Raw genomic sequence first — 67,575 nt, 5'->3', positions numbered from 1 at the left:
AACCATAGAAGAAACTGCATGCAGGACTGGAACATGCTGGCCTCGAGGTGCTGCGTTTGGTGTTCTTGAAAAGCCACCATTTGATGCCCACTGTGCCCATGAGGATCTGGGCAGGGCAGGGATGACTGCGCTGTGAACCTGTCACCCGCTGACCCTCCACGGCTTTGGAAGGCGTGGGCTCACTCTGCTGCTGCAGAGAGTGGAAAGCTCAGGAAGCGGAGGCCTGTCCGGCTGGTGAGAGCTGCAGGCCACGCCTGTCCCTAAGTGGCACAGTGTCTATCAGGGGCAAGAGGGCAGTGGGCTCCGGATGCTGCTGCAGCGAATGGGCCCTGCCCTTGGACGCATGTGTTCCCGCAGTGCCCAGTGGAGGGGCCCTGGGGGCTGCTGCAATCCCAGGTGCTCCCTGCCCACGGAGCACGTCCGGTACTGTTGGAGATCGAATCACATCCCCCGTAAAGATAAGTTCAAGTCCTGACTCCTGGCCTTGTAGCTGTGAACCCATTCGTAAATAGGACCTTTGAAGATATTTTTAGTTAAGGTGATACCAAACTGAATCAGGGTGTGCCTTAATCTAATACGGTGGAAGTCTTTATAAACAGAGGAAGTTCAGATGCAGTCGGTAGAGGCCAGAGAAGGAGAGAGAGATTGCCATGTGATGGAGGCCAAATGCCAAGGAAAGCCAAGGCTTGTGGCAAGCCAACGCCAGCACGCTACAGACTCCGGGAGGAAGCATGGCCTTGCCAACATCTCAGTTTTGGACTTCTAGCCTCCATACTGTGAGCCAATCAATTCCTGTTGTTCAAGCCACCCAGTGCGTGGTGTTTGTCATAGCAGCCTGGGTAAACTAAGACAGGCATCCTGGAGGAGTGCAGCCTGTCCGTGCTCAGATGGGCAGGGGGAGCTCCAGCAGGCTTCCTGCGGGCCCAGGCCCCCAGGGTTTCCTGCAGCTCAGAGCTTTGGTTGGTGTTGCACAACTCCAGGGGGCAAGGTTCACAAGCTGACAGGTGATCCTGAAGGTGGGCTGGGGGTGTCCAGCTGCTGCACCCCTCCCAAGCTCAGAGCCCCCTCCTCATTGTGGCAGTGGAGCACTGAAGGGTAAACCCAGGTTTGAAGACCAACTGGGGATGCCAGTTCTGCCACTGCTAGCTCCGTGACCTGGGGCCAAGGCACTTTATTCTCAGTTTTCTCGCCTGGAAACTGGGGCCAATGACCAGGGCTAATGTCCACTCAATAGGGTATCATGTGGATTAAGTGAGGCGGTGTCTGTGCAAGGCTGAGCTTAGTGCCTGGCCCATCCTGGGGGCTCAACCCAGTCATTATTCCTTATCACTTGCTCCAAGTGGGCCCTTCACAATATTTGTTAAATGATCTGATTTGTTTGGCCTGTAGGGCACTGTCCCTCTAAGGCCACAGAAGTCTGGTTTCTACTGGAAGATTTGGGGTGCTGATACAAGGAGAAAGATGAAGGACGCAGAGGCCATCACTCCCAGCTGGGTCACCTTCCGGCCTGTCCAGCCTGCCGGGCCACTGGCTGCCCTTGGCACGAGGGGCAGCAGTGGCTCTGCGAGGGGCCCAGGAGAGGTCACCTTCTGTAATAGAACCATGTTTTGAGAGCTTCATCCATGCCAGGCACTGAGCTACATGCTTTACATGCCTGAGCTTATTTAATTCTGGCAATGCTATAAACTAGGTATTTTTATTATCCTCATTTTCAAACTGGGGAAACTGAGGCTACTGGAAGTTAAATACCTTTTCCTGGTAGAACTGGGACATGCCTAGCATCTGAACTATCAGCACTGGGCTCTAGCATCTGTGCTAAGCTACAGGGAGACTTTGAGCTACAGGGGATCAGGAGGGTGAAAGCCTGAAAACTAAGCTCCAGCCCCTGACACCTAGCTGTGCCCTTGGGAGCTTGAAGGAGGATCCTTGGAGACTAATAAAAGGAAGCCCTGCCTGACCCTCTGAAGAATAATGCTCCTCTAAGATGCAGTGATCCCGACTGAAAGCGCGAATGGGTTTGGGATTAAACGTTATGTGATTTATCTCCCTGGTCCCCTCGTAAGAGATGTCAGGCGTGGTTAGGGCTGTGTGGCGTCCCAGGAGGGTCACTAGACTAGGAACAGCCGAGCTTCTAGATCTGACTCTAAAAAGCTTCCATTGCCTTGGCCAGTGATTGTCCCAGAGGGGGCCTTGTCATCCCAGCCAAGCCAGTCAGACCCAATCAAGGGAAAGCTCCTTGAGTGATCAGGGAGTGACCTTCAGCCTTCTTTCTGCTGGACTTGAAGCTGGGAGGAGGTAAATTTGGAGTGGCTACTGCCAATTTGCCATCTTGAGGGGAGAACCTGTCAGATGATAAATGCCACAAAGGGAAAGAGAGACAAGAGGTGGGAAGAGATCAGCTGGGTCCCAATGACATTATTAAGCTTCTGGATCAAGCCGTATCTGAAGGCAAACCTGAAATGGACTTGTCAGTTAACAAGAACTAACCTAGTACCCTTGTGGCTTAGCCACTTGGGGTTATGGTTTTTGTCACTTGCAACCAAAGAAGTGCTAGCTGCTGCAACACATCCAACCCTTGGAAATTTGTAAAATCATTTGCAGGAGCAATGAGGAGTCACTGAAAGTTTTTGAGCTGAAAAGTGGCAAGCGCTGAGCCTCATTCCAGACAATCTCTAGAGGTGCTTCCAGTCTGAAGCCTGCTTCTCTGAAGATGAGAGAGCAAGCTGGCTGCACTCACCCTGGCCTGGCTCTGCCCGTCGTCTCTATCTGCCGTGGATGGAGACATTGAGGATCTATCCACCCTGGCACTGGCTTTGTTCACAAGCATCTGCTTGGGGAGAGAGAGAACTTCACATCAAAGTGGTGGCGGCGTTCCTTAAACAAAGCAGCCCTCCCCTCCTCGCTGCTTTGCAAAGGCAAGAAACCTCATTTAGCCACCTGCATGTCCCTTTCATGGTCCCTTGTCATTATGGGAATGCTTTGATGGGGGCCCAGGCGTGGGGGAGAAACGCTCCACCATTATAACTACCCTGTTAGAGACATCAGTGCCCAGCCAGGGCCCCTGCTTGGTGGGGGAGTCAGTGTGATGAAAGCTCTGGCCCGCGGTGGGGTGGGGGGATGTGGGGTGAGCCGGGCCTGGGCCTCTTGGGTGCATCCATCTGAATGGGCTCCAACTCCTTGCTGGTTCTTGGAACGCGGCAGTCGGTGGGCTCAGTGCTGAGCACAGACCTGGCCGCTGCACGCCTGTCTCCAAACGCCAGTTGTCCCCTTCACTGTGGCTTATTTAACAGGAGGCCGAGGACCCAGCATCTGGCATCAGGCGGCTTCACTGCTATGGACCTTTGTCAACTCATGTCACTTTCTGAGCCTCCTTCCTCGTCAGTAAAACGGGGTTTCTGATGCTGTGACCAGATGAGGATGCCTGTGAAAGGGGCTGCGGTACGCCTGGCCACTCTGGGCCAGCCATTCTCATCCTTATTAATGAGGAGGGGGTGTTCACCCCAAGGAGCCTCAGAAAAACCATGTGCAAAACATGCCCCTGAATGGTCCCTGGAAAAAGCTCAGCCAGATGGGAGGGCCTGGGGCTGTGCGGGTTCCTTGGGCTCCCTCCCTTCCCTGGGCTGCCCCCACCGGCCACCCAGGAGGGCGCTGCTTCCCCAAAGTAAGATCGCTGCCCCAACCCCACTCCCGCCTCAGATCCCGGAACCAGGGACTGAGCCGAATCCTGGGACTTCAGCCCTGGAAGGGGCCTCGGGGGTCAACCAGCTTCCTGGTCTCACTCCAGCCAGTGCTGACTCCTGGGCCACTGACTCTTGCCTTGGAACACGCAGGTTTGGACCCCAATGATTCCGGAACATACGAGCATGGTGGGGACGGGGGTTTAGTCTTCTGGCCGCTCCGGAAGCCTGCCCATACCTCTCTCCTCCATGGCCACCTCCCCAGCAGGCACCTGAGGGTGAATTAAGCCCCATCTGCCCGTAGGTTCCCTGCAGGTTCCACTCTCGGTCTCGCTGTCTCTTTGTCTCTCTCCCCGATAGGCATGCTTTGGAATGCTGGACCAAGATTCAGTACCAAGGGGCAGTGGCCTGGAGGAATGACCCAACCGAACACGGGCCCGTGTGGCTGCCCATGGGTGCGGCCCGCTTGGGCACCTCGCAGGGCGGGGAGGGTGGTGGGCAGGGAAGCATGTGGCTGTTCTCCTGTCTCTGACTTTAAAAACCTCAAAAGAGCTTCCATCACATACTTTCTTCCCTCTCCTCTGCCTTGTATCCCTGTTCCCAGTCTTGTTTCTCTCCACATGCCAGCCCTGGAGAGCTTCAAAAAGTGCCAAATTGATCCCCTCACTCCTCTGTGGAAAGCCACTATATAGCTACATTTCTGGGTCCCCATCCAGCCCTCAGGGTCTGCCAGGCCTGGCTCCTGTCTGACTCCCTGTGCTGCCCAGGATTACAGCTCCTCTAAGCCCGCAGGGCCTTTGCACGTGTCATTCCCTCTGTGGCACACGTCCGCTCTCTCCAAATCCTCCTCCAGTCGCTCAGCCTGACTGTCTCTCCCCCCGAGGCCGGCCTGGCTCCCCAAGCCCCAGGCTGCATCCAGGGCCTCTTTGGCACTGCAGCACACCCTGTGGAATTTCCTCCCTGTAGATAATTCTGTTGAGATGTCTGTGGTTGTTTTCTCCCTACATCCCACTCGCTTGACTCTACGTCCCAAAAGGGCAGGGTGGGTCGGTTCCGCTCCCTCTTGCCTCCCCGGCTGCTACCTCAGAACCTGTATGGTGAGGCCCTGCCCCGGGATGCCTGGCCTGGCTGCGGGCGGCTCAGGGAGATCCCGAGGGCAGGCCCGCATCGGGGGCAGGACCATCAGGCAGCCGAATAAGGAACTTCCCAATCAGACCCGTCTCAGGGTCTTAATCTGGGCCCGTGGGTAAGCAGGTTGCCCGTGACGGACTTCTGTCCCGGGGCAGACCCGTGCGGTGGCCCTGGCCCACCCTCCCACCAGGCCCCAGCTGCCCTCCGCGGCCCCAGGGAAGCCCCGGAGGAAGCCCTGGCTCCTGCCCGCTGCAGGAGCTGGGCAGTGGGTGCCGACCTGCCAGGCCACGAGCCGTCCGGGAAGCCACTGGGAGGAGGAGCATGGCCGGCAGAAGGCTCCCTCATCACGGAGACCCAGCAACCGGCTCGGCCCGGGGCAGCCCTCAGGTTTGCTTTGTGGACACGGAAAGAATGGAGGCGCTTCTGCAGGGGGTGGCCCCTCTCCTGGCTCACGATCCCCCCACCCGACAGCGAGAGAGCTCCTGACTGATTAAGGGGGAGCAGACTGCCCTCTTGGGCAAACGACAGGCTCCACCTGCTCGGAAAGCACGGCCCTCGCCGGTTCCACCCCCTCCCCCTGACTTCGCGGAGGTGATTTTTAATTGCATTTTCCCAGGTGGAGAGAGAGCGCTGAGATGAGTAGGGGGCTGCTGGGGAATTTCTCTTTCAGCAGCCAGTCTCGGCCACTTCTCCCGGCATCCTCCTTCTTACTGGGGTGCACTCTTCCTCCGGGGCTTGAATTCTCGGTCAATGTGCAGACAAGGTGAGCATGAAGAGTAAACAGTAATGCAAAAGTTCAGTTGCTTTGCCCTGACCTCCATGCCCTCCACGGCGTGCTCCCGCCAGCCTCCTGCCCTCGCGTCCCTCCACTGGCCTCCTCGCTCACTCTGCTCGGCCGCGTGGGCCTTCTCAGGCCTGTGCTCGCCTTCACCTCGGAGCCCGCGCCCTGGGCAGGCCTCCTCCCCGCCGTGGCAAACTCAAATCCTAGACCTTCGCGTGGTTTGCTCCTTCTTGTCATCAGGCTGACCCTGACGGCCCTGCCGAGATCACTCTCCATCCCCTTACACTCACGCTCTCAAAATATTTATATGTGTACTCATCATCAGCCAGTTCCGCTCACTGAAATAAATGCAAGCTTGCTGCCAGCCACTTTGCCCACCTTGGGTTCCCTGGTGCCCAGTGCAGTGCCTGGTACATAAATACTGGTGGAGGAATAGAATGGAACTTCGCTGAATTGACCTGCAAATGCTCTTTGGGCCTCGCCCTGCCTGGAGCAGGCCTCTCCTAGGATTTTGCCGAAGATAATGGTGTCTTCTTGAAGTCACCTCCATTTCCAGGCTGGCCCGGTGGGGCCAGGATAACGAAGCGGCTTTAACATAAATAATTTGCTTCTGAGGTGTAAGAAATGGGGAGTATTTTTAGAAGGCCTGCCCTCCTAGGGGACGTAAATCACTTATGAAAACGGGATTTTTCAAAGTGGCCTTCAAGAGAAAAGGGAGCTGTGTGTGATGGCCAAAATGGAATTCTATGAATTAGTGCGACTCATTATTCTGGCTGTCCGCACACATCCGCACGCACACACACACACTTGCTCGCTCACTCACGTTTCCTCCTGCCTTCCATTTCATGGTCTTAACGCGACTCTGAAATAAAACCACGCAGCCCTCCTGCCCTGGGCCTCAGCGGCGGCCCGTCTGATTGGATGCCTCCCACAGCCCCGAAGACCACAGCTTCAAGAAGGGAGCAGCCGGGCACACGCTGAGCCCTCGCTTCTTAAAGTGCGCGCCGTAAGTTACCTTGAAATGTTATCTTTTTTTTCTTACAAAAGTATTTTAGGTTCAACAGACACTTGGGTTCCTGTTAACAACTCATTTAAGGAGAAAGTGGGGGGAAGGCATTTAGATCAAGGCTTCTTTGACAACGTGAACCTCCTTACTTTGAATCCTTACGACGTCGATAGCATGAAAGACATCGAAGCCACACAGATGGGCAAATGCACAGGTGAGAAGGGACAGATGTTAGCTTCAACGGAGACCCAGGGATCTTGGGATGGGCTTTGTCTGGCCAATAATAAAGAATAGATGTTGGAGGGGGGTTAGGAGACCCAGAAAACCGAGACACAAAAACCACTTTTGTGGCCATTGTGTTTCCACTGGAGTCTTGATCTAGGGAAGACGTGCTGTTTGGAGAACTAATAAGGCGACCAGCTCCTTTGATGAGGCGTGTTCTGAAAACCAGGGTCTACAGAAGTCATCCGTGGCTGGCTCCCTGGCATCTCTCTCCCCTTGTCTACAAAATCCTCCAAGGGGCATGAATGTGTTTCCCTCCTATGACACCTGTACTCCCAGAAAACCAACTCAGGCTCCTTGTCTTGAAAGTCCCTAGTGGTTTCCCATTTCCCACAAACTCGACTTCAAACTCCCAGGCTAACAACCAACACCCACCATGAGTGGCTCCAGTGTTCCTTTTTTCCCCAGCTGCTGTGCCTACCCAAGACCTCTACTCCCACGAGACCAATCTCTTCCCTTTACCCTCCTTTATTCTTCTTTCCTCCATGGAAGTTCCCTTTCTCAGAATAGTCTCCCCTTCACTTGCTCAAGGTCTACTCATCCTGGCAGACCTGACTCCAGCCCTACCTTCCGAGACTAGCCCATCCTCATGGAACCCCTTCTGTGAGTCCCCACACACTGCTTCTATGTACATTTGACCAATCTCATTGACTGACCGTCTACTCTCCCAAAAAGACCGTCCCCTCCCTGGGGCAGGGTTTTTGGTTTGTATGTATGCAGTTCATGACATAGGACCAAGAGACTGGGCACAGTAAGAAGCAATAGCCTCTTCCAACAGTGAAAAGTGGATAGGCTGCAGGCTGGAGAGTTCAGAGCATGTGGATCCACCACTTTCTCCTGGGGACCTTCCATCTCTGAGGCTGGGGAGCAAAACACAAGAGGAAGTGCTGCCATATTGTTGTTGCCCTCTGCGAACCATCCTACATACTGGAGGGCCAGTGGTCCCTAGGGCAAGGCAAAACATTCAAGTTCTTGATGTTATCCGGACTTTCTTTTCTATAGTAGTTCATTCATTCAATAATTAATTGTTGAGTGGCTCACTAAGTACTGGACACTGGGGATTTGGTGGTGAATAAGCCAGACTTGGTCTGCACCCTTTTGGGGCTTACAGATGGAGAATTAAAAACCACAGAAATGACTGATTACAATTGTGAAATGCAGTGAAGGTAAGCACAGGCTGCTATAAGAGTACTTAGACAGGCCTAATGTACTGGTTTGGATGTATTATGTCCCCCAAAATGCCATTATCTTTGATGCAATCTTGTGTGGGCAGGAAATGTATTGGTGTTGATTGGGTTGGAGATTTTGATTGGATGTTTCCATGGAGATGTGATCACTCAACTGTGGGTCAGATCTTTTCTCGGATAATTTCCATGGAAGTGTGGCCCCGCCCATTCAGCATGGGCCTTGATTAGCTTACTGGAGCACTGTATAAGCTCAGACAGAAGGAGCGAGCTTGCTATAGCCAACGGGGACACTTTGAAGAATGCACAGGAGCTGAGAGAGGAGCTATAGCTTACAGAGACATTTTGGAGATGGCCTTTGAAAGCAGCTTTTTGCTCCTGAGAAGCTAAAAGAGGACAAATGCCCCAAGAGCAATTAAGAGTGACATTTTTGAGGAACTGCAGCCTAGAGAGGAACATCCTGGGAGAAAGCCAGTTTGAAACCAGAACTCTGGAGCAGACGCCAGCCACATGCCTTCCCAGCTAACAGAGGTTTTCCGGATGCCAATAGCCCTTCACCAGTGAAGGTACCCGATTGCTGATGTGTTACCTTGGACACTTTATGGCCTTAAGACTGTAACTGTGTAACCGAATAAACCCCCTTTTATAAAAGCCAATCCATTTCTGGTGTTTTGCATTCTGGCAGCATTAGCAAACCAGAACACCCAACATCTTGCTTCTCTGGGATGTTGTCTTATGTCTGGTGGGGGCTGACTGAGGCCGCTGTGCTTCAGGGCAGTGAGGAGCCCTGAGCCGCCTTGGCGGATCACTGGATGGGATGTTGAGCATCAGGGAGGTGACGGAAGGAGGTTAGTTCTCGTTTGGGTCCGAGGCGAGGCTGGTGCCCTCAGTGCAGGTGAAGAGGAATCTCCAGGCCCGGAATTGTGCCTGAACTTGTTACAAATGGGAAAGGGATCCGAGGAGAAACCAACTGTGCATAAAACTCAGGACGTAGCCAGAGAAGTCACAAAATCATCTGATGATAGGTGCCTTCCCCTCTTTAAATTGAGGTATTCCTTTTCAACAAGCGCCCAAGTTCTGTGTCAAAGGTCCTTGAAGACCTTGCTAACAGCTCTGCTTCACTGATTGTCCTACTGGGAGCCAGTCACTCCTTCACTCATTTTGTTTCACTTCCTTGATTTTTCTACTCAAGAAATCAGTCAGCTGCCTTGTATCCTGGTCGCTTCTGCAAGTGTCCACCCACTCCACCTCACGGTGGGCTCCTGGAGAATGACAAGTATGTCTACTCCTTCTTTGGGTAGCAAGGATCCTAGGTGAGGGCCTAAACCAGGTGAAACGAGTGTCTGGCACACATGCCAGCCCTTTCTAATCCAGGACCCATGGCAGACATTATCAATCGATCCTGGCACTAGCTTGGCTGTGCCTGGACATGGTTTGAAAGCCCCTCGTCAGAAGGGTCTTCCCTGATTGTCCTCCAAACTAGATCACCTCTCCCCCAGGTGATTTCTTTTTCTAATCCTGTTCTTTTCCTCACAGTTTGCTTCACCCTTTGTCATTATGCATCTTTTAGAACTTACTCAAGGCCTGTTTCCCCAACAAACCCATAAGCTTCACATCTGCTTTTGCTCAGCACAGAATCCCTGGGACTGAGCGAGCCCAGTTTTTCTCACGTAGGAAGAGCTCTAACAAGTACTTGCTGCAAGTTGACCAAATCCTTGAATATATGAATGATTTCAGACCCAGCCTCCTTGTCAAAATCCCTGGTTTGAGTCCCAGCTCTGCAACTCCCTAACTCCTGGTGCTTGGGCCTCAGTTTCCCCTTCTGTAAAATGCAAATAATACCACTTACTTTGCAGGGTCAGGTTGGCATTTGCAAGTTTGGAGTAAGCGAGACTGTTTTGTAAAACCAGCCGAGGATGCTGGCGATGGCTGTGACTGTCGCTGTGGCTTCTCCCGTTTCTTGCCCCAGCGCTGGGAGCTGTGTGAGCAGGAGTTTCAGAGGCTCAGGAGCAAAGCTGACCCCACTGAGCTGCCTACTCCTGTCTGGGCCCTGGGTGGTGACCTCCACAGCTCCCAGGGTCATGTGTGGGAGGAGGTGCCACACTCCCGGATGGGCATTGGGCTTTGCCAGCAGGAGACACAGATGTGACACCTGAATCTGTCAAGAATACTCTGGAGGTGCCACTGTGGGCATCTCAGTTTCCTCCCGCCGCCGCCTCCTCCCCTCTCCCACCACATGGAGCAGGGAGAGGGGCACCACGTGTGCCCCCTTGGGGATTTCCGGCCCCGCAGAGCCTGCTTCTCTGCAGCTGGCCCACCCTGGCCAGTGAAGCCTGCCTAAAGTGCCCTGGGGGAGCTGATGCCTTAGGAGAAGCAGCTTGCTCTGGCCCTGCTGATGCTGCCATCCCAGGGGCCTGGAGCTGGTGGGAATTTGTGCATGGAGGGAGAGCAGTTGGCACAGTGGTGGCCACGTGGGGTGATAGGGTCCCGACTGGCTGTCAGTCATCCCGGAAAGGGGGCATGGGCAGTGGGTAGGGGGGTCTGGCAGGGACCATGGAGACCCTCCCGTGGCTCTCAGCTGGGACCCAGAGGGTAGGGCCCGCAGGAGTCTGGCTTTTTTCCTGGAAGGGCAGGGCCATGACTGGTTCTCTCATGGGGACAGTTAGAGGGGGATGTGGGTCCTCCCACGTGAGAAACCAGGACACACTCCCCTGGCAGCCTGAGGCTCTGAGTCCTGGGGGCAGGAAGCAAAGGAGAAGCCCTTTTCTAGCCCCTCAGTGCTTCTCACCTCCAACCCCGTCTCTGCCGAGTGAACGGCTATTTACCCAGGGTCCAACTCAAATGACACCTCCTGTGACTCCTCCAGGCAAGCTTGGCTGTGCCTCTTCTGGGTTCCTACTCACCTCGTTCCTTTCTCTGTTACTCTGTGAGTCCTCAGCGTATCTTCTGTCTTCCTCTAGAAGGCGTTGAGCATCTGGTGCTCCTGCCAGACTTCCCGCCACGTCTGCTTCCCCCTTTAATGGCACCTGTGGTGTCCAGTCTCCAAGATGGCCCCGTGAGCCTTCACCCCTGGTGCTCACACCCCGGGGCTGTCCATCCCACATGGAATCGGCTGACCAGTGCAGCCCACGGGACGTTAGAGAGGTGAGGCGGTGCCTTCCGAGGCGAGGACGCTGAAGCTCCTGCCTTGCTTGCTTTTGTGCTGCTCACTCTGAGCAAGCCCAGTCGGCGGCCCTGCCAAGAGGCTCATGTGGTGAGAGCTGAAGCCTCCCACCAATGGCAGCCCAGCTTGCCGGCCACGTGACCGAGCCTCCTCGGAGGACGGTGCCCAGCCCCAGTCAGGCCTGCAGGTGGCCGTGGCCTTCCCTGGCTGGGCTCCTGCCTGCAGCCTCCCCGCCCCAAGCCAGAGCCACCCAGCCACGCTGGTCCCAAATTCCCGACCCACGGAAACTATGTGAGATGGTAAATGTTTGCTGTTGCATTGGAGTCGTCTCAGTCCCCGCCATGAAACCGCCCTCTCCCACTGCATAGGACTGCATGGGTAGTGCTGCCACTCAGGGTGCACGGGGCCCTGATACAGGGGAGGACACTCAGACACTCTCCTTGGAGCTTGTACCTTGAGGAAGAGGTTGGGCTGATTCTGGAAGCTACTTGACATTAGATACATGCATACACATGCACATACACATGCATGTAAATACACAAATCTGCAGACATTTATATGTATGTATATACACACACACGCATTTTTTCCTTTTTGCCAAGGCTACCGAGAGTTGGAGATTGCTGGCAACCAAACAACCTGCCCTGACACCACCGTTTTCCCAGCACCCTGAACCATCACACCCCTTATGGAAGGGCCACGGTGTGCCTGGAGCAGTGCAAAGCATTCAATAGGTGCTCAACCACTGTGCGTTGCGTAGGTAAAAATCTAGAAATATGAGTGACGCCAGGGCTATTCATTGTGATTTTAATTTGTGTTTTGTTTGTGCTCTTAGAGAAGAATTTCAAAGCCTGAGAGTTCGTTGTGCTTGCTGCTCTGAACCTCCTCCCTCAGCTGCCTCCCCAGAGGCCTTGTGTGCCCCTGACCACAGGAGGTTTCTGTGGCAAGGCTGGGAACAGAGGGTGTCTGTAGACAGCTGCCTGCCTTGTTCTGGAAGCCCAAGGCGAGTACTGGGTGATAGGTGAGTACTGGGGTGAGGGGAGTGCTGGGGTGTGAGGCAAGCAGAAGCTGTGGGAGAAAGGGGAGCCAGCAGGGCTGGGTGGAGATGGAGGCTCTGTGGTTGGTGGTGGTGCCCTGGAGGTGACGGGACACCCAGCAGAGCCCTCTAGCCAGCTCGGTGTGGACCCTGCCAAGCCTCCCCGCTTCCAGGGACTTTTTGGGTGTTGTGAGCCGTGGCCTTCAGCAATTCTGTAGTCACCCATATCTCCTGGTGCCAGAAGCCAGGAATCCCGGTGGGACCCTATGCACCCCTGGGGGACATTCCAGGGCCTTGGGGTGCTAAGAGGGAGCCCACTAATGATGGACATTGCATTTCCCACCAGTTCAGTGTGACAGGGGTGCTCATTAGGATTTATAGTCATTTGACTCAGAAAAGTGACATTTCATTAACACTGAAGGCTCACAGCTACTGGGATGGGAATTTCTCTTCTTGGTCTGTTTTGTTCATTATTCTATTACAGAGCCTAACACCGGGACTGACACACAGTGAGCATCAACAAGTATTAATTAATGAAGGTGTAAGAGGAAAATAATTATCAAGTGTGCACCAAGTGCTAGAGACTCTATGAAAACTTCCCTTCGATTCTGCTTTCACAACCACCCTAGGAATTCTCACCCACATTTTATTTCCCCTCTTCCCTCCCCCTCCCCTCCATCCTTCCCTCTTTCCCTCCCTCCCTTCCTCCCCCCTCCCCTTCCTTCCATCCTTCCTATTCTAACGCCATGCATGTTCTTGTAAGGGGTGTGTTATTTGTGCGTGTGTTTTTAGTCTGTGTGAAGGGCAGTGTGTTTCATCGCACCCTGTTTCCCCTCTTCTCCACCCTCCTTGCGGCCATGGACGGCCTCCAGCACCCAGCCGCCCCTGTCACCCCCGGGGGGAGCAGCCTCAAATCCGCTGCGGAAGTGCCTGTCCCGCGATGTCTGCGTGCAACAGTGTCCGCTCCCGCCGGCCAGGCCCGAGCCGCCCTCCTTTCCGGATCTGGGCCAGCACGGGCATGTCCCAGCTTTCTCCGTTTTCCAGTCTAATGGGTGCAAAGTGGTGCCTCACTGTTGTTTTAAATTGCATTTCTTGGCCCCATGTGGGGGAAGAATGGGAACTGGGGGAAGTGACACACTCGGAGGCCCTCAGCTGGCTTGCGGGTAGCGGGGCTGGGGCTCAGGCTGGGGGCTGCGGGGGCCCAGGCGCCCCTCCGACGGCTCTCGCGGCGGCTCTCACGGCGGCCGGGGCGCCCCTGGTGGGCAGCCCCTGGGCCGTCTTCCGCGGGGATCGGGCGCCACCTGGTGGCTGCGCGGGAACTGGCAGCGGGGGCCCGGGACGGGACGGGGCGCAGTGTCTCCCCGTCTCCCCTACCTGCTCAGGCCCGGCAGGGCAGGGGCCGCGAAAGCCCACCCCCTGGTCCCCTGGGTCCCCGCGGACCCCTATGGACCCAGCCTGAAGGGACTTAGGTTTCATCACTTCACTTTTGAGGCTCCCGTTGTTTCCTTGCTAACAGTGAAACCAAAACTTTGTTAGAAAACATTTTAATTAACGTACAGTACAGCGCATAAAAGGACGCAAATCTTAAGTGTACAGCTCAATGCAATTTCACAAAGTAAAGTCTCCCGGGGACCCCTCCCAGCTCTAGACTGTCCTGTCTCCGAGGGGACCCACCACGGTGACTCCTAACACAATAGATGTGTTTTGTTCTCTTTTATATCTTGCTACTTGGACATATACTTGTTTGTATGATTCTTTTGTAGTTTGTTCATTCTACTTTTTATTAAGTCATATATGGAGGCTGTCACTATTTATTTATCTTTTCTACTGTTCATAGATGTTTGGGTTGATTCCAGTTTGTGGCTATATTGAATCAAGCTGCTATAAACATGGTAGCACGTGATGAACATGTCTTTTGGTGCACATTTGCACCCGTTTGTGTTAAGTATATATCTAGGAATGGAAATTCTGGGTCGCAGGGTAGGTGTATATTCAACTATAGCAGACACTGCCAAACAATTTTCCAAAGGGCTTATACTGAGTACAGTCCCACCCACATACATCAGAGTTGTGGTTGGTGCCTCGTTCTCACCAGCCTTTGGCGTTGTCACTCTTTGTAGTCATTCTGGTGGGTGTGATGGTTCTGGTGGGTTGTGGTTTTCATTTACATTTCTTGAAGCCTGATGGAATTTGTGTGTGTGTGTCACTTGGCTAACCTCTTTTGTGAAGTGGCAAGATGTGACTTGCACCCATTTTTCTGTTATCTGTCTTTATCTTACTGATTGGTAGGAGTTAAGAATGCACTCTGGATGTGGGGCCTTTGTCGGATATATTGCAAATATCTTTTCCCACTATGGTCTCTTGACTCTTCACTCTCTTCGTGGTGTCTTTTGATGAACAGAGGTTCTCAGTTTTAATGTAATACAATTTATTAATCTACTTTCTTTTTAATGATTGGAGCTTTTTGTGTTCTAAGACATTTTTGCCCACCCCAAGTTCACAGAGATGGTCTTCTATGTTTCTTCTAAAGGCTTTTTAGAAGCACCCATCTGGAATTGATTTTGCGTATGGCAGGAGGCGGAGGGTCAATATTTTTTCCATATGGATATTTAATTGACCAGCCTGATTTATTGAAAAGATCTTTTCCCCCTCTGCACTGCAGTGTCACCTTTGTCATAAAACAGGGGGGTTGTACATATGTGGAATGATTTCTGGTACATGTGATAGTCTGTTTCTCTATCTGGTGAGAACTCTTTTTAAAAATGCAACATAATTGTACTATTCACCAGGTAATTTCAGAGTTTATAAAATACTAGTTTATTGTGCACAGCAGGTGGTGCTGTCTGGCAGTGAACTCTGGCTCCAGGTTGGCTGATAAATGCTCTTTCCTCGAGGCTCACTAGGGGCTCATTTGTCTGGAACATCAGAAGGCTGAATCAGAGGCTCCTGTCTATGTGTACAAGCTCTCTGGATCTCCAGTGAGCACCCCATGTAGCCCCAGCAGCTGGGAGCGGGGCAGGCTCTATTCTTTATTTTCCTTCCTTTTTTCAGTCTATGCTGAGTCCCAGGGAAGCCCACAACCCAGCTCTGCATGCACATATGAGGTCTGAGACCACTAAGCTTCTGTCCTTTGAGGATGCATCATTCAGCTCAGCGGGGCTGGGTCTGGGCCTCTTGCTAAAATTACTTTGTGCAAATGGATTGCCAATCGATGGGCAAGTCCAGGAACCAGGGCTTCCAGTGCACAGGGGAGAATCTCCCCCAGAGGCCCCGACTCTCTGAATGTACCAGCAGAGGGGCACTGGGAAAGGATCTGCCTCCTTGGGCCATCAGCCTGGGGTGCAAGCTCTGGTAGTTTCACTGGGCAGAGAAGCAGTGTGGGTGGCAGGATGGGCTGCATCAGGGAGGCCTCCGGGGCTGTGGGTTCCTGGACCAACTCTGCCATGGACTCGGGGTGAGTGTGGGAACTCTCTGCCCCTTTGGGCCTTGACTCCCCATCGGTGGTCCCCCCATCTCTGGGCTTGCCTCTCCAATCGTCCTTCACCAAGTCACTTTCCCCACTGACCACTGGAACAGCTTTATGGACATCAACAGCTTCTCTCACCTGCCCAAATGGAATTCTTGGCTCCTGCCTTCCCCTCTTCTGCAATTTCCATCTCATGTTATGGTACCCCAAACACCTGATCACACAGGCCAAAACCTTGAATCATCTTCCTCTTGTCCACGTCCAGTCCGGTGACAGATTGTGTTGGCTCTTCCTCCCGAATATATTCCCATTTGCTTGCATCAACATATCCGTATTTTAAGGCTCTGACTTCTTTCTTGAACTACACAATAACTTCTTGTGGTAGGTGGATTGCAAAAATGGCCATGATTCCTCACTCATCCCTGCATCCAAGCCCTTTGCAATGTAACTTTGAATTTCCTTTCTTTGATTTTTTTCTCTACCCTTGAATCTGAGCTGTCTTTGTAGTTTGCTTTGCTACCACAGAGGAGAATGGGGTGGCAGTGCCACTTCAAAACCAAGGCCTCAAGAGGGCCTTGCAGACTTCTTTCTCTTGGAGCCCTGCCACATGAGCCCAAGTGTAGGCCAGCCTGGTGGAGGAGGATATGCTCGGCCCCGAGCCCAGCCATCCCAGACGGCTAACCCGTCAGCTGACAACCCACACATGGCCCAGCCCAGATCAGCTGAGCCTGGCCCAGAACAGCTGAGCCTGGCCCAGAACAGAACTATTCAGCTGACCTGTGGACTCATGAGAAATGATGTCTTCAACTATGTTTTTGCGTAATTTGTTACACAGCCATGGCTAACTGATACACCTCCTTAACTTGTCTCCAGCCCTCCCCTTCCCCTCTGTGGTAGATTGAATTATGTACCCCAGTAGTCACACGTTAATTTTAATCCACTTTCCTGTGAGTGTGAACCTTTTGAAGGACCTTCTGGTGATGTTATTTTTAGTTAAGGTGTGGCCCAACTAAATGAGGGTGGGTCTTAACCCAGGTCACTGAAGTCATTATAAAGAGAACACAGAATGTCACAGATGTGAGAAAGGAGAAGACATTGTCATGTAAGGGAGGCAGAGACAAAGCTCAGGAACCCCAAAGATTGCTGGCAGCCAGCACCAGAACATTTGTCTTCAGGTAAAAAGCAGGCCTTGCTCATGTCTTGATTTTGGATGTCTTCTAGCCTCAAAACCACGATCCAATAAATTCCCGTTGTTTAAGTCAAAATCAGTTTTGTAGCTTTTGTGATAGCAATGCAGGCAGCCCAAGGCCTCTCTCACCTCACCATTTTTCTCCTCTCAGAAGCCAGAGTGATTTCTCCTCTGCTTATCACCCTCCCATGGTTTCCTGTTGTAGTCGGTGTAAAGTCCAAACGCCAGACCACACTTACAAGGCGGAGCCTCGTCACTCTGCTAACCACACTGGCTTTCCTTTCCATCCCGTGAACGCACTTGTGCTTTTGCTACTACCTGCGGGACAGTCTTCCCCACACCTGGGGATGGCCACTGCCTCCTCCTGCACGTGTCAGCTCAAAATCTCAGAGATCCTTGTCTGTCTGACCACCCTAGCCAAAGTCATCCTTCTCTCCCCTCTGCCCAGCCACTTTGAGTTCATTCCAACCTGTTTTGTTTCCTCCATTTTACTTATCACTTGCTGAAATTCTTTTTTTTGTTGTTGTTGTTGAGGTATTATCTGTTTCTACAACTAGAAGCACCATGAAAGCAAGAATAGAGTCTGTTTTGTTCACTGCCATATCTCTACTAGCTATAACAGTTCCTGGCATATAGTACATGCTGAATAAATATTTGTTAAATGAATAAATAACCTTTTTCCAAAAGGGAAAAGATAACCTATGTGGCAGGTGTCCAAACCCTTTGTGCATGCCGTCTCTTGCCATTGCCCTCCCCGCCCACTCTCCACTCTAGCCAGACTGGACAGGGCCCACTGAGCCACCTCATCCACACTGTTCCCTCTGCCTGCCCTTCCCTGCCCCACAAAGATCCTGGCAACTCCGATTCATCCCGAAAGGTTTTTTGTTGGAAGTCTCCTCCTTGGAGAAGCCTTCTGTCTCTCGCCCCCACTCCTAGCCCAAGGCAGGGGGCCTCCTCCCCCGGTGCCCCCACGGCACTTGGTTTCCCGTCACAGTCCTCATCAGGCTGTGTGCTGATGAATGGAAACCCCTGCCTTCGGGCCGTGAGCCCCATGCAGGCAGGAGCAGGTGTTTTTCACTCCCTGGCACCCCCGTAGGGCCTGGCACTTGCTGGGAGCTCAGACAATATGTGATGGGTGAGAGAATGGATAAAAGAATGAACCAAAGCAAGTGGACTACACGATCTCAAGTTCTGCCCTCTCCCCGACTGCCCGGGGCTCTAAACCTTTGAAAGCTCGGGGAGAAGGTGGGAAGGTTTGGAGGGGCTGCAGGTGGGCTGCAGTGAAGATAGTGGAGTATCCTCCTGCTCCCGTCACCCTGAACTCTCCACCGGGTGAAGAGGACTCCAGACTCGAGGCCAGGATACTGGTACTCCGAGCCTCCTCTGTGATGTCTGAAGGGCTCTGCTTCCCTCTCCCTGAACACCTTTCTGCACACAGGGCTCCTAAGAAGTCGTGGAGGAATAGCTGATGTATGACTCCAGTCCTGCAGGAAAGGATCCACAGGTCTTGGTGGACCACAAGGGGAATACAGTAAACAAGCACTATAGTACCATGGGTGGGGAGAGAGAAGATGAATAGAATCTATATCTCACCGTAAAGTCAGTCCTTATTACAAAAAAGGAATTCTGTCTTACTGGCCATCAGCCCCATGCCTTATTAGAAGGCTGGACTGGGCCCATTCTTGGTCATTGCCTTTTAAAGATGATAAAGTTGACTGGAGACACAAATCCAACTGAATTTTATGACAGAAAACTCTGTGAAAAATACTCAAGTCTGAAGATGAAAAGGCTAAATGGTCATTGTCATTTCATGGCTATTAATAATATATCTGACATTTAACTTTTGGGAGTCATTTTATCTGTTATTTAATGTGTTCCTCATCCTCCCTGAATACGATTATTCATCAAAAAAAAAAGGTTGACTTCTTTTCCCCTTCCACAGTAGCTTGAATAAGGGGAAATGAGCTGAAACTGCAGCAAGAGAGAGGAAGATTAGACATGCAGAAGGACTTCCTGATGGTAAGGATGGTTCACACAGGACAGAGGTTGGCAATACACCGTCCTGCCTGTGGGTTGGACAGGCTGAAGTGAATGCCTTTAAAGATGACTTTAGGTTTATCTGTTTTGATTTTGAATGAGTGATATTGATAAAGTGCCTAATGCTTGGTAATGTTCAGCAAATATGTTTCCTTCTCCTTTCTGAAGAGGTAGCACCCCCAAAGGAGAAGGTATTTTCCAAAGAGAGGGGGTATCACTTCATTTGCAACCAGCTTCTTGGGAGGAACCCGGGGAAATTCTGGTTGTTGACCTAACAGTGCTCTGTCAGCACCCCAGGGGCTGCTGGGCTCTGGCTCACGCTCCTCTGACCCCCCGCCCACTCCCAGCAGACCCTGCGCTTCCCTTCCATGGTAACTGCACCTCTGGGGTGGGCTGGGGACGTGGTGGGCTTGGGGCTTGGCAGTCCAAGGCCTTTCTCTGACCCCGAGGGAGATGACTGCCAGTGGAGAGGGACTCCTCCCTCCATGGGGTCACCGTAGAGCCGCGAGGTGGGGTGTGGCCATTTAAAAAGCATCTGGAAGGAAAATCCCTACCATTTTAGCGTAAGAGAGGCAGAAAGTATGGCTGGCCATCTGGGCTCGCCTAGAACAATGGTTGCACTGGCTCTTGGTTGCTCAGGGACCGTTGGATTTGGATTTGGTATCAGGGACTTTGCAACAGGGTTTGACTCAACATGGACGTGCCCAATTCTGAGGATCCTGTCTAGAAAAGTGGGACTGTGAAGTCTGTTCCTTGCTCATCCGGGGGATGGAGGAAACAGCTCCCATTTTTTATTGAGCTCTTGTGTGTCAGTGACTGTGCTTTGGGCTTCATGTGCAAGTTCTGATTTCTCTTTGCAACACCCCTGCTCAGGAGGGACTGTTATTAGTCCCATTTCACAGATGAGGAAACAAAGGCTCAGAGAGGTATGATAACTAGCCTAAATCCACACAGCTAGCAAGTAGGGAAGTTGGGGTTCAAACTTGAAATGCTCTCAGGGACTAGAAAAGCTTGAGTTTGCAACCTCAACTGGTTGTTGTAGTATGATAGGGAGATGGTGGCTCTGAAAAGTCCTGCAGAATTTTCCGGAGTCTGTTGTGCAAGAAGGCAGAGTGGAGACTAAGACAACTGGCCTAGTTCTGCCATTTCTCATTTGTGTGACTCTGAGCAAATCCCTTGCCCCTCTGTGGCTTCTTTTATTCAAGAGAATAATGAGTCCTGGACTCACTGACATTGAGGCACCCACCAGCTCTGAAAGGTTCCAGTTCCCCCTTGGTGGTAAGCACCTAAGGGTCCCCCTTCCTTGTCTTAAAAGGGTGACAGAGATTCTTCCTCTCCCCCTGACCTCCTCCTCACTTACTCGCAAGGATGCCAGCTCCACGTAAAGCAAAGGCCTGCACAGGAGATGAGCCAGACCTGGGGTAGGTGTGTCTTCAACTGGCCTCAACCCTTTGACCTTCCTTGAAGGGAACCCAGAGTCCTTGGGTTCCCTCTGGGGACTCTGAGTCCCCCTTTTCTCACTCTAGGAGACCTATCTATGGGTGTCTTCTTTGGGCTCAGATGGGGAGAAGAACAGCAGTGTCTCCTAAGTTGGTTCTGACTTGAATGGCGATGACAAACCCAACATCAGCACCATGATCCATGCACTCTAGGCTTGTTTTCTGATTGCTAGTGTCCTAAAAGGGAGGCACTTAATCTGAAGGACCAGGAGTAGTGTCAGCAGATGGCGCCTGGCAGGCCATGGGGCCAATGGCAGATGGAGCCTGAAGGGCGGCAATGGGAAAGGGGCAAGTTAGAGGGCTATGCTGGGGCTCCGGGTGAACACCTTTCTAGCGTCTATCTCTCCTTCAACCATGTGGGGGTGGATTTCCACGTTCATTCCTGCATCCTTGCACAGCTTCAGCAGGGTCCGAATGTTGTTCTTGGACAGCCTCAGGTATCTGCACAAGAGAAGGCCCAAGAGCAGTTAAAGGTGGGGTCACCACAGCCTCTGGTTTTATTGGAAAGAGCTTAGATGTTAGCAGCAACAAATTTGGGGCCTCCAAAAGGGACCGCCTCTCCAGACATTTCTGGAGCTGACAGAGAGACCTGATGAAACAGTAGGTATCTGTTGATGGGAGTTCAGATAGGGGTAACTCTTTTGGAAATCAGTTTGGTAATATAGACACCAAGCACAAACCACCGCCACCACCCACTCCTGTGAAAAAAAAAAAAGACTCATTGTCATTGACTTAGTAACTAGACTCAAGTTCTCCTCTTATCCCAAGGAGAGAAGTTAACAGAAAGAAAAAGCTATATACACGATATACATGTGGGGTGTTCATTCTGGGGTTATGAACAACAGGAAAATGGGAAAATTCCATCAACAGAGGAATGGTTAAGGAAATAATGGAATGCCCCATCTCAAGTATTCTTCTGCCATGATTAAAATGGTATTAGGAAGAGGAAGGTACAATGCGGCTATGACATTAGATCAAGCAGAGAGGAAAATAATCAGAATGTAAAATTTCATGTGTTTCTTGCATCACTGCCATCTATGCATAATTTAAGTGGTGCCATAGGTGGAAGGATACAGGAAAGTGGAGATAGTGAATGAGCAAAGTTGTAGGATTATTTCTTTTAATAATATTCACTTATAAAACTAGGCCATTGATTAAAAATATTAGCTAAGGTCCTATCATGAAACTGATGCCCTTAGCATTGTGTGGTCTGGAGAGTGTCCCTGTCACCATAATGAGAGAGCTCCTGGCTCACCGTCAACCCTGTCCCAGTTTTGGTAGGAGGGGCAGGTCCTCCACGCAGGCTGTCTGCTGGGGGGATACTTTACTATAGGTGGTATGGGGAGGAGCTGTGTGTTGTTGGACCTCTCATTTTCCACCCAGAGGGAATGGCCTCCCTTCTCCTTCAGGATCTTCCCAGAGTGCCCTGTCCACATGACCAGCTCAGGCCCCAGTCACCAGTCCCCGCACCTGGAATGCCTGCCCTGACAGCTCCGGCCACAGCCCACCTCCTCCTCTCTGAAAGCCCAGCCTCAGATGGTCTCACACGTGTGTACAGGTGGACACTCACTAGGATTCCATTCTGGACCCCTTCTTCTTTCTCTTGGATGATTTTCTACTGGTTTCATGGATGCCATCTTTCCAAATACTCTGCCCCCACCCCCAGGGGGCTAAAGGCCGTGTCCAAATCTCTTTTCTCCCCATCACAGAGCCCAGGTAGGCCACTTGTTGGCCCAAATCAGTCAAAACTGCCCTGACAACCTGAAAACCATAGCCAAAGTCCTCCATCCAGGGAACCAGTCAGCAGGGGTCAGAAGTCCCATCAGCCAGGGACTCATCATTCCACCCAGCTGTCCCTCAGTGAGCTTGGCAAGACTTTGCCGTGGGGCTACTCAGTTGCCAGGCAGTTGAGGCCATTGGCACGTACTGCTTTGATTTATTGCTGCCCACTCTACAAGGATGACTACGTTATTTGTTATCCCCTTTCCTTCTCCATTCAAGATTCTGAACTTTATCAGTTATGTTACATCTATACAGCAAAGGATAAACCTGGGCAAGGGCGAGGGATGGCTGGATTTTTGGGGTGCGCAGGCTGTCTGGTGTTTCTGAACACCAGTGGGTCCTGATAAATAAGACAGAACAAGGGAGAGGGGAGACCCTCTTTAGGAGTAGTAAATGCCAAATGGGTTAACGCTTTGCTCATGGTCTCTTTGGGGGTCTAAAGCCCCAAACCTGCAACAATCCACTGGGGATCACAGGCATCTCAACACCACAGGCCCTAAGCAACTCACTCTTTCCTTTTTTGCATAAAACTCATAGTTTGTATTGTGAAACCAACTGAACTACTGGAAGAGTTGTATAAGTGTCCACAGGGTGGTACAAAATGGCGGCATCAAAACAGAGGACCCATCCAGAAGACGTTCTGATAGTTGGCGAGGCTGCTCAGCCATCCCAGGGGCTCCGGCCCTGGAGCAGGGGACTCAGGGACAGAAGTCAGCCAGATCTCCCGGCTCAGTGACTAAAGCCTGTTCTCCCAGGGCACCCCATGCCCACCCCCACGGGGCTTCTCACTGGCAGCTCAGCACCTCCTCTGGCTTCAGCATCCTGACCGTCTCTATCTTGGGTTCAGTGCCCTTCTCCATGAGGCTTTTCAGCTTGTGCTCATAGGCAGTCTCAGGGATCTTGACTATCCAGTCTCTAGAGGAGGTGGCCCTCCGGCTGGTGAAGAAACTTTCTGGTAATAAGGGCTCGAAGCTGTTTTGTCAACGGTATGAGTTTGACCGCTGAGTGGACTCGAGGGCAATCACATCCTTGATGTCTATATCTGAAATTGAACAGATGTTACTGGGAGTTAGGTCTCCTTAGAGGTGAGAAGTAGGAAAGGCTGAGGGGATGAGCTAAAAGAAGGCGCCAGCTTCAGATAATATCTGTTCTGAGCTACGAGGCTGTTTCAAGGCCTTGCAGTAGCATTTGCTTAGTCCTTGTTTTTTCCTCCCTCTTTTTGTCCTGCCTTCCCAGTTCCCTCCCCTTCCCTAATTCTCTGCCTTTCTCCTTCCTTCTCTTTTGCTCAATCTTTTCTCCCCTCCCTCCACAGCCTGAGTTCACCTATAGGAAATTACACAAAGCGGATTGGGAAGGTATCAGAGGAGATGAGTTTTGATCTGGGTTTTAAAGGACAAATAGTTTGCCACATGGAAAAAGGAGAGGAGTATTGCACACAGAAGGAACAGCATTGCAGGCAGAAGGAACAGCATGCACAAAGCCCGAAATCTGTAACAGAAAATGGTGAGTGTCTGATGTGACCCAAATATAGGGCTTGTACTGAATGAAATATGGGACTAGAACTATGAGACCTGATTTTTTTCTTTTGGTTAAATTTTCTCCTGAGTATTGTACAGATTTTTCCTTATGAGAATGGAATATTTTCTGCCTAGTTCCTTTTCCAGCTTGTTTTGATTAATGCAGGTAAAATTTATTGTTTTAAAAATACATATTTGTCTAACATACAAATGTTATTAGGTTTTAACTAGAATTTCTTGAGTTTTGTAGGTATGAAATTATATTAGGGGAAAATGAAAATATCCCCCTAATATTCATACAAATAGTACTCTTCTTTGCCTATTCCATTGGATAGACCTCCCAAAACAATGTCAAGAATGACGAAAACTGTCATAACCCCATTTTGTTCCTGATCTTAATTTAAATGATTTAAGCATTTCACCATTTAGAATATTTGCTGCAATTTTTGGTATATGTTTTTAATAATATTTTAGCAGTTTTAGTCCTGGTTTACATAATTTTTATTGGTAATAATTTCTTGATTATACTTAATGCTTTTCTGTCATTTACTGTTATGATCACATAGTTTTTTCTTTAATTTGTTGATGTGATAAATTACGTTGTTAAATATCCTGATATTAAACCATTACTTACTCCTTGTTAGAATGAATCCCACTTGGTCATGGTGCATTTCATACATTGATAGACTATATTTGCTAAACTTTATTTAGTTTTTTTTTGTATCTATAATCATGTGAGATTGGCCTACAGTTTTGGTACAGTATTTTAATATTAAGGTTATGCTGGTTTGCTAAATCAATGCAGAAATTTTATATGGTCTGCAATAATTGAAGCAACATTGGGATTGTCTGCTCTTTAAAAATTACACAGAATCTGGTGAGACCATTTTGCCTGATGCCTTTTTTAGTGGGAAGCTGTCAATCACCTTTTCAATCTTTCTATGGTAATTGCTCAGTTTAAACTTTTCTGCTCTTTATTGTGTCAATTTTGATAATTTGTGGTTGCTAGGAAATCATCCATTTCTTTTAGATTTTAAAAAATATTGCATATTAATATGTCTGTGTTGTGCATCAGCACAATATGCCTTTTCTTATATGAAATCTTGTATATTTTTGTGCTGCTTTTAACAAGGCACATGACAACATCATTTTATTTGTCACTGGGTTTTTCAAAGAGCTAGCTTTAGATTTATCTTTTCAACCTATTTTTTTCCTGTATTTTAAAAACTTCAACTATTATTTAATGTATTACTTTTTGCTTCTTCATATTAATTCTTTCTTTTATTTTTATTAAATTAACAAGTGTTAGTTCTTTCTTTTGGTTACTTGTTTTGGAAAGAAAAGAACAATTATTCTTACTTTTAATATTTTCTATAAATTTTCCTCTGAGCATAAATGTTGCCTTTATTCCAAAGATTTCAGTATGAAACACATTTATTTCCATTAATTTCTCTTTAAAGCAAGAGTAATTTGGGAGCATGTTTCTTAATTTCTAGTTGTTAAGCTAGGTGGTAGCTTTTAATTTTATTTCTAATTATTGGCTTAGGATAACACAATGTGGCCCTAAAATCTTTACTTTTTGCACATTAATGTTTTCTTTCTGGTGGTGATTTTTGTAAATGTTTTTGGCCATGTAAAAATGCATGTTCTCTGTTGAGAAGATGTAAAGCTATAGTTTGTTAATTATAATTATAGTTTGCAATTCTAAAGTTTTTGTTATCTCCTTGGTGACTATATTTTTCGGTGCATATAGGTTTATGGTTATTATTTATTGCCTAGGGTAACAAGTCTAGATAATCTATACTTATGTAAATGGAGGAACAGAGGCCTGAATTGGGGATGTGACTTGCCCAAGTTTTCACAATATGTTAGTGGCTGAATTGGGCCTCTTTATGCCCAGTATGGTAGTCTGCCTGGCACCTGGGCCTGGCGGGGTAATGGCATCAGGTGGCATTTGCATTCGTTGTCTGTGCATAGTGGAAATTGTGCTATGTTCCAAGAGAATCATGAGCTGCATATCCTCTTTGACACAAATATATATGGTAGTGAAAATTATACATGTTAGCTAATATTTGTTGAGTGACTTATATGCAAGTCAGTGTTCAAGGGGCTTTCGGGGGGGGCACTATTAGACTCACAACCATAACATATGCATTTAATAAATGAGCAAGTTGAGGATCAGAGAGATAATCAATGTGCCTAAGATCCCATGGCTAAGTAGTGGTGGATCCAGGATGCAAACTCAGGTTGTCAGAGCCAGAGAAACTGAGAGCCTTGGACAAAATAACCCACACTCCGTATGTCTGCAGCTGAAGTTAGATTTCTAGTGGGCCAGGTTTGGACCTCCAGGGCCTGATTCTGTACTCATGGAGATGGAGGGGTTAGTGCCCTCCAGCCCTCTACATTCAGAATGCATGCTTGGCCTGGCATCTACAGAATGCTCTAGGCTTTGATGCTCAGGAGGGGAAAACCAAACACATTCACATTCCCCAGTCTACCTGCTCAGACATTGCCATGATTTACTTTGGAAATGTGTTTCAACTGCTTTCCCAGAAACTTTTACTTGCCTCTTGCCAATGTGACTTTTCTAAACTCAAATCCAAATCAGGAACTACCTTCTTAAAAATTTTCAATGGCTTCCCAATGTGTTCAATCAGGTTTGTGCTTCAGAAAGGCCAATCTGAGACTTCTGCTTTCAGTCAAGATGGAGTAACAAAGACTGGATTTACTCTTCTACCTTAAAAAAAAAAAAAAACTATGCATGTTGTATAGGCACCAGAGAACAGTGATCCATGGGAGATGGTAAACAAAGGAGGTGAGCTCTGTGATTGCCTCAGCTTATTGCCAAAGAATGTTTGTGTTGCAGCACAGGGAGGGGGAAACAAGGCAGAGCCCAGCTGTCTCTCTGAGTTGGGTACAGAAAATAGATAATTTGGGTAGGTCACAGTAAGAGTAACCGCAGAGAGCTGCACAGAAAGCTCCAGAGATTGTGCCAAATATTTCTTTCAACTGAGTATCAATCCGCACAGGAAGGAACCATTGTAAAGGAGCAGGTAGAACCATTCCTGAAGCTAACCTGGGACTGGGAATAATTCATATTACCAAAAGTCATAGTTGAGAAACCTCATATTTTGCAGGGCATCAGGAAGAATATTCAGAAGGTTGTTGCCTCAGAAACAGGGACAGATGATCCCTACACTAAATACTGCTCTGGTCATGCCTAGCAAAGCTGAAGGCAAGCTTCAAAACAATTAAGCTGTTTCTAAGTAACTAAACTGTATCCCATAACAAAGCTCAAAAATAATGATAAGAATAAAAAATAAAAGGTAGCACCCACAAACATAAAGTGTCTGGTGTCCAATAACAAAATTACCAGGCATTCAAAGAAGCATAAAAATATGACCCATATTGAGAAGAATCAATCAATATAAACAGACCCAGAAATGACATAGATGATAGAATCGGTAGACAAGGACATGAAAACAGCCATTATAAATACACTTCATATATTCAACAAGCCATGAACATGTTAAGGAGAGACATAGAAAGTAAAAAATGACCCAAGTTGGATTTCAAGAGATGAAAACTATAATGTTTGGCATGAAAAATACCCAGGATGGGATTAACAGCAAAATAAAACACACAGAGAGAAAAGACTGGGAAGAAAATCAATAATGAGTTGTGGAACTTCAAATACATGAAATTAGAGTCCCTAAAAGACAAGGGAGAGAGTGGAGGACTTAAAAAAAATGAAGAGGATAATCGCAAAATTTTCCAAATTTAGTGAAAACTGCAAACCCACAGACCCAAAAAGCTCAATGAACCCCAAACACAAGAAACATGAAGAAAACGACATCAAGGCAAATCATAACTGAACTGCTTAAAAACAGTAACAAAGAGAACATCTTCAAAGCAGTCAAAGGAAAAGCACACATTACAGGGAACAAAGGTAAGGACGACAGCCAACTTCTCCCTGGAAACAATGCAAGCAAGGTGACAGTGGAGCAACATTTTTAAAGTACACAGAGAAAAAATGCTTCTCAGTCCAGAACTCTAAACTCAGCAAACATATTTTTCAGAAACAAAGATCTAAGACCTCATCGGACATAGGAAAGCTGAAAGAATTTATCACCACCAAAGCCATACCACAAGAAACGTAAAAGAAGGAGGGAAGTGACAGTAATGCAAATCTGGATCTACACAAAAGAATGAAGTAAACTGGAAATATTTTAAAATGTGAGTAAATAGAAAAATCACTTTAAAAGATAATTGCTTTGAGCAAAAAATAATAACAATACATTGGATTTATAACATGTGGATAAGTACAATGCATGACAACACTAGCACAGAGCCTGGAAGGGGAGAAATGGAACTCTACCATGGTTAGTTTCTATGCCCTAAGAGAAGTGATATAATGCTATTTGAAGGTAGGCAGCAATAATTTAAAGATGTAGGCCATAAACCCTAAAGCAACCACCAAAGTAACAAAGTTACAGCTAAAAAGCCAACAAAGGAGATGAAATGGAATCATAAAAAGTACTCAATCCAAAAGAAGATAGGAAAAGAGGAAAAAAGGGAACACACACACACAAAACAGATGGAACAAATTAAAAACAGAATCAGGGTAAATGGTCCAAACACTGCAATTATAAAGCAGAAATTGTCAGATTGGGTGGAAAAGCAACACCCAATCATATGCTTCCCGCAAGAAACATACTTTAAATAACAAATGACTTAGAAAGGCTGTTGTAGAAGCCACAAGGTCTGGAGCCTGTTGGAAGCTCTTATAGTGGAAGGGGGTCAGGAATAAACTAAGCTACTGGCAGTGGGAATGGAGAGGGAGAGAAAGAGATGGAAGACATGGAGGGGTGGAATCTACAGGACCTGATATGGGGACATGAAGGGTGAGAAAGGGGAGAAGACAGGGTGGACTTGCCGGCTTCTGACTTGGGTCACCATGTCTGGATGGTGCCACCCCGAGATGACAGATACAAAGGAAAGGCACGCTGTGTGCAGAGAGCCTGCAGGGTGTCTACGCTCACTCTGGGAGTGGAGTGTGTACATGGAGCTCAGGAGAGAGGTCTCTGGAGATTTAGATTTGGGAATCGTTAGATGGTGGTTAGGACCATGGGTTTGGATAAAGTCAGCCAGGAAGAGTGTAAATGGGATGTGGATGGGGCTCTGGAGAGAAAGACATGTGGCATGGGCAGTAATAGTCAGAGGAGAATTCAGAAGGGGAAATTTAGATATTGGAGGGGGGAGATAAAGGAAGGTTGACTAGTAAGAAGCTAGAAAAGAAGACAGGTTAATAAAATTAAGGGGAAAGACATACAAGCCAGGGAAGCCTTATGGAGAAATAGACAAAGCAAGGGGAAGAAGGCTGACTAAGTGGGGTACTTTGCATCTTTTCTGCACAGAAAGGAGGTGAATCAAGACCAGAGCTACAGGTTAAACGTGTGGTTTCTCTTGCTGATTTGGGTCTGGGTTGGGCCCACGTGGAGATTGTGCTGGGAGGAGAGGAGAGCAGAAGGGGTAACATTTGTGGGGATTCTTTGGGTGAGCCCTCAGAGAGGCCTGTGGGGGCATGATGAAAGAGGTAGGAGGAAATTGGAAACTCACAGAACCCAAGGGAGGGGAGGCCATCAGGGAGAAAGAAGAGGCCCGTAGTGTCGATGTGGCGGCAGGCTGTTGGATCCCAGACGGCCAAATGGCGTTTCGCAGTTCAAGGAGCATGACGGGGGGAGGGTGTGTGTGTGTGAAAATCAACTGAGATGACAAATGTGAAATGTTCTGCTTTGAAAATCAAAAATACTACACATTAGAGTTGTTGTTCCTGTTTGTATTAGGTTTGGGGATTCTGGAGCCAGAAAACTTACATGTCATCCATTCAAAACACTCAGGGCCTGGGATCCAGTCTAGATCTGCACCCTGGAAGCCCATTCTGGAGACCCTCCACCTGCCTAGTCCAGAGCAGTGAGGGTCTATTCGGAGATGGGGTACTGAAGTGGATAAAGGAATGGGCTGTATCTTCAGACCCCTGGGGCTCAAACCCTATCCCTTAGCAGCTGAGATAGGGTCTTTCCCTGATTGCCTCAATTTTCTTATCTGTAAAATGGGGATGAAGTGTTGACTTTCTAGGGGTTACTAGAAGTGTTATTTGTTGTTGTGGTTGTATAAATATTATTGTTACCACCACCCGTGGGCACCAATTTGAATCTGCAGGTGAATGCAGATTTTGGTAAAACACAAAAGAGCAGGAGTTGGCTAAGACTATACAGGTGGCCACAGCACTTCTCTCTCAGACTGTTTTCCCTGACTTGTCACATTCTAGACCTGGAGGCATTGGATCATTCCCCAAAAATCCCTGCTCAACCAGACCACAGGGAATTGTGGCATTCGAGAACAGAAAGGGCTCACTCTGAAAGCACGGAGCCTGGGACACTCTTGACAAGGAAACCAGTGATTCAGGGGCTGAGTGGGGGTGAACTCTCTTCCTTGTCCCACACTTCTTATTTCCCCTTGGACCCCTGCCTTAGCCCTTAACTGGCTCCATGCCCTTCCCAGGGGCTGCTTTTTTGTCCACTTGACTCCAGATCCTGCCTCTTGCCATCCTACACAAGAAGCTCCCCTTGCTGTGCCCAGGCCCAGCCCTGACTCAGCCCTGGGTACCACACCTGGGTTGCCCACGTGGTGCCTGGAGGCCTCTGTGCACCTGCTGCACCTGTGCTGGCCTATTTGCTGCCCCCAGTGGCCACTGGCTGTATTACACTGGGAGAAAAAAGCGACCACTTTCCAACAATATGGGTTTACTTTGCGGTGGGGAGGAAGAGGGCTGCAGAGGAGCAAATAGCTTGTAAGTCAGCCTGCCCTGCTGGCATCCTCGTGCAGTGAGATGAAAATAATTATTTCATTTGCTGGTAGGAGAGTTACCCTTAGGGGAGGAACTGCCTTTGTTTGGGAAAATATCTTGGGCTATTTTGACTGTGGAAAATATCTTGATGGGCTATTTGAGGAGATAGTGGAACAAATGAAACAACAAGAGGCACCGAGGGTGCAAGTTTTAAGGAGGCCCTCACTCTGGGTGCCTTGTTTGCCTCACCCAGTCCTGGAGTTGAGAGAAAACACCAGGAGGCTCCCCCTGCAGGGAAATGCAGCCAGGAAAAAAACTCCTGGTGTCCAGGGAATAAAGGACTTTGAAGAACAAAATGTCTCATAATTACCTTCTAATTTGTTGGGTGTATGCTTCTGTGCTGTAATTCTTGCCCTCCCTTACTCCAACACCTTCAGTAAGCTTTGCTTACCTACAAAGGTTTCAGGGGAGAGGTTTGGAAAAATCAAGGAAGCAGGGCTGTGTGCTGTGTCTGGGTTGGCTTAGAGCAGGGAGAAGAGAACTTCCACTGGAGGTGAGATGATGGGAGCTTGGGGTCCAGCAGGACCAGGGCTGTGGGGCCAGCCAGGGCAGGGCAGCCACAGAAACTTCAGGAAAGGTATAGGACTTCCCATGGGGCATAGCCAATCTAATTTCATTTTCTAAATAAACTTTTTATTTTAGAATCTTTTTGGACTTATAGAAAAGTTGCAAAAACAGTACAGTGTCCATATACTCTTCACCCAACTTCCCCTAATGTTAGCATCTTACATAATAACCCTCAGTACAATTTGTCAAAACTAAGAAATTAACATTGGTACATTACAGAGTTTTTGTGGGATTTATTTTGTGAGTGTGGATTTTCCCAGTTTTCCCACTTATGTCCTTTTAGTTTTCCAGAATTCAATCCAGGATCCCACCCTGCATTTAGAGCCAACCATATTTAAAACTGATAGGCAGATGACAGCAGTTTGATTATGATAGCTTTGGTGTATTAAATGAAAAAAAGGCAAAAAAGACTTTTTGTTGGGCAGAATGGGGGCAATTTTGTGCAAGAGAACTGGCAGCTGCCACTGGAAGGCTCTCACCCACTCTTTTGTTGGGTTCATTGGAATCCCTTCCAGATTTCTCTTTATCATCCCAAGAGGCCAGACATAAGAAATGCACCTATTTTTCAAAAACCTGAGAATTTTAATAAACATTTTACTTAAAAATAGCCATTTATTAACATTTATGGAGCCCCTACTCTGGGGCAGGCATTGTTCTTTACAAGCATGACCTCAATAAATCCTCACAACCATACTATGAGGTATTGTCCTCATTCATAGGTGAGAAAACCTCAGAGCCTCAGAGATGGCGGTGATTTGCCCAGGGTTGGTCAACTGAGTTAGTGATGGAGAGGCGGGGCCAGGATTCAAACCCGTGCAGTCTTGGGGACCAGGCATCTGGCATAAGCTGAGCCTTCCCCTCCCTATGGGTGTTCATCCCCGGGCAGGCTTCAGGCCAGCAGGTTTGGAATCTTCTGTAGTTGACATTGCCGCAGAATATCATTGATGAGATCATTTGGAACTCATGCATTCGGACCCCACCAAAGTGGCTTCAAGGAAGCTGGGACGCATTATGCTGGCTCCCTGAGAAGAGAGCTCCCAGGTGTAGACTGAGCCTGGGCAGGCCCTGCCCCTGCCCAAGTCACACCCAGCTTGCCAAGCTGACCCTTCCCCTCCGTGTGACCCCTGGAACGCCCCTCGTGGAGAGGATCCCTACGAGTGCTGGGAGCTCTGGGTCCCTCTGGGACGAGGGTGATTCTGGAATCCTCAGGCACTGCCTTCCCTTACCAGATTTCCTGGAGTAGTTGCTGGGGGACATGCTGAGGCGTTTTCCCTTTGTCTCCACTGTGTAGAGCCTTCGGTGTGTGGCAGGATCCCCCTCTTTCTTGGACTTTTTCAGTGTGGTCTTGGAGGGGAGTAGGAGAGAAGTTACCCTCTGGGGAAAGGATCTGGCCTGGCCTCCGCCAGCCCCAGACTGAGCCATTTCAAGAATCAGCTGATGGGGCAGGCAAAGGGGAGCAAGGAAGGGCACCTGGAGCTGCAGGCTGTGAGCAGCCCCGGGGACCACAGCCCTGGCAGCCAGTTAGGTCCAGGGCTGCCGGGTTAGCTGTGTGCCCGGGGAGGCCCCCCTGAGGCTGCGGGTGTCTCAGATTTAAAACGGCCCTCCTGAAGGTTTGGGGGGAGAGAGGTGAGAGGATGAAGATGAAACACGTGTGAAGAACGAAACTCTACTTTGGGAATGCAGCTCTTCCCACGGCGGGGGCCAGTTTGCTGGGTGGGAGCTGGGGCAGTGGGTGATTCATTTGTGTGTCAATGTGGGGCAGGAGCAGAATTCCGAGCCTTAATGTGAAAAAATAGCTGCACACTCTGTGAGAGAGGAGTGGGTGCCTCTCTTAAATATGGCGAATCTAATGGGGGTGGGGGTGGCGAGGGGCTGGGCCACCTGCCGGGGAGCATACCTGGCGGTTCCCTCCCCGCGGTTTCAGGATGCCTTTTGCTTTCTTTTGTTCCTTCACCTTTTCTTCAGGGAGCTTCGGCACCTGCTTGGTTTTCTGCTTCTGAAAAGACAAGGGAGGAAAGGGCTGTAGCTGCCCCTGTGGGCACAGACCACTGTCTGCCCCAAAGAGGAAGATCTGGGCATCAGTCAAGGGAAGGTGCTCTGGGGACAAGGCACCCACTACCCAAACCCTGCTTTAGCCACACTCTGGTTCTCAGTTCCCATTGCCGTCTCTGTGCTGCCAGCCACACCCTGGTGTCCCTGCCACGTGGCCTCCAGAATGACTTTCCAAACCCCACATTGGCCTTGTCCCTCTCCACCTCTGAATCCATCACTAGCTCCCTATTGCCCTCCATGTAAGGGTCCCACTTCCCAGACTGGTAGGAACTCCTTCCAGCCCCCAAATGGCCCTTCTGGCTGTGACTTGCCTGGCAGTCTGGAACCACAGGGAGGCTGGTGTGTTTTCAGGCAGGTCCTGCCGAGTCAACCTCTGAACCTCTGTTCAACTAAGGCCACTCCCTCTGCCCCAGAAGCCTGCTCATCTCCTCACCCCATTTCACCCACCTCTGTCTTCTCAGAGTCCTCTAGGCAGAATTCATCCCCCCTTTCTCCTCAACCGGTGCTCCTTGCACCCATCAAGGAGCTGAGCCTGCCCCGCCTTTGTGCAGCCCTCGTGGATATGCTGACCTCCCAGCTCCCGGGGAAGAGCGGGCTGGGCAGGTGCATTTGGGGTCTACATGGGCCCGGGGCAGGAGGAACCAGCCAGAGTGCATCAGGGTGGTCCGGCCAGAAAGCATCCCAGGCAGATCCCTGGGTGGTGAGCGTCTGCTGAGTCCTCGAGGGAAATGCAGAGATGGAGAGAGTGCAGTTCTCTGGGCCCCGGCTGGGGGAGGCAGTGCTAGGGCCCCAGTCTCCAGGTGAGACACCTGGATTGGAATCCTGCTTTCCTGCCGGGTGGCTGAGTAACCCTGGGCAAGCTGCTACTCTCTCCGTCTGAAAGGTGGGGATAACAATAAGGTCTACCTCCGAGGGTGGTTGTGAGAAACAAGTGAATTAAATCATGTAGGAGCACACCCTCTGTGTATGTTAGTGGTTATAACGGGGGGCACAAGGCAGGTTCTGAGAAGTCACTTGGGTGTGTGGGAGACTCTGCCTGCGGGGTGCCTGACGTCTGGAATTGCCTTCTGCCGAAGGGAGCTCTGGTTAACTTCAGGGCTTCTGTTTGGCTTAGCGGGAGATGGGGTGCAAGTTGGGGCCCAGGCTGAGTTAGTTTTGGGTTATGAGGGGAGAGGATAAGGCCACCTCCAGGGGTCATCCTCGTCAACCCCTCCCCCCACAATCCTCAGCCTCCCCTGATTTTGAGGGAAGCCGAGTAGAATTGATGAGGTGATGCCTGAGACCCAAAGAAACTGTCACAGCCAATGCCCCAGCCTCTGTGGCTGAGACTTGGTGAGAGAGGGGAGCCTCAGAATTGCCAGACTTGACCCCAGAAGGCAGAGGAGGCCTCAGGGGATGGGCTGAAGAGGTGTGAACAACACCCCCCCCACCATCTCCACAAAAAGCCCCCTGCCACCTGCTGCTGCACCAGGCCTGCCAGGGACGCCTCACCCCCTTTCTTAGGGGCGTCCTTAACAAATCCACAGGCTTCCTGAAAGGGGTAACGGTGCTGCTTGAAGATTTTACTGTACTTTCAATTTAAGTTCGTTCCCTTCCTGGGTCCAAAATTATTTACAATATAAGCCATATATAAGATAAAATTGTTGAAATATTATTAAAATGTAATCCTAGCGGAAGAAGGTGGGATCCAAAATATGAGCCTCGAAAGTGAATATAATTACTGTGACAATATTAAATTTAGTTCTCAGTGAACTTGCAGTCGAGCCCTGCCCCCTCTGTAAGAAACATGGGTGCAGAGTCACCGTGGTGGTGGTAGATGGGGAGCAGGCTATCTTTAAACCCTTAGCACCTTAATGCATAATATATTTGTCTGCATGTGTGTCATCATTCTGATGGAATTGGCAGCTGAGGTCTTTCTGACTATAAATGATACATGCAAGCACATAAACAAAATGGGGGTTTTCCCGAAAGGCAGGAGGTGCTGAACTGAATAAAGCAGGTGAAGTGGAGGTGACGTGGGGAGTTGACCCAGCAAAGCCCTTGAGCTTGGGAACTGGGTAAATCTGAGTGGGAGCCCTGGCTCTGCCCTTTATTGACCGTGTGATCCTGTGCTCATTTCTCCTTCGACTGAGGAGTAGTGATGGCGCCTCCTTGCAGCCTTGCTGGGAGCAGCGGATGAGGTAAGTCGTGTGCAGTGCTGAGCTCAGTAAAGCTTGGAGTCAGCTCTGGAAAGGGCACCTCCATTCCTACTGCTAGTTCTCACCCATTTTGTTCTAGGGGTTGGGGGATTCGAGACCAGGTAGCATCCTCTGTAGAGAGGACACCCATCCATGATGGGCCTTCTTCAGAGCCCAGGGGGGAGCTCTAGGGGAAACTGAGGCCAAATTGGTTGCCATAGTTCCTGAAGAAAGAGGAAAGGGCAGGTTAGAACTAGCTCTGATGCAGGGGAGAAATGGAGAAGTGTGTTAGTAGAAGTCTGGTGGGGATAGTGACAGTGAGAATTGCCCTTTGACCCTGAAGCTGTCAACGAGGGAAGTGGCAGGGGACGGTGGGCAGGAGCCGATCCTGCCAGCAGTGAGGAGCCCCGAAGCTGCTGCCCTTGGCCCCGCCTGAACACATACCTGGGGAGCGTTCTTCTTCTTGCCTTGCCTCCGCTCCATCCACTCCAACACCCGGGTGAGGTCCAACATTTTCCTCTCCTCGGCAGTCTTCCACATGGACTTCCATTCTGTGGGCATCATGTGCTTTGGGTCCTCTGACTTTTCTACCATGATGGAGTCTTGGTCGTGCTCTGGGTGGGGGAACGTCCCTCTCTCACAGTCTTGATCCTTCTGTCTCTACTTGCTTGCCTGGGTGACATACAAGGCAGAGTGTGGCTTCCAGCTGCTGGGTTGTTGGCCTTTAAAGAGAGGAGAATCTGGGGGGCGATTGTGAGGTCACTGTCGGGCTTGCTGCTGACCCATGTAGTCAGAGTAGAGGTGTCCATTGACTACCTTCCACTTTTCCCCACCTGGCACTGCCCCTCTTTAGGTACCGCTTCCCACTTGGACCCTGCCACAGCTTGCCTTACGGCCTCTCTGGCTCCATTGCCACACAGATCTTTCTAAAAGATCAGCTCTCGAATCTCCTTTTATCAAAAACCTTTGATGGCTCCCTATTACCTATAAAAAATCCGAATTCCTTCATGCAGCACCCACAATGTACTCTAATTAGATAGAAGTTTTTATAGGATCAATTGCTTCTATATTCACTCATTCAATTTATTCATTCAACACATAGCGAGCAGGCAACAACTATGTGCCAGGCATTGTGCAGGACAAAAACATATTCGCAGACCTCCTAAAATATTTGTGCTAGTGGGAAAGTCAAAGCAGTAGCCAAATAATTACCCTGTGAATGCATAATGACGAAGTGCTCAGAAGGAAAGAAATGCAAAAAGTCCATAACAGCAGAATTAGACGTGGATGGGGTGGGGGTACTGTCACGCAAGCTTGGAGCAGAAAGGTAATAAGTAGGCTTCACTGGGGTTCTGGGCCAGAGGGACACACGTGTGCAAAGGTCCCGTGGCAGGATGGAGGCACAATAGAAGGCCAGGGTGGTGGAGCACCAGGGGTTGAGAAATGATTTTGGAGAGGTGGGAAGAGGCCAGACCATGCAGGACCTTGGAGGCCCAGGTAGGATCTGAGCAAAGACAAGACAATAAAGGAATCAAACAGGGAGAAGAGAGTCAACTTTTATTGAAGGAAACTATATATACAGACATGTGCCAAAACCACAAGTGAAGACACCTGTGTAACCAGTACCCCCAAATTTCCCCCGATGTTCCCTGCTAGTAACCACCCCTCCCCCAGGGGTAACCTGGCTTCTAATCCCACAGATTTGCTTTGCCTGTTTTTGAAATTTACACAAATGGAATCATTCACCATGTAGTCCTTTGTATCTGTCTTCTTTCACTTTACGATATGTTTGGGAGATTCATCCACAGGCTTACTCTTTGAAAACATAGCATGAAAGTCAAGCTCCAGTCAGTCTGTCTCGCTGCTGTTCTTCAACATCTTTCAGGCTTTCATGAGTTCAAGACTTTGTCTGTGATGTTCTCTTAGGATGCAATGTCCTTCCCTGATCCCTCTACCTGTAGAAGCTTTCCTCATCCTTCCCTTGTGAAGTTCCACCTCCTCTGAGAAGACTTCCTTGGCAATTCCCTTAGCAAAATTTATTTCTTCTCCCACTGTGTTCCTCCAATTCAGCGCCAAGGTCAGGAATTTTGACTTTGACTCCTAAACTCCTGGACACCAACTTCCCTTCAGAACTAGTCCCATTAGACTTTAATCTCCATGAGCAGCACAGGGATGTCTTCTTCACTCATTGCCTGATCCCACATACCCAGAACACACATAGTAGATGCTCAGTGAATATTTGTGGAAAGAATGAAAGAATAAATATGAAAGACTATTTATGAAAGAATGAAAGAATAGGAATGAACATATTCTAGGTATTACCAACAGACATTTTAGAGTTTAACAGAAACTGAATAAAGAAAACAGAGTACTAGGACAGCATTGGCAGGAGCCCAGGAAATAAGGCACTCATATGCAGCAGGTAAAGAGATGGGATAAATTTTATGCATGTCAAATCCTCTTAGAAAATGGACTGTTTTTGTTTGGGGGGTAAAATAATGTTCTGAGTGCTTAGAATGGAACCTGAGGGTGTGTAAATGGTGGTGGAACTATTCTGCATGAAGTCAGGGGGAAGGATATCCTTGTGGCTCTGAAGAGTCAAGGAAGAGAAAGGAGGAGGGAGCCAATGAGATGGAGGAAGGTCACACACACACAATGTGACTGGACCCCAACCTCTAGTAAATTTACCGAACTTAAGAAATGCTTGCGGGTGAGTGGAATTCAAATACGGATCAACATCAGGAAGATGTGAAGGGCAGAAGCAGGACGCAAATGTGAACCCAGGGACTCATGGAATCCAGACGGGGCTCTGGACTTCCACATGGCGATGGAAGCTGAGCTTGGGTCAAATCCAGGCAGGTGTCTGAGGAAGGTGGGTCTTCCTCTGACATCCGCGCTACTTGGTGACAAATTTTCCAAAGGACAGTTTGACAAAATAAAAGCCCTGCAATGGGTGTATTCATAAACCAACAATTCCACTTTTCAGAATTCATCCTAAATAAAGTATTAAGGATTTATCAAAATTAAGCTATAAGGATGTTAATCATAGTATTTTTTTAAAAACCGAAAAGTTTGAAACCCAAGTGTACAACAATAGAGAACGGGTTAAATAAATTATGGTGGGGCCACACATTTAAATTTGCGTGGTCATTAAAATATTTTTAGAAGACTATTTAGTCATAGGAAAGAGTTATCTTATTATTAGGTAAGAAAATTAGTTATCACACACACACACACACACACACACACATACACACCTATTCTCTTTTTTTTTATCTTCATTTTATTGAGATATATTCACATACCACGCAGTCATACAAAACAAATCGTACTTTCGATTGTTCACAGTACCATTACATAGTTGTACATTCATCACCTAAATCAATCCCTGACACCTTCATTAGCACACATACAAAAGTAATAAGAATAATAATTAAAGTGAAAAAGAGCAATTGAAGTAAAAAAGAACACTGGGTACCTTTGTCTGTTTGTTTCCTTCCCCTATTTTTCTACTCATCCATCCATAAACTAGACAAAGTGGAGTGTGGTCCTTATGGCTTTCCCAATCCCATTGTCACCCCTCATAAGCTACATTTTTATACAACTGTTTTCGAGATTCATGGGTTCTGGGTTGTAGTTTGATAGTTTCAGGTATCCACCACCAGCTACCCCAATTCTTTAGAACCTAAAAAGGGTTGTCTAAAGTGTGCGTAAGAGTGCCCACCAGAGTGACCTCTTGGCTCCTTTTGGAATCTCTCTGCCACTGAAGCTTATTTCATTTCCTTTCACATCCCCCTTTTGGTCAAGAAGATGTTCTCCGTCCCACGATGCCAGGTCTACATTCCTCCCCGGGAGTCATATTCCACGTTGCCAGGGAGATTCACTCCCCTGGGTGTCTGATCCCACATCGGGGGGAGGGCAGTGATTTCACCTTTCAAGTTGGCTTAGCTAGAGAGAGAGGGCCACATCTGAGCAACAAAGAGGCACTCAGGAGGAGGCTCTTAGGCACAACCATAGGGAGGCCTAGCCTCTCCTTTGCAGCAACCGTCTTCCCAAGGGTAAAACCTATGGTAGAGGGCTCAACCCATCAAACCACCAGTCCCCTATGTCTGTGGTCATGTTAGCAACCATCGAGGTGGGGTAGGCGAATACCCCTGCATTCTCCACAGGCTCCTCAAGGGGGCACTGCATCTTTTTTTTTTCCTTGTTTTTCTTTTTTTTTTTGTTTTTCTTTTTTTTTTTTGTTTTTCTTTTTTTTTTTTAACTTTCCCTTCTTTTTTAAATCAACTGTATGAAAAAAAAAGTTAAAAAGAAAACAAACATACAATAAAAGAACATTTCAAAGAGACCATAACAAGGGAGTAAGAAAAAGACAGCTAAGATAACTGCTTAACTTCCAACATGTTCCTACTGTACCCCAAGAAAGTTACATAATACAGCAACATTTCTGTGAACTTGTTCCTACTATATCCATCAGAAATTAACAGACCATAGTCATTCCTGGGCATCCCCAGAACGTTAAATAGCTTATCTGTTCTTCTTGGATTATTGTTCCCCCTTCCTTAATTGCTCTCTACTGCTAGTTCCCCTAACATTCTACATTATAAACCATTTGTTTTACATTTTTCAAAGTTCACATTAGTGGTAGCATATAATATTTCTCTTTTTGTGCCTGGCTTATTTCGCTCAGCATTATGTCTTCAAGGTTCATCCATGTTGTCATATGTTTCATGAGATCGTTCCTTCTTACTGCCGCGTAGTATTCCATCGTGTGTATATACCACATTTTATTTATCCACTCATCTGTTGAAGGACATTTGGGTTGTTTCCATCTCTTGGCAATTGTGAATAATGCTGCTATGAACATTGGCGTGCAGATATCTGTTCGTGTCACTGCTTTCCGATCTTCCGGGTATATACCGAGAAGTGCGATCGCTGGATCGAATGGTAACTCTATATCTAGTTTTCTAAGGAACTGCCAGACTGACTTCCAGAGTGGCTGAACCATTATACAGTCCCACCAACAATGAATAAGAGTTCCAATTTCTCCACATCCCCTCCAGCATTTGTAGTTTCCTGTTTGTTTAATGGCAGTCACTCTAATAGGTGTTAGATGGTATCTCATTGTGGTCTTAATTTGCATCTCTCTAATAGCTAGTGAAGCTGAACATTTTTTCATGTGTTTCTTGGCCATTTGTATTTCCTCTTCAGAGAACTGTCTTTTCATATCTTTTGCCCATTTTATAATTGGGCTATCTGTACTATTGTCATTGAGTTGTAGGATTTCTTTATATATGCAAGATATCAGTCTTTTGTCAGATACATGGTTTCCAAAAATTTTTTCCCATTGAGTTGGCTGCCTCTTTACCTTTTTGAGAAATTCCTTTGAGGTGCAGAAACTTCTAAGCTTGAGGAGTTCCCATTTATCTATTTTCTCTTTTGTTGCTTGTACTTTGGGTGTAAAGTCTAGGAAGTGGCCGCCTAATACAAGGTCTTGAAGATGTTTTCCTACATTATCTTCTAGGAGTTTTATGGTACTTTCTTTTATATTGAGATCTTTGGTCCATTTTGAGTTAATTTTTGTGTAGGGGGTGAGGTAGGGGTCCTCTTTCATTCTTTTGGATATGGATATCCAACTCTCCCAGCCCCATTTGTTGAAAAGACCATTATGACTCAGTTCAGTGACTTTGGGGGCCTTATCAAAGATCAGTTGGCCATAGATCTGAGGGTCTATCTCTGAATTCTCAATTCTATTCCATTGATCTATATGTCTATCTTTGTGCCAGTACCATGCTGTTTTGGCAACTGTGGCTTTATAATAAGCTTCAAAGTCAGGGAGTGTAAGTCCTCCCACTTCGTTTTTCTTTTTTAGAGTGTCTTTAGCAATTCGAGGCATCTTCCATTTCCAAATAAATTTGATAACTAGCTTTTCCAAGTCTGCAAAGTAGGTTGTTGGAGTTTTGATTGGGATTGCATTGAATCTGTAGATGAGTTTGGGTAGAATTGACATCTTAATGACATTTAGTCTTCCTATCCATGAACATGGAATATTTTTTCCATCTTTTAAGGTCCCCTTCTATTTCTTTTAGTAGAGTTATGTAGTTTTCTTTGTATAGGTCTTTTACATCTTTGGTTAAGTTGATTCCTAGGTACTTGATTTTTTTAGTTGCTATTGAAAATGGTATCTTTTTCTTGAGTGTCTCTTCAGTTTGTTCATTTCTAGCATATAGAAACATTACTGACTTATGTGCATTAATCTTGTATCCCGCTACTTTGCTAAATTTGTTTATTAGCTCTAGTAGCTGTATCGTCGATTTCTCAGGGTTTTCTAGATATAAGATCATATCGTCTGCAAACAATGACAGTTTTACTTCTTCTTTTCCAGTTTGGATGCCTTTTATTTCTTTGTCTTGCCGGATTGCCCTGGCTAGCACTTCCAGCACAATGTTGGATAACAGTTGTGACAGCGGGCATCCTTGTCTTGTTCCTGATCTTAGAGGGAAGGCTTTCAGTCTCTCACCATTGAGTACTATGTTGGCTGTGGGTTTTTCATATATGCTCTTTATCGTGTTGAGGAAGTTTCCTTCAATTCCTACCTTTTGAAGTGTTTTTATCAAAAACGGATGTTGGATTTTGTCAAATGCTTTTTCAGCATCTATTGAGATGATCAATTGATTTTTCCCTTTTGACTTGTTAATGTGTTGTAATACATTGATTGTTTTTCTTATGTTGAACCATCCTTGCATGCCTGGAATGAACCCCACTTGGTCATGGTGTATGATTTTTTTAATGTGTCTTTGGATTCGATTTGCAAGTATTTTGTTGAGGATTTTTGCATCTATATTCATTAGGGAGATTGGCCGGTAGTTTTCCTTTTTTGTAGCATCTTTGCCTGGTTTTGGTATTAGATTGATGTTAGCTTCATAAAATGAGTTAGGTAGTATTCCATTTTCTTCAATGTTTTGAAAGAGTTTGAGTAAGATTGGTGTCAGTTCTTTCTGGAAAGTTTGGTAGAATTCCCCTGTGAAGCCATCTGGCCCTGGGCATTTATTTGTGGGAAGCTTTTTGATGACTGGTTGGATCTCTTTGCTTGTGATGGGTTGGTTGAGGTTTTCTATTTCTTCTCTGGTCAGTCTAGGTTGTTCATATGTTTCCAGGAAATTGTCCATTTCTTCTACATTATCCAGTTTGTTGCCATACAGTTGTTCATAATATCCTCTTATAATTTTTTTAATTTCTTCAGGATCTGCAGTTATGTCACCTTTTTCATTCATTATTTTGTTTATATGGGTCTTCTCTCTTTTTGATTTTGTCAGTCTAGCTAGGGGCTTGTCAATCTTGTTGATCTTCTCAAAGAACCAACTTTTGGTGATATTTATCCTCTCTATTGTTTTTTTTGTTCTCTATGTCATTTATTTCTGCTTTAATCCTTGTTAGTTCTTTTCTTTTACTTGGTTTAGGATTGGTTTGCTGTTCATTTTCTAGCTTCTTCAGTTGATCCATTAGTTCTATGATTTTGGCTCTTTCTTCCTTTTTAATATATGCATTTAGTGCTATAAATTTCCCCCTCAGCACTGCTTTTGCTGCATCCCATAGGTTTTGGTATGTTGTGTTCTCATTTTCATTCGTCTCTCTATATTTAGCAATTTCTCTTGCTATTTCTTCTTTAACCCACTGATTGTTTAGGAGTGTGTTGTTTAACCTCCAGGTATTTGTGAATTTTCTAAGTCTCTGATGGTTATTGACTTCTAATTGTATTCCATTGTGGTCAGAGAATGTGCTTTGAATAATTTCAATCTTTTTAAATTTATTGAGGCTTGTTTTATGTCCCAGCATATGATCTATTCTGGAGAAAGTTCCATGAGCACTAGAAAAGTATGTGTATCCTGGTGATTTGGGATGTAATGTCCTGTATATGTCTGTTAAATCTAATTCATTTATCAGATTGTTTAGGTTTTCAATTTCCTTATTGGTCTTCTGTCTGGTTGATCTATCTATAGGAGAGTGATGTGTTGAAGTCTCCCACAATTATTGTGGAAACATCAATTGCTTCCTTTAGTTTTGCCAGTGTTTCTCTCATGTATTTTGTGGCACCTTGATTGGGTGCATAGACATTTACGATTGTTATTTCTTCTTGCTGAATTGCCCCTTTTATTAGTATGTAGTGGCCTTCTTTGTCTCTCAAAACATCCCTGCATTTGAAGTCTATTTTATCTGAGATTAATATTGCTACACCTGCTTTCTTTTGGCTGTAGCTTGCATGAAATATTTTTTCCATCCTTTCACTTTCAGTTTCTTTGTGTCCCTGTGTCTAAGATGAGTCTCTTGTATGCAACATATTGATGGTTCATTTTTTTTGATCCATTCTGCGAATCTATATCTTTTAATTGCGGAGTTTAATCCATTTACATTCAACATTATAACCGTGAAGGCATTTCGTGAATCAGCCATCTTATCCTTTGGTTTATGTTTGTCATATTTTTCCCCTCTCTCTATTAATATCCTTTATTGTACCCATACCGAATCTCTTTAGTACTGAACCTTTCTCCAAGTCTCTCTGTCCTTTCTTTGTTTTTCTGTCTGTAGGGCTCCCTTTAGTATCTCCAGTAGGGCAGGTCTCTTGTTAGCAAATTCTCTCAGCATTTGTTTGTCTGTGAAAAATTTAAGCTCTCCCTCAAATTTGAAGGAGAGGTTTGCTGGGTAAAGTATTCTTGGCTGGAAATTTTTCTCACTCAGAATTTTAAATATATCATGCCACTGCCTTCTCGCCTCCATGGTGGCTGCTGAGTAGTCACTACTTAGTCTTATGCTGTTTCCTTTGTATGTGGTGAATTGCTTTTCTCTTGCTGCTTTCAGAACTTGCTCCTTCTCTTCTGTGTTTGACAGTGTGATCAGTATATGTCTCGGAGTGGGTTTATTTGGATTTATTCTATTTGGAGTTCGCTGAGCATTTATGATTTGTGTATTTATGTTGTTTAGAAGATTTGGGAAGTTTTCCCCAACAATTTCTTTGAATACTCTTCCTAGACCTTTACCCTTTTCTTCCCCTTCTGGGACACCAATGAGTCTCATATTTGGACGTTTCATATTATCTATCATATCCCTGAGGTCCATTTCGATTTTTTCAATTTTTTTCCCCATTCTTTCTTTTATGCTTTCATTTTCCTTTCTGTCATCTTCCAGGTCACTGATTTGTTGTTCAACTTCCTCTAGTCTTGTACTATGAGTGTCCAGAATCTTTTTAATTTGGTCAACAGTTTCTTTAATTTCCATAAGATCATCCATTTTTTTATTTAGTCTTGCAATGTCTTCTTTATGCTCTTCTAGGGTCTTCTTGATTTCCTTTGTATCCCATACTATGGTCTCATTGTTCATCTTTAGTTCTTTGAGTAGCTGCTCTAGGTGTGTCTCTTCTGGTCTTTTGATTTGGGTGCTTGGGCTTGGGTTATCCATATCGTCTGGTTTTTTCATATGCTTTATAATTTTCTGTTGTTTTTGGCCTCGTGGCATTTGCTGAACTTGATAGGGTTCTTTTAGGGTTTGTAGACCTATTGAAGTCCTTATCTCTAATTTGTCAGATCTACAGCTTCGTGGAGTACACTTTCTCTAACTAACCAGCAGGTGGCGTCCACGAGCCACCTGTTCTCCACAAGCCAGTTCTCCCCTGCTTAGCCTTTTTGGTGGGTGGGGGAGTGAGTCTTGTGGGGTCCAATTGGTGTACCAAGCTTGCGTGTGTAGTTGGTGTTGCCTGCCCTGTATTTGGGGTGTGTTTCTGGGCAGTCAGGGAGTGGGGGTGGCCCTAACAATCAAATCTCCCTGGTGATCCTAGAGTTTTAAAGCTGCTGCAATAGTCTAATCCTTCAGTTCAGTCCTGCCATAGTTTGTCTCTGCCACTGACCCACAAGTCCTTGGTATTGGCGTATGGCTCCTGAGACTTGCAAGTGGGCCCCTCTTCCAGGCTGTGCACCCCGGGTCCTCTGTTGAGGGATGACTGTGCTATGTCACAGGTGAGTGCCGTCCCCCCAGGGCAGTTCTGGGCTGCTGGGCTGTGTAGGGAGGCTCCCAGTCTGCTGAAATGATGGCTGAATGGGGCTTTGTTAATTCACACTGCTCCACCTTCCCAACTCTGGAACAATCAGCTGAGGTTGCAGGGAAGGCTAATGTCCATGCCCAGTTTTGTGGTGTGTGCCTATTTGAAGCACTTCCATCACACTGGGTTGTCTGGGGCAGCTCTGGGCTATGGGGCTGGTGATGGGCAGGAGTGTTTCCTGTCCACCAGGATGATGGCTGTGAGCGGACACCCCCCTTTTCTTGGGAAGTTGTGGTGTTTAGTGAATTTTCTCAGCCACTGGATTATTGCCTTTTGTCTCAGAGCTCTCTTAGTTCTGCTCTTGACTTGACCTGCCCAAATTGCAAGTCTTTGAAGCTTTCTGTATTTGGCTTCTTAGAGTAATTGTTTTAGAAAAAGAAAAAAGGATTAAAAAAAAGGGCCCTCCTCAGAGATCTAATGGGTTATTGAAATGCTAAGAGACAAAGCAACCAGGGCCATTAAGAAAAGGTCCACAGGGCAGAGAGATCAGCTTTTCTTTGGGATTTGCATATGCGCCTCAGGGCCTGAGCTCTGCCCTTCCCCTTTCTATGTTCACCAGAACTCCAACAATCCTCCGCTTTTATTTTGGAGTTTTTCGTGTTGTTTTTTTTCTATGCCTGTCTCCTCTCTGCTGGGCTGGCTGCTCTCAGATTCTCTGGTGTCTGGTCTCAGTCTATCTATGTTTGGAGTTTGGATCAGTAGAATGAGTTTCCGATAAGGGCTGCCACTGCAGCTCTCCCTTCTCCTTCCCGGAGCTGACAGCCCCTCCTCCCACGGGACTGAGCCTGGCAGGGAGGGGCGCGGGTCCCCTGGCTGCAAAACCTTACAGATTTCGCTGATCTCAGCAGTTCCACGTTTTCATGAGTGTTGTATGAAGTATGCCCAAAGTCAGATTGCTCTGTGGTGTCCAGTCCACGCAGTTCCTGGCTTTCTACCTGCTTTCCTGGAGGAGTAACTAAAACATGCAGCTCACCAGTCCGCCATCTTGCCCTGACTCCCCACACCTATTTTCATAAAATGAAAAGCGTATGTGAACCTTCTGCTTCTGAACAAGATGGAAGAACAGGGGCCAAAATTACCCTCCTGACTGAAATAATTAAAAATTTGGATGAAACACGTGAAACAACAGTTTTCAAAATACTGGATGTCAGGAAGTGAAGGATACTTCATCAGAAATAGGAAACTACCCAGTTGAGCCCTCCGATTGCCTCAGATCTCCTCCCTAAGGAGTTAACCACCGAGCTGTGGCACTGGAAGACACAGGTGGAGCCCGGCAAACTTCCTGAGTTGAGGAGATTGAGGCTGAAAGCCTGGGGAAGCCACTATGTGGTTAAAGTTCACAGGAAGACTACTGGAGAGGAGACAGCTGCACAGCAAGGGGAGTCTGGAGCTCTTCAGGGGGTTTCCCTTGAGTAGTTAGCTGAATAATTATCCATGCATGTGTGTACGGGAAGTACTCGAGGCTCAGGAAAGACCTCCCTGGGCCAGGGATGGAGCGAGCAGCATCTCGCACTCACACAGCCAGGAACGGTGCCTGTCCCCACCAGAAAGAGCGCGAAACCTCACCGCCCGTGGGGCATTGGGTGAGATACCCCAAAGAGTCTTGGTAGTGGGGAATGATCAGCCCTACACAAAATACTTCTCCTGTCCTGCCTAAAAAATTGTAATCACAAGACCTGATATGTGAATGATCTCTAAATAAAGGTTTTATTAGAAAGAAAGCAAGACCCAAAAGGATCAGACTGTTTCCAAGTAATCTCACTGCATCTCAGAATAAAGCTCAAGAATATTTATTGGGACACAAAAACATCCAGCACCTAAGACAGTAAAATTCACAATGTCTGGCACAGAATAAAAAATGACCAAGCATGCAAAAAATCAGGAAAGTATAACCCATAATTAGAGGAATTTATCAGTAGAAACTGACTCAGACTGACATAGATGTTAGAATTAGCAGACATTAAAACAGTTATTGTAGTTACTCCTTGTGCTCAAAGCTATAATAATATATTTAGATATTTTAAAATTTAATAATGTTTAATAAATATTAATTTAATAATTTATTTATAATTTTAATAAATTTAATAAATAATTTAATAATATTTAATAATAAAAATATTTAGAACAATAAGCTGAGAAATGTAAGATCTAGAAAAGACCCAAATTTAACTTATAGAGAGGAAAACTACAATATCTGAAATGAAAAATACACTGGATAGCATTAAGGGCAGATTGGACATTGCAGAAGAATAGATTAATGAACTTGAAGACATGGAACTGAAAGAAAATAAAAGCAGATTCAGATTGTTTTCTTTCTTGAGCCAGTTTCTGTAAGTTGTGTTTTTCCACAAATTTTCCCATTTCCTAGAAGTTTTCTAATTTGTTGGCATAAATTTGTTCATAATATTCCTTTACACTCCTTTAACTTTTGTTGGTTGGTAGTGATGTACCCTTCTTCTGTCATAATTTTGATATTTTATCTCTTTTTCTCCCAGTCATTCTAGCTAAAGTTTTATCAATTTTATTGATATTTCCAAAAACCCCATTTTTTGCTTCATTGGGTTTTCTGCTTTTCTGTTTTCTAGTTCGTTGATTTCAACTCTAATCTTCATTATTTCCTTTCTTCTGCTTGTTTTGGGTTTAGTTTGCACTTTCTTTTGTAGTTTCTAAAGTTCCAATCTTTGATTATTGATTTCAGGCACTTCTTCTGACACAGGCTTTTAGAATTATAAATTCTTCTCTAAGTATTGCTTTGGCCGCCTCTCATAAGTTTTGTTTTCATTTTCATTCCATTAAAAGTATTTTCTAATATACATTGGGATATCTTTTTTTGGGTAATGGGTTATTTAGAAATGTGTTGCTTAGTTTCCAAATATTTGATAATTTCCCATATTTACTTTGTTCTTGGTTTTACATTTAATTCTTTTGGGGTTAAAGAACATTATTTGTATGATTTTGATCCTTTTAAATTTATTGAGACTTGTTTTATGGCCTAGCAAATGGTTTATCCTGGAAAATATTCTGTATGCATTGGAAAGAAATGTGCATTATGCAGTTGTTGGATGGAAAGTTTGAAATATGAAAGTTATGTAGAGTTGGTTGATAGTGTTGCTCAAATCTTCCACACCCTTGCTAATTTTCTTTCCCATGGTATTATTAATTATTCAAAGTAGGGTATTGAAATATCCAACTATAGTTGTTGAATTATCTATTTCTACTTTCAAATGTTTTTACTTCATGAACTTTGAGGCCCTGTTGTTAGGCAGGGAACATTTAGTTATATCTTCCTGAATTGGTACTTTTATTGTTAAGAAATGTCAAAATGCTTATTTTGTATATATATTAATATAGCTATTCCAACTGTTTTATCCTTGAATGATATCTTTTTCCATTCTTTTACTTCAACTTATTTGTGCCATTGAAACAAAAGTATAGTGCTTTTAGAATCAAGTAATCAAATAGAATGATCTGCATTTTAAATACAATCTGACAATTGCTGCATTTTTATTGGGGTGTTTAGATTTTTTATATTTAATGTAATTATTGATATGGTTGGGTTCACATTCACTATTTTGGTGTTTGTTTTCCATATGTCTCCTATCTGTTTTGTTCCTCTGTTCCTCTTTGACTGTCTTCTTTTGAGCTAAATACTTATTTTCCGTGTGATATTTTAATTCTGTTGGTTAACAATATTTTTTAGTTATTGTCTTAATAATTGCTCTAGGGATTACAATATGCAACTTAATTTATCATAATCTACTTCATGTTTACTGACTTAATTTGAATAAAGTACAGAAATGTTGCTCTAATGTTGCTGCATCACATACCTGCCTTCTTTGCTGTATTATTGTCATATATTACATCTATATATGTTGTATTCACAATATAGTTTGATAATTATTGTTTTAAACAATCTTATGTGGTTTAAAGATATTAAAAGAAGAAATGAATAAAATATGTTTACAGAGTCTTTTATATTAACCCACATATTTACGATTTCCAGTGTTCTTAATTTTTTCTTTTGAATTTGAGTTACTTTCTGGTGTCACTTGTTTTCAGGCAGAAGGACTTCTTTAGCATTTCTTGTGAGGCAGATCTTCCAGCAGTGAATTCTTTCAGTTTCTGTTTATATGGGAATGTCTTCATTTTACCTTCATTTTTTTTAAAATTCAATTTTATTGAGATATATTCACATACCATACAATCATCCATGGTATACAATCAGCTGTTCACAGTACCACCATTAGTTGTGCATTCATCACCCGAATCTGTTTTGAACATCTTCCTTGCACCAGAAAGAAAGAGAATAAGAATGAAAAATAAAAGTAAAAAAGAACACCTAAATCATCCCCCCCCATCCCACCCTATTTTTCATTTAGTTTTTGTCCCTGTTTTTCTACTCATCCATCCATACACTGGAGAAAGGGAGTGTGGTCCACAAGGTTTTCACCATCACACTGTCACCCCTTGTAATCTACATTCTTATATAATTGTCTTCGAGAGTCAAAGCTACTGGGTTGGAGTTTGATAGTTTCAGGTATTTACTTCTAGCTATTCCAGTACATTAAAACCTAAAATACGTTATCTATATAGTGCGCAAGAATGTCCACCAGAGTGACCTCTTGACTCCATTTGAAATCTCTCAGCCACTGAAGCTTTATTTCGTTTCATTTCGCATCCCCCTTTTGGTCAAGAAGATGTTCTCAATCCCATGATGCTGGCTCCAGATTCATCCCCGGGAGTCATATCCTGCATTGCCAGGGAGATTTACACCCCTGGGGGTCAGGTCCCTTGTAGGGGGGAGGGCAGTGAGATCACCTGCCAAGGTGGCTTAGCTAGAGAGAGAGGGCCACATCTGAGCAACAAAGAGGCACTCAGGGGGAGACTCTTAGGCACAATTATAAGCAGGTTTAGCCTCTCCTTTGCAGTGATGAGCTTCATAGGGGCAAGCCCCAAGACAGAAGGCTCAGCATATCAAGCTGTGAGTCGCCAATGTTTGTGAGAACATCAGCAACAATCCAGGTGAGGAAGTCCAACACCTCTGCACTCTCCCCCAGCTCTTCAGGGGGTCCCAAATATATATTTTTATTTTCCACCCAAATTACTTTGGGATGTATTGCTATTTCAATCAAACCTGTACAGACCAACCATAGCTCACTTCCTATTCAAAGTTCCACGTAATTGTGGTGTTTGAACAAACTGATGGTAGAAGTTTTATTGTTTAGAAAATATAGATCCTACACCAAATAAACATCTCTTCCCTTGGTCTCATATGGAAGTTGAAGTTTTAACACACAGTCAGTTTCAACCTTTACTCTTTGGCCTGATTTGCCCTAGACTTAACCAGATTTGCTTCGTTCATATCTCTAATTGAAGTCTGGGCTCTTTCTCAGCTGTATTTTTTTTTAACAGTTGCTGTATGTGTTAATACTGACATTCATATCTGCCAAGCCCTAGCTCTGAGTTTCAGGTGTAACACAGATACCCAATGTTCCAGAGACCAATCAGGTTACACACAAAGGGATCAACATCTCAGAGTTTGGAGATAGCCATTACAATTCAGGAGTAGATTTGACTGCTGTAAGAGCTTACAATCTAGGGACCATTACAATAATCATTCCCCTGATAGGCTGTGCTCTAAGATTCAATTCTGAGTTTACACATTGTAGTTAGTCCATATTGCTGAGGCTTTATAGTGTTGACCTTTGTTTCTGGTATACTTCACTCAAAATGCTGTCTACAGGATCTATTCACCTTGTTGAGTGTCTCACAGCTTCACTTCTTCTTGTAGTTGCTCAATATTCCATTGTATACGTACACCACAGTTCACCATTCTGTTCCTCAGTCAGTGCACCCTTAGGCCACCTCCACCCATTGCAAATCATGAACACTGCCTCCATAAACACCAGTGTGCAAGTGTCCATTCATGTCTCTGCTCTCAGATCTTCCAAGTACGTACCCCATAATGAGGTTGCAGGACCTTATGGCACCCACATACTTAGCTTCTTGTGGAACCACCACAGTTACCTCCAGAAAGGCTACACCATTCTGCCTCCTCATCAACAGTAAATAGGTACATCCCACTCTCCATGTTTGCTCCAGCACTTTTACCCCATTTATATTTTTTCCTACAATTTTATAGATATATTCACATAACATACAATTATCCGCAGTGTACAATCAGTTGCTCACAGTATCATCATATAGTTGTACATTTATCACTATAGTCAGCACTTGAACATATTGATTATTATGAAAAAATTTTTTTGCTGAATAATAAAAAAAAATAAAATGTCATACAATACAATATATAGTAAGGACAGAAAACAATACCACCACCTATAATCCCATATGCCTCCCTTGTATCACCCTCTCATACACATTTAACTTTGGTATATTGCCTTTGTTACGTTTACTGTTGACCATAGACTCCAGTTTGCTTTCCTTATGTTTTTTCCCCAAATACCATCCCTTTTTTAACACTCTGCATGGTTGACATTTACTTGTACATTTATTTGTTCATTTAGTAACAGTCATTGGCCACTCCAGTTTTTGCCAAGTTATGCAGTCCCAGTCTTCATCATCCATCTTTACCTCTGGTGTCATACATTCCCCTATCCCACCTCTTTCAGCTTTACTCACACACATCTTTGTTCCATGTACTTACAATATTGTGCTACCATCACACAGTATTATGCTATCTATTTTTGGATCTATACAATCAATCCTGCTGAACATTCTGTAGTCCTTCAGCATCAAATGCCTGATCTCTACCCTCTTTCTATCTCCTGGTAGCCTATGTTATCAGCTTTTAACTCTCAAAGTTTGCTCATTAATGTTAGTTCATATTAGTGAAACCATACAGTATTTGTCCTTTTGTTTCTGGCTTACTTCACTCAACATAATGTCCTCAAGGTTCATCCATGTTATTATATGTTCCATGTCTTTGTTTTGTCTTACAGCTGCATAATATTCCATCATGTGTATATACCACAGTTTGTTTATCCACTTGTCCATTGATGGACATTTGGGCTGCTTCCATCTCTTGGCAATCGTGAATAAATGCCGCAATAAACATCGGTTTACAAATGTCTGTTTGTGTCTTAACTTTCAGTTCCTTTGAGTATATACCTAGAAATGGAATAGCTGGGTCATATAGCAAATCTATACTTAGCTTCCTGAGGAACCTCACACTGCCTTCCAGAGTGGTTGCACCATGCTACATTCCTACCAGAAATGAATAATTGTGCCTCTTTCTCCACATCCTCTCCAGCACTTGTAATTTTCTGTTTTTTGGGTAATGGCCATTTTGGTAGGTGTGAGATGATATCTCATTGTGGTTTTGATTTGCATTTCCCTAGTAGCCAGTGAAGTTGAACATTTTTTTCATATGTTTTTGAGTCGTTTGTATTTCCTCTTCAGAAAAGTGTCTGTCCATGTCTTTTGCCCATTTTTAAATTGGGTTGTTTGTCTTTCTGTTGTTGAGTTGTAGGATTGCTTTATATATTCAGAATATTAAACACTTATCTGATATGTGGTTTCCAAATATTGTCTCCCATTGTGTAGGCTGCCTTTTTACTTTTCTAACAAAGTCCTCTGATGTACAAAAGTGTTTGATTTTGAGGAGATCCCATTTGTCTATTTGTTCTTTGTTTGCTCGTGCTTTGGGTGTAAGGTCTAGGAAACCATCTCTTAACACAAGATCTTTAAGATATTGCCCTACATTTTCTTCTAAGAGTCTTATGGTCTTAGTACTTATGTTTAGGTCTTTGATCCAATTGGAGTTAATTTTTGTATAAGGTGTGAGGTAGGAAATTTTGGAAATGGGTATCCAGTTCTCCGAACACCATTTATTGAAGAGGCTGCTCTGTCCCAGTTGCTTTGGCTTAACTGCCTTATCAAAGATCAATTGTCTGTAAATGCAAGAGTCTATTTCTGAACACTCAATTAGATTCCATTGGTCGGTATCTCTGTCCTTATGCCAGTACCATGCTGTTTTGAGCACTGTAGCTTTGTAATATGCTTCAAAGTCAGTAGTGTGAAACCTCTCACTTCGTCCCTCTTTCTCAAGATATTTTTGGCTATTTGGAGCACCTTGCCCTTCCAAATAAATTTGGTTATTGGTTTTTCTATTTCTGCAAAGTAAGTTGTTGGGATTTTAATTGGTATCTCATTGAATCTATAAATCAGTTTAGGTAGAGTTGACATCTTAATTATGTTTAGTCTTCCAATCCATGAACATGGTATGTTCTTCCATTTTTTTAGGTCCTGTTCAATTTCTTTTAGCAGTTTCTTGTAGTTTTCTTTGTATAGGCCTTTTGTGGCCTTCATTAAGTTTATTCCCAAATACTTGATTCTTTTGGCTGCTATTGTAAATGTATTTTTAAAATTTCTTCCTCTTGTTGCACATTACTTGTGTATAAGAGCATTACAGATTTTTGCATGTTGATCTTGTAGCCTGCCACTTTGCTGTATTCATTGATTAGCTCTAATAGCTTTACTATAGATTTTTCTGGATTTTCTACATATAGAATCATGTCATCTGCAAACAGTGAAAGTTTTACTTTTTCCTCTCCAATTTGGATGACTTCTATTTCTTTTTCTTGCCTAATTGCTCTAGCTAGAACTTCTAGCACAATGTTGAATAACAGTGGTAACAGTGGGCATCCCTGTCTTGTTCCTGATCTTAGAGGGAAAGCTTTCAGTCTTTCCCCATTGAGTATGATGTTAGTTGCGGGTTTTTCATATATTGCCTTTATCATATTGAAAAAGTTCCCTTCTATTCCTATCCTATGAAATGTTTTCATCAAGAAAGGATGTTGAATTTTTTCAAATGCCTTTTCTGCACTGATTGAAATGATCATGTGGTTCTTTTGCTTTGATTTATTGATGTGGTGTATTATATTAATTGATTTTCTTGTGTTGAATCAGCCTTGCATACCTGGAATAAATGCCACTTGGTCGTGGTGTATAATTCTTTTAATGTGCTGCTGGATTTGATTTGCAGGTATTTTGTTGAGGATTTTTGCATCTATATTCATTAAAGAGATTGGTCTATAATTTTCTTTTTTTGTAGTATCTTTGTCTGATTTTGGTATTAGGGTGATGTTGGCTACATAGAATGAGTTGGGTAGCTTTCCCTCCTCTTCAATTTTTTTTGAAAACTTTGAGCAGGATTGGTATTCATTCTTTCTTGAACCCTTGGTAGAATTCACATGTGAAACCATCTGGTCCTGGGCTTTTCTTTTTTGGGAGCTTTTTGATGGCTGACTCAATCTCTTTGCTTGTGATTGGTTTGTTGAGGTCATCTATTTCTTCTTGGGTCAATGTTGGTTGTTTATGCTTTTCTAGGAAGTTGTCCATTTCATGGAAGTTGTCCATTTTATTAGCATATAGTTGCTCATAGTATCTTCTCATTATCTCCTTTATTTCTGCAAGGTCAGTGGTTATGTTTCCTTTACTGTTTCTGATTGCATTGTTTTGCATCTGCTCTCTCTCTCTCTCTCTCTCTCTCTCTTTTTTTTTGTTAGCCTAGCTAGGGCTCCATCAATTTTGTTGATTTTCTCGAATAACCAGCTTCTGGTTTTGTTGATTCTCTCTATTGTTTTTCTGTTCTCAGTTTCATTTATTTCTGCTCTGATCTTTGTTATTTCTTTCCTTCTGTTTGCTTTGGGGTTTATTTGCTTTTCTTTCTCTAATTCTCCAGGTGGACAGTTAATTCCTCAATTTTTTCTCTCTCTTTTCTTTTAATATGGGCATTTAGGGCAATAAATTTCCCTCTCAGCACTGCCTTTGCTGCATCCCATACATTTTGATATATTGTGTTTTCATTGCATTTGCCTCGAGGTATTTACTAATTTCTCTTGTAATTTCTTCCTTTACCCACTGGTTTTCTAAGAGTGTGTTGTTTAGTCTCCATATATTTGTGAATTTTACAATCTTCTTCCTATTATTTATTCCCAACTTCATTCCATTATGATCTGAGATAGTGTTTATTATAATATCAATATTTTTAAATTTGTTGAGGCTTGCTTTGTGACCCAGCTTGTGGTCTATCCTAGAGAATGTTCCATGAGCACTTGAGAAAAATGTGTATCCTGCTGTTGTGGGGTGTAGTGTTCTATAAAAATGTCTCTTAAGTCTAGTTTACTTATCATACAATTCAACATCTCTGTTTCCTTGCTGATCCTCTGCCAAATGTTCTGTCCATTGATGAGAGTGGTGTATTGAAGTCTCCAATTATTGTTGTGGAGTTATCTACTTCTATCAGTGTTCTCAGTGTTTGCCTCATGAATTTTGGGGCACTCTGGCTTGATGCATAAATATTTATGATTGTCATGTTTTCTTGATGAATTGACCCTTTTATTAATATATATTATCCTTCTTTGTCTCTTTTAATTGTTCTACTTTTGAAGCCTACATTTTCTGATATTAATATAGCTACTGCCACTTTTTTTCTGGTTGCTGTTTGCATGAAATATCTTTTTCCGACCTTTCACTTTCAGCCTATTTTTGTCCTTGTGTCTAAGGTGAGTTTCTTGTAGACAGCATAGAGATCGGTCCTGTTTTTTAATCCATTCTGCCAGTCTGTGTCTTTTTATTGGGGAGTTTAATCCATTAGCATTTAGTGTTATTACTGTAAGGGCAGTACTTTCTCCTATCATTTTGTCTTTTGGATTTTATATGTCATGTCTTATTTTTTTCCTCTCTCTCTTTTTACCCTTCCTGATACTCTTCATTTCTACACTCTTCTCCAAACCTGTTTCTCCTGTCTTTGCCTATCAACCTGTAGCACTCCCTTTAGTATTTCCTGTAGCGCCAGTCTCATATTCAAGAACTCTCTCAGTGTCTGTCTGAACATATTTTAATCTCTCCCTCATTTTTGAAGGACAGTTTTGCCAGATATAGAATTCTTGGTTGGCAGTTCTTCCCTTTAAGTATCTAAAATATATCATACCACTGTCTTCTTGCCTCCTTGGGTTCTGGAGAAATATGTACATAGTCTTATCAAGCTTCCCTAGTATGTGATGAATTGCTTTTCTCTTGCTGCTTTCGGAATTCTCTCTTTGTCTTTGACACTGGACAATCTGATCAGTAAATGTTTTGGAGTAGGTCTATTGGGGTCTATTTTGTTTGGGGTGCGCTGTACTTCTTGAATTTCTAATTTTCTGTCTTTCATAAGAGTTGGGAACTTTTCAGTGATTATTTCTTCTATTATTCTTTCTGCCTCTTTTCCCCTCTCTTCTCCCTCTGGGACACCCATAACATGTATATTTGTGCATTTTGTGTTGTCACTCAGCTCCCTAAGATCCTGCTCATATTTTTCCATTGTTTTCACCATCTATTCTTTCATGTGTGTGAATTCAGATCTCTGGTCTTCCAATTCACTGATCCTTTCTTCTGCCTGTTCAAATCTACTGTTGTATCCCTCCATTGTCTTTTTCATCTCCTTCATTATGTCCTTCATTCCCATAAGTTCTGCCATTTGCTTTTTCAAGTTTTTGAATGCTTCCTTATGGTCATCCAGTGTCCTCCTTATATCCTTCATCTCTTTTGCTATGTCTTCCCTCAGTTCATTGACTTGATTTTTGAATTGATTTAGATTTGTTTGAACATCTCCAATTAGTTCTTCCTTTGTTTCATTGCATTGGTTAGCAATAATTGCTTCACCTCCTGTATCTTGGTTGAACTATTCATTTGTTCTTTGGCTGGTCCATATTTGTTTGTTTCCTAGTATGGCTCATTATCTTAAGCTGCCCAGGCATCTGACTTTCTTGATTAGTTTATTCTGGAGCTTGTTTTCACTTTTTTACCTAGGGTTTTCCTTTGGTTAGCTTTGTTCTCTAACTCTTGGTGTTCAGTTCAGCTTATTCTAGACCTTTAACTTAGATTCTGTTTAGTTGATCAGAGTTTTTCACCTCTTGTTTTTCTGTTTCTTGCCCTGCCTCTATGTAGCCTCCTTATGTGATGGTCTCCTCAAATATGGTCAACCCCAGTCAGGTTTTCCCAGACCAGAGAGGCCCAGGTCTCAGGAGAAGGGTATGGAGTTTCCTTGAGAATGAGACCCTCCTATGAGGCCTTTAGACTCTGTGCTTCTCCTATGCTGTCCAGCAGGTGGTGCTTGCCAGCCCGCAGTTACCCCAGCACTGTAAGGATGAGAGGAGCCTTTAGTTCTCCTGGTGTCTCTGACCCTGTCAGGGGCACGGCTGACTGAAGCTGGTTTCTGAATTCCAGCCCCTGGGACCTGAGTTCCCACAAGGAGGGTTACCACTGGAGCTGGGCCATGCTCCCATTTTCTTGGAAAGTTATGATGTTTAGTTAATTTTCTCTGCCACTAGACTTTTTGCTCTGTCTCTCAGAGCTATCTTAGCTCTGATCTTGCCTGGGCCCAAATTGCAAGTCTTTGAGGCTCTGTAATGGGCTTTCTTAGGATAATTGTTTTAGAAAAGGAGGAAAAGATTAAAAAAAAAGAGAGAGAAAAAGAAAAAGAAGGGCCCAGTATGGACTATTTACAGTCCTTGCAGATCTAGTGGGCTATTGAAATGCTAAAAGACAAGGAGTTGAGAGTGATTAAGGAACAATCAAGAAAGCAGAGAAACTGGCTTTTCAGACAAGGGCCCTAGCCCTCTGGATTTGCATATGTGCCTGATTCTGTTTGAGTCCAGCCCTTCTCCATATTATGTTCACCGGAACTCCACAAAATCTCTGTTTTTATTTTGTTTTGTTTTGTTTTGTTTTACTCCTTTTGCTAGCCCTATCTCCTCCCCACTGGGCTGACTGCTCCCAGATTCTCCAGTGTCTGGTCTCAGTCTATTTATATTTGGAGCTTTTGATCAGCAGTCTGAGTTTTCAATCAGAGCTGCAACTGTAGTTCTCCCTCCTGGTTCCCAGCACTGACAGCCCCTCCTCCCATGAGACTGTGCCTGGCAGGGAGGGGTGCAGGCCCCCTGGCCACGAGAACTTATGGATTTTGCTGATCTCAGCTGTTCCACATATTCGTGAGAGTTGTATGAAGTATATCCAAACTCAAATTGCTCTGTGGTGTCCAGTCCACACAGTTCCTGGCTTTCTACTAACTGCCCTGGAGGAGTAACTAAAACCCACACCTCAACACTCCACAATCTTGCCCTGCCTCCTACCTTCATTTTTTTTTAACCTAAGATAACTACTTTACTTCCAGCATGTTCCTACTCTATCCCAAGTAAATAACCTAATATAGCAACATTTCTGTGAATTTGTTCCTACCATATCCATCAGAAATTAACAGACCATAGTCATTCCTGAGCATTCCCAGAACATTAAATTTACCCACAATAGTTTATCTGTTCTTATTGAGTTATCATTCCCCCTTCCTTAATTGCTCTCTATCACCAGTTCCCCTAAATTCTACATTATAAACCATTTGTTTTACATTTTTCAATGCTCACATTAGTGGTAGCATGTAATATTTCTCTTTTACTGCCTGGCTTATTTTGTTCAGCATTACATCTTCAAGGTTCATCCATGTTGTCTTATGTTTCACAACATCGTTCCTTCTTACAGCCACATAGTATTACATCATGTGTATATATATCACATTTTACTTATCCACTCATCTGTTGAAGAACATTTGGGCTGTCTCCATCCCTTGGCAATTGTGAATAATGCTGCTATGAACACTGGCATGCAGATATCTGTTCATGTCACTGCTTTCAGATCTTCTAAGTATATACCAAGAAGTGCAATCGCTGGATTGAAGGGTAACTCTATACCTAGTTTTCTAAGGAACTGCCAGACTGACTTCCAGAGTGGGTGAACCATTATACCAGTCCCACCAACAATGGATAAGAGTTCCAATTTCCCCACATCCTTTCCAGCATTTGTAGTTTCCTGTTTGTTTAATGGCAGCCATTCTAATTGGTGTGAGATGGTATCTCATTGTGGTCTTAATTTGCATCTCTCTAATAGCTAGTGAAACTGAACATTTTTTCATTTGTTTCTTGGCCATTTGTATTTCTTCTTCAGAGAACTGTCTTTACATATCTTTTGCCCATTTTATAATTGGGCTATCTGTACTATTGTCATTGAGTTGTAGGATTTCTTTATAGATGCAAGATATCAGTCTTTTGTCAGATACATGGTTTCCAAAATTTTTCCCATTGAGTTGGCTGCCTCTTCACCTTTTTGACAAATTCCTTTGAGGTACAGAAACTTCTAAGCTTGAGGAGATCCCATTTATCTATTTTATCTTTTGTTATTTGGGCTTTGGGTGTCAAGTCTAGGAAGTGGCCACCTAATACAAGGTCTTGAAGATGTTTCCCTACATTATCTTCTAGGAGTTTTATGGTACTGTCTTTTATATTGAGATCTTTGATCCACTTTGAGTTAATTTTTGTGTAGGGTGTGAGGCAGGGGTCCTCTTTCATTCTTTTGGATATGGATATCCAACTCTCCCAGCCCCATTTGTTGAAAAGACTGCTATGTCCCAATTCAGTGGCTTTGGGGGTCTTATCAAAGATCAGTTGGCCATAGACCTGGGGGTCTATCTCCAGATTCTCAATTAAATTCCATTGATCAATATATCTATCTTTGTGCCAGTACCATGCTGTTTTGACAACTGTGGCTTTATAATAAGCTTCAAAGTTGGGGAGTGTAAATACTCCCCCTTTGTTTTTCTTTTTTAGAGTGTCTTCAGCAATTCAAGGAATATTCCCTTTCCAAATAAATTTAATTACTAGCTTTTCCAAGTCTGCAAAGTAGGTTGTTGGAATTTTGATTGGGATTTCATTGAATCTGTAGATGAGTTTGGGTAGAATTGACATATTTATGACATTTAGCCTTCCTATCCATGAACATGGAATTTTTTTCATCTTTTAAGGTACCCTTCTATTTCTTTTAGTAGAGTTATGTACTTTTTTTGTATAGGTCTTTTACATCTTTGGTTAAATTTATTCCTAGGTACTTGATTTTTTTAGTTGCTATTGAAAATGGTATCTTTTTCTGAGTGTCTCTTCAATTTGTTCATTTCTAGCATATAGAAAGATTACTGACTTATGTGCATTAATCTTATATCCCACTACTTTGCTAAATTTGTTTATTAGCTCTAGTAGCTGTATCATCAATTTCTCAGGATTTTCCAGATATAAGATCATATCATCTGCAAACAATGATAGTTTTACTTCTTCTTTTCCAATTTGGATGCCTTTTATTTCTTTGTCTTGTCAGATTGCCCAGGCTAGTACTTCCAGCACAGTGTTGAATAACTGGTGACAGTGGGCATCCTTGTCTTGTTCCTGATCTTAGAGGGAAGGCTTTCAGTCTCTCACCATTGAGTACTATGCTGGCTGTGGGTTTTTCATATATGCTCTTTATCATATTGAGGAAGTTTCCTTCAATTCCTACCTTTTGAAGTGTTTTAGTCAAAAAGGGATGTTGGATTTTGTCAAATGCTTTTTCAGCATCTATTGAGATGATCATTTGATTTTTCTCTTTTGATTTGTTAAAGTGTTGTAATACAGTTATTGATTTTCTTATGTTGAACCATCCTTGCATGCCTGGAATGAACCCCACTTGGTCATGGTGTATGATTTTTTAAATATATCTTTGGATTTGATTTGCAAGTATTTTGTTGAGAATTTTTGCATCTATATTCCTTAGGGAGATAGGCCCATAGTTTTCCTTTTTTGTAGCTTCTTTGTCTGGTTTTGATATTAGACTGATGTTAGCTTCATAAAATGAGTTAGGTAGTGTTCCATTTCCTGCAATGTTTTGAAAGCGTTTAAGTAAGATTGGTGTCAGTTCTTTTTGGAAAGTTTGGTAGAATTCCCCTGTGAAGCCATCTCGTCCTGGGCATTTATTTATGGGAAGCTTTTTGATGATTGGATCTCTGCTTGTGATTGGTTGGTTGAGGTCTTCTGTTTCTACTTTGGTCAGTCTATGTTGTTCATATGTTTCCAGGAAATTGTCCATTTCCTCTACATTGTCCAGTTTGTTGGCATACAGTTGTTCATACTATCCTCTTATAATTTTTTAAATTTCTTCGGGATCTGCAGTATTGTCACCTTTCTCAGTCATTATTTTGTTTATATGGGTCTTCTCTCTTTTTGATTTTCTCAGTCTAGCTAGGGGCTTGTCAATCTTGTTGATCTTCTCAAAGAACAAACTTTTGGTGCTATATATCCTCTCTATTGTTTTTTTTTTTTTGTTCTCTATGTCATTTATTTCTGCTTTAATCCTTGTTGTTTCTTTTCTTCTACTTGGTTTAGGATTAGTTTGCTGTTCATTTTCTAGCTTCTTTAGTTGATCCTTTAGTTCTTTGATTTTGGCTCTTTCTTCCTTTTTAATATATGCATTTAGTGCTAAAATTTCCCCCTCAGTACCACTTTTGCTGCATCCCATAGGTTTTTGTATGTTGTGTGTTCATTTTCATTTGTCTTTCTTTATTTTGCAATTTCTCTTGCTATTTCTTCTTTAACCCATTGATTGGTTAGGAGTGTGTTGTTTAACCTCCAGTTATTTGTGAATTTTCTGAGTCTCTGATTGTTATTGACTTCTAATTGTATTCCATTGTGGTCAGAGAATGTGCTTTGAACAATTTCTATTTTTTAAAAATTTATTGAGGCTTGTTTTATGTCCCAGTTTATGATCTATTATAGTGAAAGTTCCACAAGCACTAGAGAAGAATGTGCATCCTGGTGATTTGGGATGTAATGTTCTATATATGAGAGTAAAATCCAATTCATTTATCAGATTGTTTAGGTTTTCAATTTCCTTATTTGTCTTCTGTCTGGTTGATCTATCTATAGGAGAGAGTGATGTGTTGAAGTCTCCCACAATTATTGTGGAAACATCAGTTGCTTCCTTTGTTTTGCCAGTGTTTCTCTCATGTATTTTGTGGTACCTTGATTGGGTGCATAAACATTTATGATTGTTATTTCTTCTTGTTGTATTGCCCTTTTATTGGTATGTAGTAGCCTTCTTCATCTCTCATAACATCCTTGCATTTAAAGTCTATTTTATTTGAGATTAATATTGCTACTCCTGCTTTCTTTTGGCTGTAGCTTGCATGAAATATTTTTTCCATTCTTTCACTTTCAATTTCTTTGTGTCCCTGTGTCTAAGATGAGTCTCTTGTATGCAACATATTGATGGTTCATTTTTTTAGATACATTCTGCCAATCTATATCTTTTGATTGGGGAGTTTAATCCATTTACATTCAATGTTATTACTGTGAAGGTATTTCTTAAATCAGCCACCTTATCCTTTGGTTTATGTTTGTCAAATATATTTTTCCCTCTCTCTCTTAATGTCCTTTAACATACCCATACTGAATCTCTTTAGTACTGACCCTTTCTCCATCTCTCTCTCTCCTTTCTTTGTTTCTCTGTCAGCAGGGCTCCCTTTAGTATCTGAAGTAGGGCAGGTCTCTTGTTAGCAAATTCTCTCAGTATTTGTTTGTCTTTGAAAAATTTAAGCTCTCCCTGAAATTTGAAGGAGAGCTTTGCTGGATAAAGAATTCTTGGTTGGAAATTTTTCTCTCTCAGAATTTTAAATATGTCATGCCACTGCCTTCTCACCTCCATGGTGGCTGCTGATTAGTCACTACTTAATCTTATGCTGTTTCCTTTGTACGTGGTGAATTGCTTTTCTCTTGCTGCTTTCAGAACTTGCTCCTTCTCTTCTGTATTTGACAGTGTGATCAGAATATGTCTCAGAGTGGGTTTATTTGGATTTATTCTATTTGGAGTTTGCCAGGCATTTATGATTTGTGTATTTATTTTGTTTAGAAGATTTGGGAATTTTTCCCCAACCATTTCTTTGAATACTCTTCCTAGAACTTTACCCTTCTCTTCCTCTTCTGGAACACCAATGAGTCTTATATTTGGATGCTTTATTTTATCTATCATATCCCTGAAGTCAATTTCAATTTTTTTTGATGTTTTTCCCCATTCTTTCTTTTGTTCTTTCATTTTCAGTTCTGTCATCCTCCAGGTCACTGTTTCACTGTTCAGCTTCCTCTAGTCTTGCACTTTGAGTATCCAGAATCTTTTTAATTTGGTCAACAGTTTCTTTTATTTCCATAAGATAATCTATTTTTTTTTAATTTATTCTTGCAATTTCTTCTTTATGCTCTTCTAGCGTCTTCTTCATGTCCTTTATATCCTGTGCCATGGTCTTGTTGTTCATCTTTAGTTCTTTGATTAATTGCTCCAAGTACTTTGTCTTCTCTGATCTTTTCATTTGGGTGCTTGGGCTTGGGTTACCCATATCATCTGTTTTTTTCATATGCTTTAAAATTTGCTGTTGTTTTTGGTCTCTTGGCATTTGCTTAACTTGATTGGGTTCTTTTAGGATTTGTAGACCAATTAAAACTCTTATCTCTAATTTATCAGATCTACAGCTTTGTGGAGTACACTTTCTCTAACTAACCAGCAGGTGGCATCTGCAAGCCACCTGTTCTCCACAAGCCAGTTCTCCCCCACTTTGTCTTTGTGGTGAGTGGGGGTGTGAGTCTTGTGGGGTCCAATTGGTGCACCAAGCTTGCACGTGTAGTTGATGTTGCCCACCCTGTATATGGGGCATGTGTCTGAGCAGTTAGGGAGAGGGGCAGCTTTAATAATCAAATCTCCCTGGTGTTCCTGGAGATTTAAAGCTGTTGCAATAGTCTAATCCTTCAGTTCAGTCTTGCCACAGTTTGTCTCTGCCGGTGACACACAAGTCCTTGGTATTGGCATATGGTCCCTGGGTCTTGCGAATGGGTCCCTCTTCCAAGCCGTGCACCCCCAGGTCCTCTGCTGAGGGATGACTGTGCTATGTCACAGGTGAGTGCCATCCCCCAAGGGAGGTTCTGGTCTGCAGGGCTGTGTAGGGGCATTCCCAGCCTGCTGAAAGGATGGTTGAATGGGTGTGTTAATTTTCCCCTTTTCACAAAGCTCCGCCTTCCCAGCTCTGGGACAATTAGCTGTGGGTGCGCGAAAGGCTATTGTCCATGCCCGATATTATGGTGTGTGTGTGTGTTGTTGGAAACACCTCCCGTCACACTGGGTTGTTTGGGGCAGCTCTGGGCTGTGGAGCCGGTGCCGGGCAGGAGCGTTCCCAGCTCACCAGGAAGATGGCTGAAAGGGGTTGCCCCCCTTTGTCTTGGGAAGTTGCGGTGTTTAGTGAATTTTCTCAGCCACTGGACTTATTGCCTTGTGTCTCAGAGCTCTCTTAGCTCTGCTCTTGTCTGGGCCCAAATTGCAAGTCTTTGAGGCTTTCTGTAATGGGCTTTTTAGAGTAATTGTTTTAGAAAAAGAGAAAAAGATTAAAAGAAAAAAAAAGGAAGGGCCCTCCTTGCAGATCTAATGGGCTATTAGATCTCCTTGCAGATCTAATGGGTGCTAAGAGACAAGGAGACTAGGGCCATTAAAGAGCAATCAAGGGAGCAGAGAAACCAGCTCTTCAGACAAACTCTCCTTCTGGATTTGCATATGAGCCTGACTCTGCCTGAGCCCTGACCTTCCCCATTCTATGTTCACCAGAACTCCAGAAAGTCTCCACTTTTATTTGTGGGTTTTCCCTGCTATTTTTGCTATCCCTATCTTCTCTCTGCGAGCTGACTGCTCCCTGATTCTCTGGTGTCTTGTCTCAGTCTATCTATGTTTGGAGTTTGGATCAGTAGAATGAGTTTCCGATAAGAGCCGCAACTGCAGTTCTCCTTCCAGCGCTGATGGCCCTTCCTCCCATGGGACTGAGCCTGGCAGTGAGGGTCATGGGTCCCCTGGCCACTAAAACGTACAGATTTTGCTGATCTCAGCTGTTCCACGCATTCATGAGTGTTGTATGAAGTATGCCCAAAGTCAAGTTGCTCTGCGGTGTCTGGTCCATGCAGTTTCTGGCTTTCTACCTACTGCCCTGGAGGAGTAACTAAAATCTACACCTCACCACTCCACCATCTTGCCCTACCTCATCACCTCCTACCTTCATTTTTGAAGATAGATTGGATAATAGAATTCTTGGTTAGCAGTTTTTCTTTCAGCACTATGTATATGTCATTTTACTTCCTTCTGCCTTAATTGTTTTATATGAGAAGTCAGCTGTTAATCATATTGTTGTTGCCCTGTAGGCAACAAATCATTTTCTCTTTCCACTTTCAAGATTTCTTCTTTGTATTTTAACTGTTTGCTTATGTGTCAAGGTGTGCATCTCTTTGCATTTATCCTACTTGAGGTTTGTTTGAACTTCCTGGGTATATATTTAAAGTTTTTCATCAAACTTGGGAAGTTTGGGTCCATTGCTTCTTACAATATTTTTTTTTCTGCCACTTTCTCTTCTTTTCTCTTCCTGGGACTTACATTATGTATCTATTGGTATGCCTGATGCTATTTCACTGTTCTTTGAGGCTGTGTTCATTTTTCTTCAATCTTCTTTTTCTCCCTGTTTTTCATATTGGATAATTTCCATTCATTTATTTCAAGTTCACTGTCATTTCCTCTGCCATCTGTAATCTGCTGTTGAGTCCCTCTAGACAAATTTTCATTTTACTTATAGTACTCTTCAACTTCATAATTTCCATTTGTTGCTTTTCATAATTTTTATGTCCTAGTTTGAATCTCTCTTTGTTGATTTATTGTTGTCATACTTTCCTTTACATTTTAAAACACAGTTTCCTTTAGTTCTTTGAACATATTTATAACAGCTATTTCAAAGTCTTTGTTAAATGCAACATCAGGGGACACTCAAAGACAGTTTATATTGACTGTTATTTTCCTGCATATGTGTTATACTTTTCTGTTTATTTGTATATCTTGTAATTTTTGTTGAAAATTGGACATTAAGAAATACTGTAACAACTTTGGATTCTGACTTTTTCACTCTGAGGTCATTGTTGCTATTTTTCATTTTTTTTTTTTTTTGTTTGTTTAGTTACTTGCCTGAGCTGTCTATGCATCTGTCTTCTTATGTTTCTCATCAGATCTTTTATATTATTGTTTTTATTTTTAAGACTAGCTTCCTAGAGATTTGCTCTCTGTCTGTGTAACTGCTTGGATAGAGGTTGCCCTCAAATGCCTCAAGCCAGTAACCCTTCCATCCTCTGCTGATTAATTGATGTGGTAGAGGGGCTGTATCAGTTATCTATTGCTGCATAACAAGTTATACCAAAGCTTAGTGGCTCAAAAAGACATTTTATCCCACAGTTTCTGTGGGTCAGGAATTTGGGTGCAGCTTAGCTGGGTCCTCTCCAGGTCCTTCCTAGGCTATAATCAAGGCGCTGTCCAAGTTGTGGTCATCTGAAGTCTTGACTGACGAGTATCTGCTTCCAAGTTCCTCATGTGGTCGTTGGCAGGATTCAGTTTCTCACAGGCTGTTGGACTGAGGTCCTCAGTTCTTTGCTGGCTGTTGGCAGAGAAGGCTGCCCTCAGCTCCTTGCAACATGTACCTACTTATAGGGAAGCTCACAATATGGTAGCTTGTTCATCAGAGCAGCAAACAAGAAGTGCTAGAGAGAGAGAAGACGGGCAGAAGTCACAGTGTTTTATAACCTAACCTTGGAAATGACTTCCCATCACCTTTGTCATATATTAGTTATTATAAGTAAGTCATTATGTCCAGTCTACACCCAAAAAGAGGGGATTACACAAGGGCTCTAATACCAGGAGGCAAGATCATTGGGAACTGTTTTAGAAACAGGAACACATTCAAAGTTCAGGCTATTTTCAAGTATACTCCATCTTTTACTTTCTGCTGGACTCTTTCACATCTCCTTTGCACACGTGTACAGTATCAGGGTTGTGGGCTCTAGATTGGGCCATTCCTGTTTCTACTACCATGCCTGCAGCTTTAGCCAGGAATATACTTCCCTAACCACAACTGAGGTTGTGAGGTAAACCTGTTGGCTCTCCCACTTGACTGCCTTGGAAATTTTCTCTTAAACCAATAATGCTGCTAAGAGTGGGTGTTGCCTGCATCTCCAAATTAGCTGATCCCCCTTGGAGCACAACAGAGGAGCTGACAGTTCTCTCAGTTTGCCCCACCCTGAGGGAAACTCCCAACCGACTGATGTAGAGGCA

At 44.6% G+C, this 67,575-nt stretch overlaps 1 protein-coding gene across 1 annotated transcript; it reads right to left on the bottom strand.

The window, feature by feature from the left end:
* Positions 1–20,744: 20,744 nt before the first annotated feature.
* Positions 20,745–36,050, bottom strand: C22H16orf78 (chromosome 22 C16orf78 homolog). Its single transcript, XM_037816522.1, is given in 5 exon segments — positions 20,745–20,892; positions 23,023–23,275; positions 32,454–32,571; positions 33,125–33,223; positions 35,901–36,050. Coding segments are annotated over 5 exon segments (768 nt in total).
* Between the last annotated feature and the right edge of the window lie 31,525 nt (positions 36,051–67,575).

This window comes from Choloepus didactylus, chromosome 22 (genome assembly GCF_015220235.1).
Source record: "Choloepus didactylus isolate mChoDid1 chromosome 22, mChoDid1.pri, whole genome shotgun sequence".
Taxonomy (NCBI): domain Eukaryota; kingdom Metazoa; phylum Chordata; class Mammalia; order Pilosa; family Megalonychidae; genus Choloepus; species Choloepus didactylus.
Note: the sequence above shows the minus strand (reverse complement) of the source record. Positions and strands in the feature narration are given on the sequence as shown.